Source organism: Polypterus senegalus, chromosome 8, assembly GCF_016835505.1.
Source record: "Polypterus senegalus isolate Bchr_013 chromosome 8, ASM1683550v1, whole genome shotgun sequence".
NCBI lineage: Eukaryota > Metazoa > Chordata > Cladistia > Polypteriformes > Polypteridae > Polypterus > Polypterus senegalus.
In genome coordinates, this window is record NC_053161.1 from 160660311 (window position 1) to 160722684 (window position 62374).

General features: G+C 40.4%; 1 protein-coding gene across 1 annotated transcript; it reads right to left on the reverse strand.

The window, feature by feature from the left end:
• Nucleotides 1-8919: 8919 nt before the first annotated feature.
• Nucleotides 8920-60719, reverse strand: LOC120534651 (zinc finger protein 721-like). The gene is made up of 6 exons (XM_039762242.1): nucleotides 60501-60719; nucleotides 58316-58834; nucleotides 33118-34504; nucleotides 25078-25211; nucleotides 16795-17298; nucleotides 8920-10323 (listed from the first exon to the last, which is right to left on the reverse strand). The coding sequence occupies exons 2-6, from the start codon at nucleotides 58797-58799 to the stop codon at nucleotides 9503-9505; spliced, it is 3330 nt and encodes a 1109-aa protein (XP_039618176.1). The 5' UTR covers nucleotides 58800-58834; nucleotides 60501-60719; the 3' UTR covers nucleotides 8920-9502.
• Between the last annotated feature and the right edge of the window lie 1655 nt (nucleotides 60720-62374).

A 62374-nucleotide genomic window follows, 5' to 3' on the forward strand; every position in this document is an offset into this window, starting at 1 on the left:
TTACATATGCATAACAGAACTATTTTGTGTTACAGTGAGTAATTCACCACAGTAAAAAAAAATACATTGAAAGAAAATTATGTGTCATGTTGCGTTAGTGGTATTCGTTGCGTTATACATTTTCATTCTGTTTGGCTTTGAAATTAACACACAAATACTTTTTAAACTTACACTTTTACTGTAAAACTTCAGTAAAAACAATTAACTTTTCATCAATATCCCATCAAATTATGATTTTGTGTTTGGACTTTCATCGTCACAATGCAACGTAAAACTGCTTGTGAGTGAATATCGTTCGTTTCTCTGTAATAAATAAACTGACTTTTTCGAATGTTTCTCCCTGTGATTTGTTCATTGTCTTTGCAAAAGCTATTCTAATGGGAAACTGTAAACATTTTAATATGAATGGCATATCGAGATCTCCTTTGGTGTCTAATGTTATCCCCTGAAGATGTACTACATTACTTTTCTTGTCGCCTGTTAAAATTTTACATGTCAGAATTGTTCAAACAATTTTGAATACAACTAATCTTGTCCTATTGCACAGCTCATCACTCAGCCATAAATTACGCAATAACATTACGATACAGCCTTCTTTCAACAGTAATTCGGCCGGTGGAAGACCAGACGCTGTTAATGGTTGTAGATATTCTACGTGATATTGTAAGTTAATGTTTTTATCTTCTGCACCATCACCAGCAACTGTTTCAGCAAAGTCTATTTGTATGGATTTAACCAATTTGCCATGTAAACCGATTGACAATTTTCACGTTAATTCGTTTGACTTCATCATTTCTCGGTGCTAGGATTGCCCGTGTACTCATTTTTTCTGTTGATAACCCTTTAGGATGAAATTCTTCAATAAGATTTGGAAATAATAAGTCTTCATTTATTGGGAACATAAAGTGAGGAAAATGTAAAAAAATTATAAGAGCTAAGAGAGCAGGAACTGTGTCTGACAAAAGCATTCACACGAATGAGAGGTGAGAGGACCGTGGGTGTGGGCTGTTAACCGTAAATGGTTGAGAGGAGGGTGGGACTTAAAAAAATCTCATGGCCAAAGTTTCGACTTGTGGGACTTGAAAAAATCTTCCAAAAACTCTCATCTCGTTGCAGGTTTTATATATATACACTAGCAAAATACCCGATTCGTGTGAGAAGTAGTGTGTTAAAGAAGCAATGAAAAGAAAAGGAAACATTTTGAAAATAACGTAACATGATTGTCAATGTAATTGTTTTGTCACTGTTGTGAGTGATGAGTGTTGTTGTCATATATATATATATATATATATATATATATATATATATATATATATATATATATATATATATATATATATATATATACACACACATAAACATATATATATATATATATACATATCTATACATATACACATACATATACACACACACATAAATACATACACACATACATACATACACACACATATATATACACAAATACATATATATATATATATATATATATATATACACACACACATATATAAACATATATATACATATACATACATATCTACATATATACACACACAGCTATTTCAGATCAGTGCAATACGCTGCTTGTTAAAACGGATAACTCCCCGCCTTACGCAAGTCTGCGTGGATATTATGAACTATCGATTTGTTCAAGTTCTATTTAAATTTTAAATAGAAGGAATTTTTATTTAGTCGACAGAAATATCTTTGGTAGGAATGGTAAAACAGACAGGAATATTATTCTGAATAAATCAACTCAAACCTTAAACAACTTATAATATTTTGCTCTCCATAAAAATATATCCTGTCTAAATTATACAAGTTAGAAATAAAGTAAACGTTAAAAGAACAAACATTCAAATTTCTTTACTCTTATGTAATTTTATATAAAAATAAACTTAGATTTTAAATATCCCAAAAGATTTTGCTCTCCATAAAAATATATCCTGTCAAAATTATACAAATTCAAATATGAACATGCTGCATAACAAAACCTGGAAATATAAATAAAATGTGTTCCTTTCAGCAATAACAAATCAAATCATTCAGTTGTCTTTGCTCATATGTCATTTTAGAGCTGGACGCCTGGCATCTTTTTGGCACAGGTTCGTTTCTGTTTGTGTGAGGTTCTGTGTTGTGGAGATTCTCAGGATGGATTGCAGGTGCTCATCAGTGAGGCGACTCCTGTGTGCTGTTTTGTTAGTCTTTATCACTGAGAAGAGCTTCTCACACAGATATGTGCTACCAAACATGCACAAGGTTCGAGCCGCATGTAGACGGACTTTTTGTTCTTCAAAGTCACCAAAGCGCCGTGCAAACTCAGTGCGCCAGTTTATCAGCAAAGTGCGATTTGGGAACACCGTAGTGACGACTTGGTTTAACATTACTTGGCAACAGGGAAAGTTGCACTGGTGCATTTGTGTCTCCCATAAAAGCAGCTTCACTTGAAATCACTTTGTGATTGTGCACGGGTTAAAACGTCCGCTGAAGTGTCAGATTCTTATTTAATTCTTCTGCTTTCTGTATCTTCTGCATTGCATTCATTCAGGTTACCCTGATGTTTTGTCTCATAGTGCCGCCTTAGATTAAATTCTGTAATTACAGCCACATTAGCTCCACAAATGAGACACACGGGTTCAGTAAACATATACTCAGCCTCCCATCGGTTTTAAAGGCTCTATTTTCAGAATCAACTTTTTCTTCAGCATCGTGAGCTAGCTTCGCAATAACTTGCAGCATCATAAGCTAGACTTGATTAACGCGTAAGTGTTCGCAAGGCAGCTGAAGCGCTGCATTATGGGATCTGTAGTTTATTGTGTTACCAGCGCTTCATATACCCGGCCATTAATAACAATAATACAGTATATAAAATGATCTCGGGCGGATATAATTACGCCGGGCGGATGTGGCCCGCCCTTGAGTTTGACACATATGGACTAAATAGAACTTGAAAAGATATATTTTTTCAAATGTGATCGCAATTCAGATAGAGTTGACGCGACTACAGCCTGCATGCCTCAATAAGTCATCCTCCCTCGCTCTTACTTTTTACCGCTCATCTAATGAATACACTGAGTATGGCTTTACCAAAACAATCATTGATGGCGAATAAAGTATCCATTATTCGAGTATGTAGATCGGGTTATATATATACATATATATATACCCGCGTATCGCAGCGAGAAGTAGTGTGTTAAAAAGCTAGAAAAGAAAAGGGAACATTTTAAAAATAACGTAACATGACTGTCAATATACAGTATTTGTTTTGTGAGTGTTACTGAGTGTTGCTGTCATCAAGGATTTGATTATCATTATTTCTTTCAATCAGGTTTGTATTTGTAGGATGTGTTGTGTTCAAGTTACATTCCGTGTTTGTCAATCGTTGTAAAGATGACAGGTTTCATTCATCGATTCGTTTCTTACTGCATCAATAAACAGCTCGTCTTCTTCTTTATCTGAGACCTGACACACTGCATGCACGGGTTTTTTACACTGTCTTCCTTTAGCGGACATTGACTTTTTCCAACGTGTGCTTTGTTTCCGCAGTAGCTGGATTTATGAATATGCTTATCAGACGCTTCATATTTTTGCTGCCTTTTCAATTGTGTAATTCGGTTTTGTTCAGCTCTTTGGAACTGTTGCTTTTATCTGTGCACTGCGCCAGTTCACGTGAGCCACTCGGTGTACATGCATCGAAGGTTCCCAGCTGTGCTGGTGCCATCTCGTGCTATGTCCATGGCTGTATTTAATGTTACCTTAGTCCTGGCACTTAAAACTTTCTCTCGCAGTTTCGCTGAGTTTGTGTCAAACACCACCCTGACCATCTCATCTTCCTCTCCATAAGCACAGTCCTTCACCCGTGAATATTTACCCGTGGCAGTTTGCTATTGGATTGCCGCTGACGGACGGCCTTATATGGGCAGGCACTAAATTACAAACGCCAGCGCGCAGCCTGTCTATGAACTTAATTTAAAGTGTAGGTTTACATCGTGCTTTGTTTCCGAAGTAGCAGAACTCATGAATATGGTTGTATATGTCACTCTTATTGTTTCGCTGCCTTCTCAATTATATAATGCATGTTTTCTTCAACGCTTTTTGAGGTCTTCCTGGTTTTCTATGTACTGCGTGATTACGTGGGAGGCGTGATGATGTCACACGAAACTCCCCACGGCGTTGAAGCTCATCTCCATTACAGTAAATGGAGAAAACTGCTTCCAGTTATGACCATTACGCGTAGAATTTCGATAAAAGCTTTTGTAAGGAAGCTGTAAGGAATGAACCTGCCAAATTTCAGCCTTCCACCCACACGGGAAGTTGGAGAATTAGTGATGAGTGAGTGAGGGCTTTGCCTTTTATTAGTATATATATATATATATATATATATATATATATATATATAATATTTTTTTTACTTGGTCAAAAAGATTTAGAACACTTCAGTTCTTCAAATTTAATGAGTGGAAATGCAAGGAATGACCTAAAATGGTGAAAAGGTAAGCAGTCAAATGGCAGAGTTATAATTTAAGTGTAGGTTTGCAAAAACTGAAATAAAGGGACATTTCAGAATATGAAGAATGTACCTTCTTCTGGGAACAACTGACAGGTCACAGCCTACAGATGTTCTGCAGTAATTCAAGTAGATGAAGCTTTGCAAGTTGAAGCAAACAATTTGCACAGGTGTCCCAACTTTTGTTGATTACTTAAAAACCCTCCGTGTGTCTCTCTGCAAGTCAGCCACTCTGCATCCAGCAAAAGAACCCCAGACCATCACACTTCCTCCTCCATCTTTGACAGTTGGTATCACACACTGAGGGAGTGTGGGGTGGATGTTTGGGATTGATGAGGTGGAGTAGAGATGGTTTTGATCATAAAGTCTTATTTATTACTTTCATGTCGTTCTTTTCAAGCCTGCATGTGCAGGGTTAATGTCCAAATGTCTGTTAATGGTGTTTTTATTGGATAGCCATGTTTCAGCCTGCTCGTTGTTACTGTTAATATTAGCCTTGAATTTTACTTACACCGAGTCCCATTTAAATGAGTGTCCCATCAAACTTGTACTGTATGTGTGTAAATCAGAGACCACGAGTCCTTTCTTCTGGCTGCATTGTGATGTTCCTCTATGCATGTGGTGAGTTTTTTTTTGATGGTTTGCCTCACGTATACCGCTAGATATGCATTACATGGTGTGAGACATGCCTGAACACCACCAGACAGATACTGCATCTTTATATAAAGCACGTTTATTTTTTCCTCCATTACAACACAGTCCTGCACAACCCATTGTGCTCCTCACACCAATCACCACTCCTCCGGGCTTCTCTTTCTCTGTCCTTGGACCGCCTTTCCTCTCCTCGGGAGCCTTGTCCCGCTCCCACTCCCGACTCTAGCTCCCAGACTGTAGGAAGGTGGGCCCTTTTATTCTCACCTGGATGTGCTCCAGGTGCTCCCTCTGACAACACTTCCTGGTGTGGCAGAAGTGTCGGGAGAGCACTTGGAAACACTCCAGGCGTCCCTGGAGGGATCCTCCTCCATCTTCCCGGGTGTGGCAGAAGTAAATCATTCCCGGGCCCTCTGAGACTCGGGGCACCCCTGGCGGTGGCCACGGGTCTCAAATAGGCATGAGCCTCGTTCCTCTTCTCCCGTGGTCCTCCTCTGATCCAGGGCGGTTGCCCCATTGGGGCCCTGAGGATGTACATGCCACCTCCCGGTCCTTCCAGGTATCCCGGCCGGGTCGCAGCCCCAGCAACTCACCACAATGGTTAGCTGTAAATGGTGTTCTGTGTCTCTGCTGCTGATTACTTGCTTTTAGCATTAAAAAGGATGGTGTGTGGCGTGTTTGTAGGCTTGTGTGTTACTTTGATGCCTGCTCTGGAGAGGATACATTCTGATACCCTGTGAAGATAAGGAAGTGTGTGCCCTTGGGGGTCAGGTTGGAGTCTAACCCTAACTCTAACCCTAATTGGACCTGAACCCAGAATATACAGGCTTGAAAAGAAGAACATGAAAATAACAAATAAGACTCCCCCTTATTTGCTATATATTGCCTTTGGTTCCTGTAAGTCTAATCATTTTCCTCTGATGATGATTCCTGGTAAGGATCAAAAGCTTAGGAATACAAAAACTATTTTAAAATGTAATTCATCTGCTCCCTTTGTGGATTTCCAGCTACAAATATGCAAACTGTATCATAGACCTCCATTTATATATATTATATTTAGTGGTGGTTTTGTAGATCAGGATCTGCACTGGTATCTGGTAAGGTTGTCAGTTCGAATCCAGTTACTGTCAGAAGAGATCCTGTTGGCCCTTGGGCAAGGCACTTAACCTAAAAATTGCCCCAGGGGCGCTGTACAATGGCTGACCCTGCACACTGACCCCCAAAGGTCATGCAAAAAGACCCGTTGGAAATTCACAAACTATAATAAAATATATGTCCAGGTTAGTAGGCACATTAACTGCTTAACGTTTCATCCTTTTCCAAGTCCTCAGATCATTTACTGGCTCAGTTCCTCATAGTTTTTGGGGAGGCAGCAGGATTATCAGAATGTTGTCAACTTTTTTTAACCAGCATCACATCTCGGCAAGATGTGTGTACAGTATAGCAGCATTTGTCTCTGCTCACTAAAGGTAACATGGCTACTGTCTTCCCTGGGATGTTTGGTATTCTGCCTTGTGGTGAGTGGCCTGTTGGCAATGGGGAATGTAGGAAGCCACTAGAGTTAACCCAACCCGGAGATGTGCATATTTTCAAGAAACTAGCAACGGTTGATATTTTAAATCAGAGAAACAGTTGCCAAAACCAAAGTACTAAAATGTGAATGAGAACTACCAGAACTGGATAACCAGGGGCCTCATGTATAAACGGTGCGTGCGCACAAAAATGTTGCGTAAGATCGTTTCCACCTTCAAATCACGATGCAAAGCCACGCACATTTCCACGGTACCTCATACCCTGCCTTACGCAAGTTCTGTGCTCGGTTTTGTAGACTGGCGCACCCAACGTCAAAGCAGTGCTACTGTTCCTGTGTGGTTATCCTTTCCTTTTCAGATCCACATCCCTGACGCGGCTTTATAAATACACTGAAATTAACCACATATTGTTTATTAGTTTAATGCATCTGATTGTAATTCACTTGTAACAATATAATGTTCCACAGAATGGTCAAACAATTCCAAATACCATAACTGTTTTAGCGTTGTTACTCTCACTGCACCTTCTTCTTCTTTCAGCTGCTACTGTTAGGGGTTGCCACATCCTTTTCCAGATTACTCTCACTGCACCACTCGGAGTATTTATATCAGTGTATCGGAGTGTGAATCACAGCTGTACAGCAGCTGATCAGAAAGAGAATTATCGGTATACAGCATCAAGCACACGCTGCCTCAGCCATTCGCTATTTGAACTGGTCTCATCCGACAAACACTTCAGAGTCTTTCCTGTACGGACCTCACAGTTCAGGAACAGTTTCATCCCAAGAACTCTAAACACACTCCATCAGTCCATCAAGTGCTCCTTGTAGAACTGTTTGTACTTACAAGTACAATCACTTCACTGTAAGCTTGCACTACAGTTATAATATTGCACAACCTGAGCCACTTTATAAAGCGCATATTTACATATGATGATGATATCATTTTTAAGATGAAATGCAGCAAAATATGTTTATTATATTATACAGATAAAACTTTAACTACACGGTGCCGCAGCACTAGCCAGGAGCTGGAACTTCGTTCATGGATTGCTCCTGCCACGCGCTGTATTCTTCCTGTAGCTGGCATGACACTGAATGGATAGATGGATAGAATAATTAAACATTATGAAGATATTTCAATGTTCCTTAAAAGTTTTGAAGAATTGGCGTTCTAAGCTTACAAATGGCTTAACGTCTATTACAGAGCCGATTGTGTGGCGATTGGTTACTTGGAGAAAAAAAATGAAGGACAGAAATTGGAGGTTAGTACATTTGAAAGAGACAGTACTTCTGTAATAAGTTATTTCATCGAAGGTAGCACATGGCACAACAAGCATCTTGCGTGAGACATGAACAATCACTGCGCCGCTGTGTTCCCATGTTTAATAACCTGCTTTAACTCCTATCATCATGAAAATGATATCATGTATAAATCTCAGTATTTTAATTATTCAGAGAGCTGTAATATTATGAATGTAATGGATTCTGCATCCTGTCGGAGGAAGAGAAAGCCTGGAAGCACGTAGTGATTCACACACATAGAAGATCAAATACAAAACAAAGCATTTAACGTGCTACTTTAGTTATGATGGGATTGATAAACTAGTAAATTAAACAATTTTAAGATTAAGTTTATGATGTTCTACTTTAATGACCAAATAAACTACGTGATTGAAATGGAAATTTAGAGATTAAAGTTACCATTTTGTGCTTTTTCCCCCACTGTGTCCCTATTTTTTTATTTTGTCTGTACCCTAATAAGCTTTCATATGACAGACGGTGGGCTACCACTTGCCTTTTCACGGCGACTTTGACATCTGACAACTTTTTTATTTCAGGCACTGTGCAACTTTGTGAACTTGAGCTTTTGAGTTTCTCTGACACGCTATGTCACTCGATCAACATCCTTTTGTTGTTTATACCAATGTTTAAACCAACAAATAGTAAGGTTTTCTTTGCCTCCACTTGGTATTCGCTGAAATTTTCCCCTGTATTTTTGCCATTTCAGAGAACGCTGAGCTTAAGGGCTATTTAGTATTGATTTGCATATTCAAAGAGGCATAATTCTGGGAGGAGTTGGGGCGGGACAGCAGGCGCGTGTGTCAATTTTCATGCTGACAGGGATTTATATAGCGGAAGAACATGGAAGTTGGCATTCGCACAGATTTATGCATCTGGATTTTTTTGTGCGTACACACATTTTCGCTTTTGTCCGTACGCCATGTTATAGTGTGAATTCAACGCACGGCATTATACATAAGGCCCCAAGCGTATTTATTGTATATTTACCAGTGTAGGAATCTGTCTGTCAACAAAATTTCACACCTCACAATGCTGAAGTTGGTCTAGCTCTGTCTGGCAGGATTAACATTTCTCTGTCCTCCCTTTTCTTGTATGATTGCCTTTCAGCACCTTGTGTAGCTATGCTTAGGTTGTCGTCTCTCAATCTTAGGTCACCTCTGTTGAACTATCTGTGAGTTAGTTGTTGATCCATGTGGAATTAAAAGAGGAGGTTGGCTTGTTTACCATTCTATCTGTGGTCTTGTGGCCACATTCATTTATCCTCAAGTATTTATAGTTTTTTTGTGGATTAAAATCTCTGATGATACATTCTGTGTTTTATGTGGATGTTATTTTTCTGTTGATAAAAGTTGCTTTGGCACACTTGTCATTTAAAAATTGTTCCAGCAAGAGTAATTGCTCTTGCAGATGCCAGTTGTTGGAGCTGTATAGTCTCATATGGCTCAGAGTCATCTACAAATAATATTTCTGTCCAGTGTGAATGCCCGTGTGGATATAAAAGTGGCTTACTTAGGAGAATCATTTGCCACACTGCATTTTGGGTTTTCTCCAGTGTGAACTCTTGTGTGTAACCGAAGGCTGTGTTTGTTAGAGAATCCTCTGCCACATTCCGAACAGCAAAATGGCTTCTCACCCGTGTGAATTCGTAAATGGGTCCGTAGATTGGCTATCTGCAGGAATTGTTTGCCACATTCCGAACAGCAAAATGGCTTCTCTCCCGTGTGAATTCTTGTGTGGGTCTGAAGATGGCTTAATTGTGAGAATTGTTTGCCACATTCCGCACAGCAAAAAGGCTTCTCTCTCGTGTGAATTCTTGTGTGATTCATAAGAGTGCTTACATCCGTAAATCGTTTCTCACATTCAAAGCAGCTATATGGCTTCTCTCCTGTGTGAATCCTGATGTGCTTATTGAAGTTGCCAGATTGTGCAAACCGTTTTCCACATTCAGAACAGCAATATGGTTTCTCTCCGGTGTGAACTCTTGTGTGGGTCCGAAGATGGCCATAGGAGGAGAATCCTTTGCCACATTCGGTACAACAATATGTCTTTGGAGTTGTAGGACTCCATTTACTATCATATTTTGCTTTTTGTTTAACATGTGCCTTCCTTTCTTGGCAGAAAAATAAGTTTGCTGAATTCTTCTTGCGTGTCTCTACTTCAGTCTTGGTTAGTTTCCTGTCATGTAGAGAACTATCCTGCAGAGAGGCTGGCACCAAGCTTTCTGATCCAGATGTCGATTTCCTCATGTCTTCATCATGCAACGTCTCTTGTGATTTACACTTAAGAGAGGCTTGAGATAAGGAGAAGCTGCCAGTGTCTTGTAAACCTACAGAAATATAAATTGTATATTTTAGAATCGAAAGAGACTTAGATACTTTATTAATCCCAAGGGGAAATTCACAAAAACAGGCCATCGCTTTGTGTAAAAGAACTCGTTCTATTTCAAATAAATTCAGACTCCATCAATTCTACGGTCCCAGTACTTTACCCTTGTTGAGAGCAGATTCACATTTTTGCGGCTTCGTTTGATTGCTTTCCCCAGTATCAAAGAAAAACTAAACTTGAAAACTGTGATGAGACACAAAAAAGTAAAAAGAGAGGTAAAAAAATTTGTAGTGATGGGAAAATGAAGCCTTGTGAAGCTTTGAGGCTCTCTTTCTATTTGTGCCAAAAAAGATTCAAAGCTTTGAAGCCTCATCCCCAGTATGAACAGCGACATCTGGTGGTTAACTGAGGTCAAGGCAAACTCTCAAGAGCGTAAGTAAAGCAGCACTCACTGTTTCAGTCTCATGTCACCAGTAAAAGGTCAGAAAAGTCTGTGTTCATTTTATTCTGCTATGGTCTTTGTCCATTTTTATACTAAACTTTTGAATGCCATTTTCTGCTATTAGTCACCATCTATCATAAAAGCTCTCTAAATCTCTCTCTCCTCACAACCCCACATTGCTGAATAAATACGATACATTTTATATAGGGTACCTGTTAATTTAGCATCAGCGATGTCAAACTGACAAAACGCGCTGTGAGGCACTGATGACGTATGAAGCTTCAAACGTCTCGGGTCACAAGACAGCTGCGTTTTGACACAAGTTCCAACACCGCAATTCAACTCGCTACGCTTCAGAATGGCTGACACAAGCTTTGACACTTCGGTATCATTTCCCCATCTCTAAAAAAAAAAAAAATTGTGAGAAATCCCATCATTGCTTTAAAGAAATTGTATAAGAAATGCTTAATCAAATAACATCAACACATAAAATATGACAGTTTTACATGAAACTAGCTGAAATACCCAGCGTTGTCTGGCAGAAAAAATAGTTTTTTTTTTTTTTTTAATCGTTTGAGTAAAATTAAAAAAAAAAAAAAGCAACTTTAAAAATAAATGAACAAACAATGAAGACTCACTAATGTGCTTGTCTTGCGGTCTTGTATGTATGTTATCATCCAGTTGACACTCGGAACCGGCCAACTCTATTTAATTTGAAAAGCAACAGGGGCGCAGTGCTGCTCAAACATAAAGAATGCTAGCAGTCACCTCCAGTTCGCCCTCTGGTGGTCATTCCGAGTGTCCACTGGGTGATAATATGCATACAAGACCGCAAGATCACTTCCCACCCTACCCAGAAGGAGTGTACCGAGTGTCATGAAAATTGCTCCAGCCATTCGGAGGTGATGCTGGAACATACATACATATACACACACACACACATTGAGTTTTTATATATATATATATATATATATATCCCTCAACTTGAAAAGTTTGCTTTCTACATTACTTTCAATTTATCACAGAATTAGACAGAGATTTTTTGGGGGCACTTTGTACCTTAAGAGAAATTAAGACTTTACTGAAGCTGAAGAAAAAACTAAATATTATAAACAACAAACCCTACCTCAACAGACACACACAAGGACTTTTGGCCTGGCTACTGATAAGAGAGCTGCTGCCGTCTAACACCAGGCTTGTAGGTGGGCGTAAGATCTGGGCAGATCTGACCACAGGTTCACCAGTACAGACCTATAACATTTACATAAAGCGTCTTCTGCTTATTGTGTCCACGTGGAGCATGACGCATACTGATAGATGTTTGTCACTGTTCCTCCCAGAGTCCTATGGAATGCGTGACATATTATAACTGCACGGTTGGAATGATTCATCACTAGAGTGTTGGTAACGGAGTAAATCATTTCTGTTGCTGAGTCCCTGTTTGAAAAGTGATGAATATAAACATTAATCGGCATGATGTTAACTTACAGTGGATATAAAAAGTCTACGCACCCCTGTCAAAATCGCAGATTTTGTGTAATAAAAAATGAAACCAATAGAAATCCTGTCAGAACCTATTCCATCTTGATTGCAAAAATGCAATCTAGACAAAGAAGGTGAAAACAAATCAGAAACTGTTGAGTGAAAAAGGAAACAAAAAAAAAAAAAGTAGTTGGTATACACCTGACATCAATTCAAGTGGCTGTGATGGAGCTGAGGTAAAGTTTACCTGTAGGATTATTCGGATAACCTCTTGGTTGCAACATACTCATAAAAGCCATGGTCCGCAAAGAGCTTTTAAACCATGACCGGGATCTCATCATGGGAAATGATCAATCTGGACAGGGGTACAAAAAAGAATCCAAAGCATTAAACATCCCATGGAGCACCGTGAAAAGTCTTCAACAAGTGGAGAAAATATGAATCCACAGTGACTGTACCAAGATGATGGCATCCCTCCAAGACTGATGAGAAGACAAGGAGAAAACTGGTCAGGTAGGCCACCAAGAGGCCTTACAGCAACATTAAAGGAGCTGCAGGATTTCTTGGCCAGTACTGGTTGTTCCCTACACGTGATAACAATCAATTTTCACTAAACAGTTTCTGATTTGTTTTCACTTTCTTTGTATGGATTGCTATTTTGTAATAAAGGTGGAATAAGTTCTGACAGAATTTATCTTGGTTTCATTTTTTCTTTTAACTAGGCGGCTTCGCTCACCAACCCCGCAGCCTGCGCTACACGCCAGCCGCTTCACGTCCCTGCCGCTCGCATATGTGAAATTCACCTTCACCAAACAACAAATCTTTTATTTCTCGTGGATACGCCTCTTCATTAGGATGAAACACTACTTTTCCCTGATGGCGACACGAATTAGACGATCTACAACTCCCGACTTAAAGTTTAAAGCCGAACAATATATTTGATCTCGTTTCCCCAGAGGGGACTGGGTGGTCTCATGGTCTGGATTCCCTACAGATTTTATTTTTTCTCCAGCCGTCTGGAGTTTTTTTGTTTTTTTCTGTCCCCCCTGGCCATTGGACCTTACTCTTATTCGATGTTAATTAATGTTGATTTATTTTGTTTTCTTATTGTGTCTTTTATTTTTCTATTCTTTATTACGTAAAGCACTTTGAGCTACTGTTTGTATGAAAACGTGCTATAGAAATAAATGTTTGTTGTTGTTGTTGTTTTCGCGATTCCATTATTTCACCGAGTAATAATTTCCGTTTGCTTGCGCCAATGCGATCTTTACTATCATTTTTTTGAGACTTACGAATTTTTGTACTTCCATTATCTCTAACCTGCTCTGCATGTGTATCACACCAACGTTTTTGAATTCTTTACGACGTTCTACTTTGTCATCTTCTCTTTGTCTTTTATTTCCGGCCCCGGCTGTGGTTAAATCTCTTGGCACAAAGTCTCATCTCACAGGATGTGAAAGTGTCTCTCTCTGGAAAAAGTCACATCTCGTCCCAGGATTTTTTTTATATAATAGAGAGATATCTTTCACTATTTCAGTATCTCCTTAGGCATTTCAAATTTCCAACAGCCAATATTTCTAAATCTGAAGATCAAATTTTACTTTTAACTGTAACATGCTCCATTTTACACCACTGCTCATTGTTCAAGTCTGCCCAGCGTTCAGATAGCACCTGCTATGGACCCTCACTCGCCATGAGCCGCGACAGTTCGTCATTCTTATTCAAAAGCAATCAAACTTTCCTTATTATATGGAGGCAGGCCAGTTCTTCATTCTTTCCACCTTACTTTTATTAATATTATACCGTAATTGTGCTCCAAACAACAGCTACGATTTTACATTTTGTATTTCAGTAACTTGCCATGATGAGCTCACCAATATGCTGGGCCTCATTTATAAAACTTGGTGTGGGTTAGAGTGTGAATTTACATTGATGCGAAAAACCTGCCGTACACACACATATCTACACAATTCACCCTTCATAAATCCCACTCGCCTTGTGAAAACCCCTCAAACACTGCCCTGAAACATCAAGACCCCCGCCTCCTGCATTCAAGAGTATCAGGATGCTCTCTGCAACTGCAAGATCACACGTGGCATTGTAGCTCCTCTCCTCTGCATTCTGGGGGTCAGCGTCTATCACCTGGCATGTCACATGTAATGACCTGATTGCTGTTACAATGGATACCACAGGCCAAACGAAACACTGAGGGTGCAGCCATTTAACACGCTGACAAGCCAGCCGTCACCAAGTACAGCACCATCACGTCTGCCAAAGCTAGTTTGCCTCAAAATAAACAAATCGTAGCTTGACTCAGGCCAACGGACACAAGATGTTTGACAGTATCGTCTTGGCACCACTGAAGACGTGTGCATGAATGGAAAGTAACTGCTCACGGTTAACAAAGGCAGCTTCATTCTCGCTAGGTGCCCTTTATGCTCCGCTTATGTTAAGAAAACCGGACCCTGCTGCCAATTGCCTTTTGATGTTGGTAACAACATGCCAGCTGTAGTTCTTCACTAGTCAGTTAATGGCTTCCAAGTGCAGCAGGCATTATGGAGTGAAGCCTTGGCCGAGATATTCCTGACCTGCCGGCCAGTTGACCGAGAAGGGACAACTGACAAAAAACCAATAAAAAGTTCTTCAGTGCAAAAATGCAGCAGGGTCTAAAAATACAGCCGGTATATCCTGTTCATTACTTTTCAGGTTTAATGTTTGTCACGTCAGTGCACATTGTAATAGTGGCCCAGTGATATGAATTACACGTGCGAGTCGTCGTTTAGCTGGCTTGGCTGCATTTCCCTACTTGGATCGAAACCTTTCCAGGTTTCTCCAAAATGCTGTGTACGCGTGGGTCCGAGTTGCTGTAAATGTGCCCGTGTTCTCCTGCCAAGCTTCCTTTCATAAATCCTGACGTTTGCATGGGAAGTGGCGTGGAAACATTTTGAGCCTTTTTTTGTGCGTATGCAAGCTTTATAAATGAAGCTTCTGGGCGAAAATATAGGAAAATGCTAAATATGAGAATGTTAACTTGGGAGTCTACTTTATTTCCTTTACGCATTAAAAAATTGTTGCAGTGCTTTGAATTGAAAATACTAGAGAAACTTTAATGATTACATTAGAACAATAGAATAATCAAGACAAGAACAAAGCTCACCAGTCCAATCCACTTCTTTCTTCAAAAAAAAGTCGAGTTTTGAAAGTCCCTAACGTCTTACTGTCTACCACACTACTTGGTCGCTTATTCCAAGTGTCTACTGTCCTCTGTTTAAAGGAAAAACTTCCTAATGTTTGTGTGAAATTTACCCTTAACAAGTTTCCAACTGTGCCCCCTTGTTCTTGATGAGCTCATTTTAAAATACAAGTCTCGATCCATTGTACTAATTCCCTTCATAATTTTAAACACTTCAATCATGTCACCTCTTAATCTTCTTTTGCTTAAACTCTAAAGGCTCAGCTCTTTTAATCTTTCCTCATAATTCAACCCCTGTAGACCTGGAATCAGCCTAGTCGCTCTTCTCTGGACCTTTTCTAGCTGGTATGTCCTTTTTGTAGCCTGGAGACCAAAACTGCACCCAGTACTCCAGATGAGGCCTCACCAGTGTGTTATAAAGGTTGAGCAGAACCTCCTGTGACTTGTACTCCACACATCAAGGCGCTATATAACCTGACATTCTGTTAGCCTTCTTAATGGCTTCTGAACACTGCCTGGAAGTTGACAGCTTAGAGTCCACTATGACTCCTAAATCCTTCTCATAAGGTGTACTCTCGATTTTTACGACCGCCCATTGTGTATTCAAACCTAAAATTTTTACTTCCTATGTGTAATACTTTACGTTTACTGACATTAAATTTCATCTGCTACAAATCTGCCCAAGCCTGTATGCTCTCCAAGTCCTTCTGTAATGATATAACAGATTCCAAATTATCTGCTAGTCCACCTATCTTGGTATCATCTGTGAACTTAACAAGCTTGTTACTTATATTCCTATTTAAATCATTCATATTTATTAAAAATAGCAATGGCCCTAGCACTGACCCCTGCTGGTCACCACTCTTAACATCGGCCAGTTCTGATGAGGTTCCTCGCACCATCACCCTCTGCTTCCTGTGTCTGAGCCAATTCTGTACACACCTACAAACATCACCCTGAACTCCCACTTCTCTTAGTTTCATGCCCAACCTCTCATGTGGCACCTTATCAAATGCTTTCTGCATTACATGCTTCTTGCATGCTTGCAGTTAAAACCTCCTCCGAGTCGTTCTGCACGCCCCCCCATCTGACCACCCTCACAATGGCATCTTTACTAGCACTTCTCGAGATCCACACTGCCAATTTTAGTGTTGTAAGGGCATAAAAAGCAAAGAATTCCATGGAGATAAACAATTCGTTCAGTTCAAGAGTTTTAACTTGATAGCACAGAGTTCGCTGATCACAGCAAGCCCGCATTTCAATAAAATGGAGCAGTCATCACGTTAATCACATTCACCAATAGCGTTAGGCTGACTTTTTTGTTGTTGTTGTTGTATTTTAATCTTAGCACCTACCTTCTCCAGAAAGACTTGTTGATATTTCCATGGATTTTTTCATTGACTTCCTATGGACAGCATAGGCCGTGGACTCTAATCCAGGATCCTCTTTAGTAGGAGAAAAAGCCTGAAAGTCAGACTCTGGTTTAAGGTCGTCTTCTTCCTTTATGCCCTTTGCAGTTTCATTTTTCTGCATGTTGGTGTTGTGAGAAGTTAGCGTGGAGTCTTTTTTGAACTCAAGTGCCTCCTTATCACAATCCTCCACTTTAATGCTGCCACACTCCTGTTGAAGGTGTGCAGAGTCCCACTCACAGTCCTCTTTTTTAATAGCCTTGTTTCTTTTATCTGCACTGTTCATGGAAAGTGAACCCCTGTGCCGTGTTACATTCTTCTCTCCCTCTTTATCACACGTCTCTTCTTTGGCTCCTTCCTCACATTTATATCCCACATCTAGAGGTTCCTGGACAGCTGGGTAAACTTCCTCCATGGTGTACAGCTGGTAATGGCAGCTTCTTTTTTTATCTGTAGGCAGACCAGAGTAGAATTCAGATAAAGCCGTAACTGACGTCATATAGAAATGTGACAGTTTAGAAAATTCAATGGTGTTTTGTTTTTTTAATTTGAGTTTTTGAAAAGTTAAAAATGTATAAGGTGTATTTTATTTTAAATAATTTAACTTTCCCTACAAATCTCCTTTAAGAGTACCATAGTTCAGCATAATCAGTCCTGGGAGCTCTGTCGTTTCACGCACACAGACCTGGCAACGAATGGTGCGTCCATGCTTTTTGCAAATGTACCCAAAAATAAGACCTGATGAATCAAACAAGAGTAACAGTGACATCTTATATTAGATCAAACATGACCACCACCTCCCAAATACAGTCGTGTGAAAAAGAATTTTCAATTCTAAGGTTTTAGATATCAAGACATAATAAAAAATCATCTGGTCCTTAGCAGGTCCTAAAATGAGGTAAATACAACCTCAGCCGAACATCAACACCTGACACATCACGCAGTATCATTACAGGGGGAGTCCAAATGGTGTGAACACCAACGGTACTGCTATCTATATACATATATATATATATATATTATGTGCCACATATGGTACACGTGTTGAACATGATGGCGAACAGGTTGAGACATTCCTGTAAAGCATCTTACACATATGAAGTATATTTTGTGAATAAATTTGTTTTTGCCATTCAAATGTTAACACAATTTTGACTCATCCTGTACAGGGTGGTCCAGATCTAATTATGCAATTTTCATTACACTATAACTTAAGTTTATTACATAGAGAATTCACAAAAAACTTATTTTTGTTGCCGATAGATGGCAGCACCTGCCCTGCATTCCAAAATGGCGGGGAGACGGTTGTCAGTCGAACAGCGGGTGGGATGTGTTCGTCTTTTCACAATTGCATAATTAGATCTGGAACGCCCTGTATTTATTTAACATAAACTAAGCCAAAATGCAGAAGCAGTGTGTGACAAATGAAGTCCACCCTTACTGCTTCCATAGGAATTAAGTGGGTAAGTGGCAGCCCGGTGCTGCTCATCAAATGCACTTGATTAATTGATCATCAGGAAGCGTGACAACCACAATAAAAGCAGAAGTTCTGGCAGTTTGCTGGTCTGGAGCATTCAGCTGTGTGTTAACACCATGCCAAGGAGACATCAAAGCAGGGATCTTAAAGAAACAGTTGTTACTACCCATCAGTCTGAGAAGGGTTATAAGGCCATTTCCAAACAACTTGAAGTCCATCACTCTACATTGAGAAAGATTATTCACAAGTGGAAAACATTCAAGGCAGTTTCCAGTCTTCCCAGGAGTGGACGTCCCAGCAAATGCACTCCTGTTAGACTGTGCAATGCACAGAAAAACTGCAAAAAAAAAACCAAGAGATCCATCTCGGACTCTGTAGGCCTCAGTTGGCATGTTAGATGTTAAAGTTCATGACAGAATAATTAGGAGAAGACTGAACAAGTATGGCTTGTTTCGAAGGGTGGCCAGGAGAGAGCCTCTTCTCTCTTAAAAGAACATGGCAGCACAGCTTAGGTTTACAAAGCTGCATCTGAACAAACCACCAGACTTGTGGAACAACGTCCTGTAGACAGACGAGACCAAAGTGGAGATGTCTGGCTATAATGCAGAGCACCACGTCAAATGTGCCAATTGGTGCCACGGCCCACCTGCCAAGTTGTTTGCCTGCCTATCGTAAAGTCATCCCTGATGGAGGATCGCAGGAATCGTGGGAAAGAGGGGTCCTTTCATCGGAGCAATGTTTCAGCCGTGGAATGGCCAAATGGGGAGGCAGCTTGATGGATGAGGTCTCCAGGACTCTAAAAATATCCAAATCTTATTATGTGATATCATCTACTGTTAAATTCTGCTCCATTACTTCTTTTTTTTTTTTTTATTTATTAATTTTATTACAATCAATACATAGCAATCAAGTTTTACAAAAAAAAATTATGTTAAGAACAGATCGATCCCCACCCTGAGAGAGAGCAAGCCAAACGGTGTAAAATTTAAGGCTTGTAGAAATACCTAAATTAATAAATTCTCTGTGCTTTATAAACTTATTTTAAAATATTACTGATTAGATCCTGCCATGTTTTGAAAAAAGTCTGCACAGATCCTCTAACTGAGTATTTGATTTTTCCAATTTCAAATAATATAACACATCGGTTTCCCACTGACTTAAAGAGGAGAGTTTGGGTTCTTCCAGTTTATCAGAATAAGTCTGCGTGCCAACAGTGTAGTGAATGCAATCACAATTTGTTTGTCCTTCTCCACTTTAAGCCCTCTGGAAGAACCCCAAACACAGCTGTTAATGGGTTAGGAGGGATTGTGAGTCCAAGACTGTCTGAGAGGTAATTAAAAATTTTTGTCCAGAATAATGTTAATTTGGAGCAGGCCCAGAACATGTGACCTAGTGAGGCTGGAACTTGGTTGCAACGTTCGCAGGTTGGATCATGCCCTGGAAACATTTTGGAGAGTTTTAGTCGAGACAGATGTGATGATATATAATTTTGAGTTGTATAATTGTATGCTTTGCATATGGAGCTTGAGTGAATTCTCTGCATTGCTACTTTCCAGTCCTTTTCTGATATATTAATTGAGAGGTCATTTTCCCAGTGTCCTCTTGGATCTTTGAAAGGAAGGGATTGTAAAATGATTTTATATATTGTAGAGATGGAGTCTAATTCCTCAAAATTGAGCAATATTTTTCCAGCGTGGATGAGGGTGCAAGATGAGGAAAATCTGGAAGGTTCTGTTTAACAAAGTTCCTGATTTGAAGATAGTGAAAGAAATGTGTAGCTGGAATGTTAAATTTGGAATGTAATTGTTCATAGGATGCAAAGACGTTGTCTATATAAAGATCTCTAAGCAAGTTAATTCCAAATTTTTCCAGATATTAAAACTGCATATGTTTGTGAAGGTTGAAAGAGGTGGTTCTCTTGCAGGGTGCCACAGAAAGAAGCTTCTCCGTCTTAAAATGCTTTCTACATTGGTTCCAGATTCTAAGTGAGTGGAGCACAATTGGGTTATTAGTGTATTGCCGATAACGTGTGTTTATTGGAGCAGAGCAGGAATACAAAGAAGTACTGCAGGATTTTACTTCTATTGTGGTCCAAGCCTGTGTATGTTCTTCTATTTGTGTCCAGGTTCTTATCGACTGTATATTTGCTGCCCAGTAATAAAACTGGAAGTTAGGTAGAGCCATGCCGCCTTCTGCCTTTTGTCTTTGTAGGGTCGCTCTTTTGATGCGTGGATGTTTAGAATTCCAAATAAATGAGGTTATTGTTGAATCTAATTGCTTAAAGAACGATTTATTAATGTATATTGGTATGTTTTGAAATAAAAAAAGGAGCTTAGGAAGAATATTCATCTTAACAGTGTTAATTCTTCCAGCTAGTGTGAGATGAAGGGTTGACCATCTATGCAAGTCTTGTTTAATTTTTTCCATGCAGACGACGAAATTTTGTTGATAAAGAGCTTTATGTTTACTTGTGATGTTTACCCGGGTATTTAAACTGTTCTGCAATGATAAAAGGTAGGGTGTCTAATCTAATATTATATGCTTGCGAATTCACGGAAAGAGTACACTTTTATTCAGATTAATTCTGAGACCAGAGAGCTTTTGAAATTCTGTGAGTGCTGCTAAGACTGCAGGCACAGAATTTTCTGGGTCCGATATATACAGTACCATGTCATCTGCATATAATGAGATTTTCTGTTCTAGTCCTTCTCTGCTAATCCCCTTTATCTGATCAGTATTTCGACAATGTATTGCCAGTGGTTCAATGGCAATTGCAAACAGCAGCGGTGACAAAGGGCATCCTTGTCTTGAAATTCTGCTCCGTACTTCTAAAATTTTTATTTTTATGCTGTATTGAGGATTTGTTCTGTTCTGTGTATTGTATTGTATTGCTCCCCTTCTTTTGACACCCACTGCATGCCCAACCTACCTGGAAAGGGGTCTCTCTTTGAACTGCCTTTCCCAAGGTTTCTTCCCTTTATTCCCTACAAGTTTTTTTTTTTTGGGGGGGAAATTTTTTCCTTGTCTTCTCAGAGAGTCGAGGCTGGGGGGCTGTCAAGAGGCAGGGCCTGTTAAAGCCCATTGCGGCACTTCCTGTGTGATTTTGGGCTATACAAAAATAAATTGTATTGTATGGTGAAAACTAAACCCAGCATATCAGCACAAACACCACACGCCAACTGCCAAGCACAGTGATGGAGGGCTGATGATTTGGGCTTGTTTTGTAGCCAAAGGACCTGAGCACCATGCAGTGATTGAGTCGACCGTGAACTCCTCTGTATACCAAAAATATTCTGGAGTCACATGTGAGGCCATCTGTAAAACACCTCAAAGCTTGGCCGAAATCGGGTCATGTCACAGGACAACAATCCCAAGCAAATCTACAACTGAGTGGCGGAAAAAGAAAAGAATCGAGGTGCTGCAGTGGCCCAGTCACAATCCAGACCTCCACCCGATTGAAATGCTCTGGCGGGACCCTCCGAGAGCGGTGCATTAACAAATGGACTGAAGTAACACTGTAGAGAAGAGAGGGCCAAAACTCCTCCACAACAACGTGAGAGACCGAGAACGTCAGGCAGAAAACAATGACTTCACGTTACTGCTGCTAAAGGAGCTTCTACTGGCTATTGAGTCCTGGGCTGTGCTTAGTGTTTCACACACGGCTTCTCCATTTCTGTTAAATAAAGAATGACATGGTGGAGTCTGTGGTGTGTTGTGCTACACCTGAGGTCAGATTGAAATCATTTTAGAACTTGCTAAGGACCAGATAATAATAATAATAATAATATGTCCTAGGGTGTATGTCCTATTATTATGTCCTAGGTTTTACACATGACTCTACGTCAAACACATTTCACTAGAGCTACAATAGCTTTTAATATTTAACTTTAGCTTATTGGCTTCCAAAAATACATTATTTTGTGTAGCCTGATAAACTGTAGAAAATCCACAGCGGAAGAGCCATTTGTATGGGGTTTTTATTAAAGTGTTGTTTAAAGTAAATACAATACACAATGCAAGGTCTTCTTTAGCCCCCTATAACAGGGTGGAGGGCCCCAGTGGCCGCAGGTTTTCATTACAGACGTCATTCTTTACCAGCTATTAATACTAATGGAACTGGTTATGTTGTCTTGATTTTTATTTTATATATACATTTCATTTATTTTCTCTAGCCAGCAGCCAAATAATAATGAAATGCAAGTTGAGCCAACAGATGCACAGGTTAACTTCAATCCCATTTACAGCTCATATATGTCTCAATAAAATAGTTAAAAAGCAAAAATGAAGGTCTGAGAGAGAGAGAGAGATTAGAGAGATTAACTGTGGTGTGCAAATCATTTGAATGACTTGATCTTCGAGTTTCTCAGATGACTGGTGTGTCCGAACGAGAGCACAAACAAGTCCTACTAATTCACTGACAGCTCAGTACGAGATTGGCTGGAGTGGGGATGGCGGTTTGATGCCTCTGAGTTAGCTGGTTATCTGTTGGCTTGCTTTGCATGTCTTTTATTGTTTTGCAGCAGGTTAAAGAAAACAAAAACGAGAGAATTAAAATTACGGCCAAAATAACAACCAACAAATAATAAATAAATAGTAACAACTGACGGTTAATTGGTTACTGATTAAGACTGTGGCTGGAACAAAACCCTGCAAACACTGCACGCCATCCTGGGTCTGAGTTTGACACCCCTGCCTACACGATGTTTAAGGAACGTCCCTGATGCGCTGATGTTGTAAAGTAAAGTACGTTCAGAGTCACTGTTCAGATGCAAGGTAGAAGGGCATACAGTTTTCTGAACTTATATAAGAACATCTATGGCATGCAAACAGTAATGAAAAAAGCAACTTAAAGAAACATACAGTAAATAAGAGAGCTCAAAACTGAAACACCAAAGTTCTTTTTTTGTGTTCATTCATCCATCCATCCATTATCCAACCCGCTATATCCCAACTACAGGGTCACGGGAGTCTGCTGGAGCCAATCCCAGCCAACACAGGGCACAAGGCAGGAAACAAACCCCAGGCAGGGTGCCAGCCCACCGCAGTGAGTGCATTCATTTAGGCCTTATTATGAATGAACTGTTTTGACTCCAAAATTTTAAAATGGGCGATTTCGATTGTGTAATCTGTACGTGTCATATTCAGTTCTTGAACCTTGCCACTCAGTAGCTTTGGAAACCTCAAACATAAGCAGCTACACTGCATTTAAACAGAAGAGGAGAAACTGTCATGTCATTTTCTAACAAGTTCAATCCAGACCAGGGCCGCACGTGGTGGGAGAGATACTGTAGGTTAGAGCCCATCCATCCCAACTACCATAAGACGCAAGGTAGGAATAAACCTTTGATGGAGCGCCAGCCCATCACAGCGTCAATTCACACACACACACATGCGGGCCAATTTAGTTCACCTAACTTGCATGTCTTTGGACTGTGGGAGGAAACCCAGGCAGACGCGGGGAGAACATGCAAAGTCCACACAGGGAGGACCCGGGATGTGCTCTGGCAACAGCACTACCACTGCGCCATCGTGCCACCCAGGAGAAACTGTAACAAAGTTAAATCTAAGGGGTTTGATGTGTTTGGAGGTAAGCAGTTACTGTTAGGTCTAATGTAAATAAATACCCTGCTGTTTCTTTTATTATTGTTTAGTCACGACACAGCTGCAGCAGTTATTTTTTGTAAGATGTTTTTCATGCTGCTGCTGTAGTTTAGGCCAGTGGTTCTTAAACTGTGGGGCGGGTCACCTTACGGGGGCGCTAAGTAACAAAAAGGGGGGGGGGCGCAAAGATGTGAAAAAAAGAAAACAAGAATTGAAAACATAAAAAATACATCTATTGAAACCAAAACAAATGAATTTAAACTACATTCTGATACTAGAAAAATAAATATAGAGTTAGAGAAATGTCGATAAAAGTTAAGTAGGTATAATAAAATATGCATCTATGATATATCATTAATTAAAAAAAGAATAAATTGGTATTAGTGAGCTCCTTTCAAAAAAAAAAAACGTTAGGGGGGTGCGATTTAAACTGTTATGAAAACTCGGGTCGCAAATACGTAAAGGTTGCGAAACGCTGGTTTAGGCAGTCGACTGTTTCCATCCCCTTAATAACTGTGTCACTTAAAGCCTTTTAAAAATCAGCTGAACTGTGCCATTTATTAAAGTTGCTGCATATGATATGGATACGTGACTTTATAGTCGAGTGTACTGTCAACCACGTAGCAGAATGAAATCCTTATTTGGATCCCTCAAACAAGTGACAAAATTACTGAGGCAGGCTAGAATTTGTAATAGTCAAAACACTGAGATAGTCATTTAAATTGGTTTAAAAAGGGTTATCGATAGAGAGCCTCGATGGCATATCAGATTTCATTTTTTGATAAAACCACGCCTCAAGAATCTTTAAAAAAAACAAGAAGTGGCATCCTGTATTCCTAAGTGAATTACTGGAAGTCCACTTTATAAAAACACAAGGTGTGTTGTCCGTCTCTGTGGGACCTCTCGTGATTTAAACAGCCGTCCACATTAACTTGAGCTCAGTGTGTGCAAAACATCAGGCGGGCACGCAGGGGATTATCTGAATATTCGGAAAAGGCAGAGAACGGCGAGTCCGCATTGGTGAACTCAAACGTGTCGGCGAGAAGACCGGGGAACTCCGTCGAGACGCGGACCGCTTCCACGGCTACGGCCGGTGTTTCCGCTCATGCTTTTCTCCATTGCCTTCTCCCATATGTCATTTAGCTACGTACCTTTTTTATTTTGTGTAATGTCTAGCCGGGCCTCACAGGCTAAGCAACATTCGAGTCTCCACTTCAAGGCTCGCGCGGGCAGTGTGAAGCCTGCAAGAACCGCAACAGAAAAGATGTCCTTCCGGAACTGTAAGCTGCATAAGTGATGTCAAAATAAAAGTTCCTCCTACCTTACCGGAATCAACTTCGCAGAATAACGGTAACCTAAACTTTTCAAATGCAGTTAATTCAGATTCGAGTTGGGCCGGAGCCCATCCCTGCAGCAAACATGCTTGGAAGGAACACCAGTTTGTCACACACTCATCCCTTTACAGTTAAACAGATCCAATTTGGAAACGGCCATCGACCCTAAATAACACTACTTTTAGGAATATGAGAAGAATCCAACAAAGGCACAGAGACAACACGCATCCTCCACATTCACAACATGCAAAGCGCCATCCTGCTGGCTGTTATCCCCTTCAAAAATGAACATGCTGTGGTGGGCTGGCGCCCTGCCCGGGGATTTCTTTCCTGCCTTGCGCCCTGTGTTGGCTGGGATTGGCTCCAACAGACCCCCCGTGACCCTGTGTTAGGATAAAGCAGGTTAGATAATGGATGGATGGAAAAATGAACATGACTGAAAGGGCACATTCTTTGCACAAAGAACAGTCCATGCAATGGAACACTTTACTAAAAAGTTATGAAAATTGTTCATTTCTGACCAATCTCCCTTTCCATCAATCACACTTCTCATGTGGAGATGAATGAAGCTGCCTATTTTAGAATGACATAAAAAAAAAAGGTAACAAGCAAAATGGAGTGAGTTAAAAATTTATAAACAAATATTTAGGAGCAAAAGGTGTCACAGTTCAAAGAAACACTAAGGGGTGCTGCTCTTGTAGTAATCGGCATCCCGTTTGTCTTGACCAGCCCTTCATTGTCGGAAAAGCTGCTGAACCAGGGGCCTGGCGTCCACAGCCACTTTAAAAAACACTGTCCTGCTTTTGGAACAAAGACTCTTAGCATTAGGTGTGAAAATTAGATGAAAGGCACTATATAATAGATAGAACTTAGTCTACAGGGGGAAAATGGGCTTTTTTACAGTTTATTAGTAGTCTGTGCAGGTACAGGGGTCCCGCTCCCAATGTCATTATCCTGGAAGACAAAAAAATGCAGGCAGAGGTGCATACTTTAAGACATGATTGATGGATCCATCTTGTAATATGGAGGCAGTTATTTTAGTTCACTGATGTAGTGTAGTTCTAGTTAACAACGGTGTGTCCATAAATAGAAGGTACATCTGCTTTATGGCGCCCCGTGTGTACACAGACAGCTGCCTTAATAAGCAAAACTGAGACTTGTGTGTGTAAGTGCTTTATAGCGCCCACCCACACATTCACAGCTCCCTCACGCAGAGAGACTTGCTAGTTGGCATAATCTTCAGATCTGAGTGTCACTTACCAAAGCAGATGCCTGCTTGTTGAGGGTCTCCCTTCTTCTCCACTAACCCCTATGGCAATATGGCTCAGACCTTGAGCCAATCAAACAATGTACACTTGTAATTGCAAAAAAGCAGAATTAATAAAGCACAATAAAAGCAATAATAAGTAGAAAATGTATTTAATCCATTATTTAAAAAAAAACACTCTTCTTTAAGGATACGTATGATGATGAGGAGGAGTCCCGTCAAGCCCCGATGCAGAGCTGCTTCAAAGCTTTTTCGGTCCACGGAGTTCTCATTTCTGCCAGTCTGAGTGTCAATGCAGGCGTCTTGTCGGGGTGATGCTGAAGATCATCTCTCTTTCTGTGCAGCGTGCACCCCAAACACAAAGCCCCTTAAACTGCATGCTTCAGGATGCCTGCAGTTCCCATTTACACCACCACTTTTCGCCTTTTAAGGCGACCGACTTTTAAGTTGATCTCTTCTGAAGGCAATTCAATATGTAGATCAATTGGATATTTTATACAAACAAACTCATTCATTTGGTTATATTGCATTTGAGCGGTATTACTTTAATACTCGTAGTTTCTGTTATTTTTGTGATGAAATGTAAACTTTTTTTCTATATTGAGGTCGCCCTTTTGAACCCCCCTGATATTTACTACGCGGTGAGGCATTTGGACTCCATCAACATTAATTATTTCCAGAGACATAATTTTGTCTATTTTTCCAGCGCATCGCGCACAAAAGCAAGGGAACGATGGGAGCACCAGAACTCTGCTCACATCATGTCGCTTCGTACCACAAGCTGCAAGTAGTAAGTCTGTGATAAGCGGAATACAGCTACGCTTTGCACTCACGGGACGGAAGGACAATCCTGACCGCTTTTATATAGTAAGAAAGAAGAAGATATCGCACAGTCTGGAGTAGAAAATCATCTTTTACCTGGAAAAACGAAACTACAAATCCCATCGTGCATTGCAAAATGGACGGGGTGTGTGTGAAACTCCGCGCCTGTGTAGCACTCACGGGACGGAAGGACAATCCCAACCGCTTTTATATAGTAAGATGAGAGCCTGTACTCGTACTTAGCTGTTGCATGTTCTTCTGCAGCAGGAGTCTTTGGCGTCGTGGCTTCTGCAGACGTTACGGGTGATCAGAGTGGTGACACCAGCTGATGACTCCCAATGTATTAACTCTAAACCAAAGTTACAGCACAGGGAACAAATGGACAAACAAATGCTCTGTAAAGATGGATGCAAAGGAGTATTCTCTGTCCTTCCATCATCACAAGCCTGGTATCTCCTTGTCCAGCAGCTAGTATTTCTCTCTTCCTAAACTCTTGGCCTGGACTCTTGATCTGTTTTTTGTTGTTTTTTTTAATGGGTGCTGCCATTTTAGGAGTTTTGTCATTGCTAAAGGAGCTCTGCTGCTGCCACATGCCTTATGTCACTGTGACATCATCTTCTAGGTGGCGTGTCACTGCCTTCTGCATCCAGCTCTGTGCATACTTTTCAAAATGTTCACAAGTGATTCTTAATTTGGACATTCTGTGCAATGAGCATTTTAGCTCGGTTTTAGGACTGTGTTGTCACTTTGGTTGGTTGACTCCAAGTTTCTTGTCACAATTTCATCTTCTGCTCCTTTTTTTTTCTTCCTGCTCTTGTGGCCTGCAAATTTCCATCCAGTAGCAGAACATTAAACCAACCTTCACATCTTTACAAACCCGAGAGGAACCAAAGGAAAAACTCATGCTTATTGGGTTCTCCCTTTTCTATCCAAGAAATTCTGAAATATTTGTATGTTTGCCTGATCTTTAAATTCTTGCATTGTCTTTGCCATGAATTTGCTCCCTTAATTGTATAAAAGTTCAGACAAAACTAAATGCAAGCAAAGACTACCGAGCAGATGAGGCAAAATGGCAGTGAAGCCTATACTCCCCATTAGCAAGGTGGGTGTTTTGCATCCTTGGACAAATCTGTTGATACCCCTCCATGAAAACAGAGGAACCCACAGTTCTCACCGAAATAACCTGAAACGGACAAAAGTAACGGGCACCCGTCATTGTTTATTCTGAAATGTAGTCAGACTTTGCTTTAGAGTTTGGATTCAACAGGTTATTCCAAATAATAAGACAAATGAAAATGGCAGGGTGGGACCCTTTACCTCGTATCTTGTTGCACGAGTTTGCAATAAAGAGATTCCCGGACCTCTCCATGAGATGTCTGCACCTGGCCGCAGGTCGTGTGGCCCACTCTTCTTGGTCAAGCTGCTCCAGGCTGCTATTTCAGTTCTTTCCTAAGATATTCAGCAGGATTCAAATCAGGGCTCATCGAGGGCCACTTCAGAATAGTCCAGCATTTTCTTCTTAGCCCTTCTTGGTGCTCTTAGCTGTGTGTTTTGAGTCATTATCTTGTTGGAAGAGCCATGACCTACGCCTGCGACTGAGCTTTCTGACCCTGAGCAGTACGTTTCACTCCAGAAGGTCTTGATAGTCTTGAGGTTTCACTGCACCCTGCACAGACTCGAGATATTCTGTGTCACACTCGAGAAAAGCGGCCCTACAACGTAACCGAGCCTTCTCCGTGTTTCACAGGAACTATGGTGTTCTTTCTTTTGAAATCCTAATTTTTTTTGCCTATGAACGCAGAGCTGATATGACTTGTGAGAAAGAATAATTTGAGTGAAGCCAACCGAACAAAATGTAACCCAATGCAGACGCTAAGCTGTAAGAGTGTATTCTTGTAAGACAAATGTACTAAACTAACTTTTACAGTAGCTTTTGATATTGTATAACCAGTAAAATTTGTGATGATCATTAAACCAACCTCCTCTTTTCCACCACCTTCGCTTATTGACTGCATTGCTGAAATTACATCCTGGTTCTCTTCAAATTTTCTTAAATTACACACTGACAAAATTGAGGTTCTCCTCATTGGTTCAAAATCATCATTATCCAAAGCCAATAATCTTTCTCTTATTATTGATAACTCCTTTGCTTCTGCTATTAACATTTAAGGCCATTCATAACCTCGCCCCTCCATATCTGTCTGGCCTTCTTCATGTTGCCATTCCCTCCCGTAACCTTAGATCCTCTTCCTCCATCCATCTGACTGTCCCTCTCGCCCGTCTAACCACCATGGGGAGCTGAGCATTCAGCCGTTTTGTTCCCAAGCTCTGGAATTCATTACCTGCCGAGCTTAGAAATATCAAATCATATTCATCCTTCAAATGTGAACTTAAAACGCATCTGTTTAAAATGACTTTTTCTTTATGATTACAGTGTTTGTTTGGTTTTAAATATTTTCTGATGTTTTTAGTTGTTTACAATTGTGTCTTTATTTATTTATTGTTTGTTCGGTGTCCTTGAGTTTTCAGAAAGGCGCCTTGTATAAATAAAATCCATCCATCCATCCATTTTCTAACCCGCTGAATCCGAATACAGGGTCACGGGGGTCTGCTGGAGCCAATCCCAGCCAACACAGGGCACAAGGCAGGAACCAATCCTGGGCAGGGTGCCAACCCACCGCAGGTATAAATAAAATGTATTATTATTATTATTATTATTATGATGATGATGATCATTATGTGTGAAATGTAAGCTATAATAAGAATGTCCTGTGCATTAACCGACAGTATAACATTAATCCTTTTACAAGCTGAAATAAGATTCTTGAATTGTAACTGCCACATAGCCGTTGAAGTGTTGTAACCCTGATGGTGCAGAAGAATAAGGAAGTACGTGTGCTGTCTCTGTAAAAATAGCCATAGCTGAATTGCGTAGCCTAAGCTGGATGGGGAACCTGGGACTGTGGATGTACCGACAGTTCCTCTTATCTAAAGATGACCGTGTACTTCTGCACTTACTGATCAGATGCGTCATCTTAAGCTACTTGCAAACTCTGTGTGACCTCAAAATGAACTGCCGTATTTCCTCTTTTTGTTTAGTAAACAAGTTGGGTATAAAAAGAGGGAAACTCCCTGCCGACGGGGGGGCTGTCTGTAGCAAACTGAGCCGATAGGTGCTGCAGCCTCCTGCTCACCAAGAATAAAGAAATTGCTTTTTACTTTACACTGGTGTTCGACTCCTGTCGTTCCTGACTTTCATCGACCACACTTGCCACAAAGGTCCAGTTCTGTGTCATCTGTCCAAAGGACATTTTCCCAGAAGCATTGTGGTTCATCAATATGCATTTTATTGCAAATTTCAGTCTGGCTTTTTTATGTTTTTCTTTCAACAGTGGAGTCTTCCTGGGTCTTCTTCCATTAAGCCCACTGTCACTCAAAAAGAAACGAATGGTGCGATCAGAAGGCCCTTGGGTTCTTGGGAGTTCATCTTGGGAGTATCTCTTTGGTTAAGTTGTCCTTGGCTTTTTGTCTGCCATTCCCACTGTCTTCTGCCCATTCTGTGCTCAATCTTCCTCTTGTGGCTGCGTCCAGAGAGGTTGCCTACAGCCCCATGGACCTTCAACTTCTTAATAATATTTGCAACTGCTGCCACTGGAACATTAAGCTGCTTGGAGATGGTCTTCTAGCCTTTGCCTTTAACATGCTTGTCTGTCATTTTCCTTCTGATCTCTTCACACAACTCTCTCCTTTGCTTTCTCTGTTCCATGTTCAGTGTGGGACACACAATGACACCAAACAGCAGAGTGATGACTTGTCTCCATTTAAACAGGCTGAATGACTGATTGCACGACTGGAGACACGTGTGCTACAAATTCAAGAAAACAGATAGTTTGAGAAACTCACTGAAATGTAATTATTTACGGTCTTTTTGCAGTGTCCTAACAAATGTGCCCAGGCCATTTTAGTATATCTTTGTAGATTAAACCACACTTTGATTGCTTTTCACACTTGCTCTACTGGATGACATGTCAAAGGCATACAGGTATACGAGGACACACGCCTTTCATTGTGTTACTTTTCAGGAGGCATACAGCACTAATGAGCTGTAAGAGGACCAGCACATCCAAGTGTGTATGTACAGTCGTGGCCAAAAGTTTTGAGGATGACCTAAGTGTTGGTTTTCACCAGGTTTACTGCTTCAGTCTTTTTAGATCTTTTTGTCAGATGTTTCTATGATATACTGAAGTAGAATTACAAGCATTTCATAAGTTTCAAAGGCTTTAATCGTCAATTACATTACATTTATGTACAATAAAATATTTAAATATTTGTTTTGTTTTCCATAATTTTAGAAAGTACATGATCTTCTGCAGTTTTCTTTTTAATCGTAGATTTTCTGTAGAGTTTGATCCCGTAATTGTTTTCAAATGCTAATGATTAGCAATATGCAGTACAGTCGTGGCCAAAAGTTTTGAGAATGACCCAAGTGTTGGTTTTCACAAAGTTTGCTGCTTCAGTGTTTTTAGATCTTTTTATCAGATGTTTCTCTGTCACACTGAAGTAGAATTACAAACATTTCATAAGTTTCAAAAGCTTTTACTGACAATTACATTACATTTATGCACAGAGTCCATATTTGCAGTGTTGGCCCTTCCTTCTTTTTCCAGACCTCTAAAATTCGCCCTGGCAGGCTGTCAATCAACTTCTGGGCCAAATCCTGACTGATGGCAGCAGCCCATTCTTGCACAATCAATGCTTGGAGTTTGTCAGAGTTGGTGGGTTTTTGTTTGTCCACCCGCCTCTTGAGGATTGACCACAAGTTCTTAATGAGGAGTTTCCTGGCCATGGACCCAAAATTTCGCTGTTTTGTTCCCTGAGCCACTTAGTTATCAGTGATATAATATAGTTATCATTTTTGCCTTATGGCCCGGTGCTCCATTATGTTGGAAAAGGCATTGTGGGTCACCAAACTGTTCTTGGATGGTTGGGAGAAGTTGCTCTCGAGAGGATGTTTTGGTCCCATTTATTCAGGATTTGGCCCAGAAGTTGATTGACAGCCTGCCAGGGTGAATTGCAGAGGTCTGGAAAAAGAAAGAAGGGCCAACACTGCAAATATGGACTCTGTGCATAAACGTAATGTAATTGTCAGTAAAAGCTTTTGAAACTTATGAAATGTTTGTAATTCTACTTCAGTGTGTCAGAGAAACATCTGATAAAAAGATCTAAAAACACTGAAGCAGCAAACTTTGTGAAAACCAACACTTGGGTCATTCTCAAAACTTTTGGCCACGACTGTACTGCATATTGCTAATCATTAGCATTTGAAAACAATTATGGGATCAAACTCTACAGAAAATCTACGATTACAAAGAAAACTGCAGAAGATCATGTACTTTCTAAAATTATGGAAAACAAAACAAATATTTAAGAATATCTAATCTAAATCACTAAACCATGTGAACAGTTACAGATAAGAATGATGCACTGATTGTGGAAATAGTTGGAATAAAACCCCACAGCCAGGGGGGTCTGGAGGAGTACCAGACCACCCCCCTCCCTCAAGAGGACAGGAGCAGACCACCATTGCTCTAAATAACTTGCTCTGAATTTTCCGTGTTTCTGTTTCTCGCTCCCTAATGTTTGTACTCCATACGGAATTCAGAGTTTGTCATTTACCGCTCAGAGGATCAGGTCCTCACGAGTTAATATGTTAGTTTTTGTAGATCACTGAAGATTTTGCTCCTTATAGGATTTAATTACTTAATTATTTTTGCTCTTCTCCAATGTGAATTTTTGAGTGGATCTGAAGACATCGTCTGTCAGAGAATCCCTTGCCACACTCAGAACAAGAATACGGCTTCTCTCCCGTGTGAGTCCTTGTGTGGTTCCGAAGATGCCCACTGGTGGAAAACCCTTTGCCACATTCTGAACAGCAGTACGGCTTCTCTCCTGTATGAATTTGTGTGTGTCTCTGAAGATTGCTCCGGCGCAAGAATCCCTTGCCACATTCGGAGCAGCAGAAAGACTTTTTGCCGGTGTGAATTCTTGCGTGTCTCCGAAGACCACTTTCATCATAGAATTGTTTGCCACACTCAGAACAGCAATAAGACCTCTCTCCAGTGTGAGTTCGAACATGACTCTGTAGATGCCCGCTGGATGCAAATCCTCTGCCACAGTCAGAACAGCAGTATGGCTTCTCTCCCGTGTGAATTCTGGTGTGGCTCTGAAGATTGCTCAACTGTGAGAACTGTCTGCCACACTCAGGACAGCAGTATGGCTTCTCTCCAGTGTGAAGTCTTTTGTGTTTATGGAGACTGCTACTGTATTTGAATTGTTTCCCGCATTCAGGACAACAGTATGGCCTCTCTCCAGTGTGAACTCTGGTGTGTCTCTGAAATTGCCTGTTGTCAGAGAATCGCTTACCACATTCAGAACAGCAATAGGGCTTTTCTCCTGTATGTATTCTTTTATGGATTTGAAGGTGCCCACTGGTGGAGAATCGTGCACCACATCCAGAACAACAATAGGGTTTCTCTCCTGTGTGAACTCTTATGTGGCACTGAAGGTTACTTAACTGTGGGAACCGTTTCCCACATTCTGAACAGCAGTATGGCTTCTCTCCAGTGTGAAGTCTTGTGTGGATCCGAAGACTGCGACTGTACTTGAATCGTTTGCCACACTCGGGACAGCTGTATGGCCTCTCTCCAGTGTGAACTCTTGCATGTCTCTGAAATTGACCATTGTCAGAAAACCGCTTCCCACATTCCGAACAACAATATGGCTTCTCGCCGGTGTGAACTCTTGTGTGGGTGTGAAGATGGCCACTGGAGGAAAATCGTTTGCCACATTCAGAACAACAATACACTTTCTGTCTCAAATGGCTCAATTTACCATCTTTGTATTTAGCTTTGTGTCTAAAATCTTTGCTCCACTTTTGGCAGACAAACACATTTGCAGAATTTATTACCTGAAGTTCAGTGTTGATTATATCTATACTTGTTTGTTTTACAACAGACCTTTCCTGAACAGAGGCTGGTATCTCTGATCCCAACGTTGATTTCTCCATATTTTCATTATGAAGCATCTGCCGTGATTGGTGCTGAAGGGAAGTCTGGGTCAATGAAGGTAAGGTAAAGCTGCCACCAGCTTGTACATCTGCAGAAAGACACATACAGTATTTACATAAACTTGAGAGCTTAAAAAGTATGAAAGGAGATGTGACAAGAGGCAAAGATATATATACTGTATATATATTATAATCAACCCAAAATTCAATAGAGCTTCAGCCCTAATACAGGGTGAGGCAGAAAGGACGGACGTTTTTTACAAAATCACAAAATTGTTAATTTTTTCTTACAAAGAAATTTATCGAAAGATTTGAGTTCATATTGAAATAGCATTTGACAATTTGTAGGGATGGAAATGCAGGTCTAAATGCAAAATACGCCTTACCAAACGATTACTGAGGCCAAGTTCAGAAGAATACTTCCGAGCAGATTGACTTGCACTGCGCAGAAGGTCTAGTCGTATGCTTTCCACATTTTCAGGGGTACATGCCGTTCGTGTAGCAACCGATGGTCTTTTGTTCATTAGTGTACCTCGTGTACAAAGTGCTTTGACCCAACGTAAGATAGTGTTACGAGCGGGAACAACTTTATTTCTGTGGATATTGAAATGGCAACGAAACTCACACTAAACCAATAGATTGGTTGTTCTTGACAAAACAGTCATACGCAAAAATGCAGTGTTCTATCATCCACGGCTTCAACTAAAAAGAAAATAAAAAATGCTTCGCGAACCTAACGCCACCTACCGCACATCTGTCACTCCACATAGTGGTCAGTTCTAGCCATTTCAAAGACATCCGTCCTTTCTGCCTCACCCTGTACTTGAGTTTTGTTGGTGGCAGTTTCACTTCTCAGCCCAAAGAAACACTCCACTCCAGCATTATATTTTTGTCAGCTGTCATTTACCCCACATAGTTTTGGAGTGATGGCTGAGAATAAAAACTTAATCTCATGTTTTTATGCAGAACGGAGATAACAAAATTTCTGTTATGGTGGCCAACTCTAGACAACATCAAACGATATCAAATAGTTCATGAAAACGAAAAATCTCGTTACTCATTTTGCATAATCCGCATATCAAGTCATCTATTGATATGCTCATAACATCCCAAATACGTGTATTTTTACTAAAATATTGTCAAACCTCTTTCAGAAAACTCTCAAACACAACAGAGGATTTGAATTCTGAATCCTTTGACATGCAGGTTTAATTATAATCTGAACTGCCAAGTAAAAACAACGCTGAGATACATAAGAGCACAGGAACAACTTGCTCATTAATGCTTTAGGGTCAAATCGCCCACTTACTACTCTACATTTTATTTCATAACAGGCCAAGAGAGATCATAGCTAGGACTAAGAACTATGACCATAGAACTCATACAATTAGAATAGTCCATGCAGCGAGGGAAAGGAAGTCTGAATACTGGTAGGAAATGTGTGAGGTACAAAAGTGTGGAAGGATGCGATTCACAATATTCACTGCTCCTATTTTGTTAGGTTATCTTAGAAAATGGTCCCAGCCAGTTTGAACATTTTATAAAGAATGCACTCACGGGTGTGGTTTCATTTGATTTAATTGAGTTAATGGTTGTGAAATCAGGATTCTTCAAGGATGTGATATAATTTGAAGGATACTTCATGTTTTTCGAAAAGAAGGCCCTGCTATAAACAGACTCAGAGAGCCTCAGTGTGGTAACTTGACTTTATTTTCCTACAACACAAGCAACGGTACAGATATACAGAGGCAGAAGACAAATACAAAAGCATAGCTGGCCCTGCTGACCCTCGGTCTCAAAAGCTCTGGCCCGCCTTTGTTCTTGTTAGTGAGCTTCCTCTCCAAACTCACTGAGGTCCTTTACACCTTACACTAGGACCGTTTCAAGATGCTGACTAGGAATCACTTCAAGGATGTCTCTAAAGCAGTGGTTCTCAACCTGTGGGGCGGGCCTCCCTAGGGGGGCGCAAAGATGTGAAAAAAAGAAAACAAGAATCGAAAATATGAAAAATACGTCTATTGAAACCAAAACAAATTAACTTAAACTACATTCTGATACTAGAAAAATAAATATAGAGATAGATAAATTTTGATAAAAGTTAAGAAGGTATAATAAAATATGAATCTATGATATATCATTAATTAAAAAAGAACAAATTGGTATTAGTGGGCTCCTTTCAAAAAAATGTTAGGGGGGGCGCGATTAAAACTGTTATGAAAACTCGGGTCGCAAATACTTAAAGGTTGAGAAACGCTACTCTAAAGTCTAAAAAGAACCAAAGCCAAAATACCCTCTGACTGTAACACCATTGCATCTAAGAAATCTAAATAATCTAAGACACTAAATAAGTGTAGTTGCTGGGCCTCTTCTCCATTTAAATGACAACTCGGCTCCCACCACCTCACTCTCTGTGCTTCACTCTTACTAGCCCAGAGGAATTAGAGCAGCCTTATGGCGTCTTTCTCTGGGACATCACTCTTTAACTGGTACCCCCTCAGTCAGAAGTCTGGAGCCCTGAAAACACCAGTTGTCTACCGGCAGTTTGTGTCCGTCCACAGTGGTAAACAGAAGTTTATTCTCATGTCCAGTGTGATTCCTCTCTTTCTCATACTCAGTCTTCACAAAACCTACTGCCAAGAAGGTGACTTGGATAGGACAGGGGCCGCCAAGTCCGGTCCTGGAGGACCACCGTGGCTGCAGGTTTTTATTCTAACCCTTTTTTTAATGAGTGCCCTATTTGTGCTGCTAATTAACTTTTTGTGAATTCATTTTAATTGAATTGCTTTTTTAAGATGTGTTCCCCTCAATTTCTTCAACGTTCCTTTGATTTGCTTCATTTCTTTCCTTAAATGGCACCCAAACAGAAATTGAATGTAAAGTGAGGGAGCCAACAGAAGACCAACTAAGTCAGGGCCTCAAACTCCAACCAATTTCAGTCCAACCAACTGCTTAATGAGGTGCCGATTCTTGTTGTTAATTAAACTCGTTCTTTAATTCCGTGGTTGTTGCTACTCTTATTGTGCATTAGCAGACATTTCCAAAATTGTTGATTTTCTCTTTCTAAGAGCAGCACTGTTAAAATGTTTTGGGGTCCTGAGCAGATTGACGTTTTTAAGACCTTCATCTTTCTTTATTTTCAAATATTGTATGATGGACACCAGTTGTTTGGGCTCATTTTGTATCTCATTATTGTTTGGCAAAAGCAAATCAATTCAAATGAATTCAAAAGAAGTTCAATAGCAGCAAAAACTGGTCACTCGTTAAGAAAAGGGTTAGAATGAAAACCTGCAGCCACGGTGGTCTTCCAGGACTGGAGTTGGCGACCCCTGGTATAGGACGCTTTATTTTTTTTTTTTTTAACATTTATCCAGGAACTTTCAGTCATGTCCCTGTAACCAATCACTGATGAACTATTTAAAAAAAAAACAAAATATAAACTAGATGGTGAACATTATGTTCAGGGCGAGTGTAGCTGCATCTTTTCTAGGTTCCTAAAGTTAATCAGCAACCGAGTTCGCAAGGCAGGATCCAGAAAATGTGTAACAAAACAAACAAAAAAAAAATCTCTCAGTTCAAAAAGTTGTCTTAAAATCTTTAGTGAAAATTTAAAAGAAAGGAACAAATCACACACAAAAAAAAGTAGAACAGTTATTACACATACAGAATAAAAAGTAAAAGGTTTATTTTCTGTTTCATTACGATCTTAGTTTTCTCTTATTAAACTTCATTTACTTTTCATATGCAAAAGTTGTTACTTTTCTGTGGCAAACTTACATAGGCTCCACTGTAGCATCTCAATACGTTCAGTACGGTTTGAAACGGTTTGCCCTCCATGCCTTGCCAACAGCAAGGCAGGTCATAACTGAACTTGCCTATAATCAGAATGACAAGTAAAAATGAGAATATCCCACCTACAGTTTAGCTTGAAGGGGTTATAAGAGAACCTCCCATCGACTATGTGTTAATATACAGTGTAGGCAAACATGTTACCATAACTAGGAAAACACTTCTGTCAACTTCACATAAGCTAACTAACAAATGGCTCTTACGATGAGCACCAGACATGGTTTTGGTGGTACGTCTGTCAGTCTGATTTTTTAAATCTATTCTTTAATAGATGGTATCATTCATCTGAGTTTAGTCACACATGACACAACAGATATACTGTGGCGATACATTGTTAAACTGGGAGGACTGGACATTGAAGAAAAGGAATATTAACATATCCACAAAGCCTGAGCATTACCACACGAGTTAATATAAAAATAAATGGTTTGAATCACTTTACTCTTCTTCTTCTTCTTCAGAGGAAGAGGAGGATGACGTATAAAGCTGTAGATTAAAGTTTCATACCACAGATTACCTGTGGAAAAAGTCAAACATCAAAATGGAAAATTCAGGCCCAAAGACAAAAGGTGTTGCCCTGCTACGGAGGTTTGTTTCTCTGAAACTGAGTAAACCTGGCATCACGCTGGAGGACTTGGCACAACTTCAGAGTGGAGAGCATGTCAGCTGGCTTGCATGTTATTACTTCTGAGGGTGTCCGGCAAGGCTGAAAACAAAAGCTTGGGTTCTCAGCACAGAAATGTGGCTCTGTCGCTCCAGCATGTGCTTTCACAAAATACACACGTAAAGTAGCACTTCTTTAATATGTACATCCAAAGGTACCACTTTCAGTATTATTATTATTACCACTTGTATTATTAGTATATACCCCAAACGTAGGTCTCTCTCCGTCATCTCTCTTTTAAAAATAAGTTATAAATACACCTTTGTCTGAACCCTGCAAAACAAACTTTCGTCCATCCATCCATCCATCCATTATGCAACCCGCTATATCCTAAGTACAGGGTCACGGGGGTCTGTTGAAGCCAATCCCAGCCAACACAGGGTGCAAGGCAGGAAATAAACCCCGGGCAGGGCACCAACCCACCGCAGGGCGCACACCAAGCACACACTAGGGACAATTTAGGATCACCAATGTACCTCACCTGTATGTCTTTGGACTGTTGGAAGCAACCCACGCAGACACGGGGAGAACATGCAAACTCCACGCAAGGAGGACCCGGGAAGCGAACTCAGGTCTCCTTACCCACTGCGCCACCGTGTGCAAAACAAACTTTTACTAATTAATCCAAAAAGTACATCAAATCAAAAAATGTAATTATTCTACTTTAATAAAAAAAGTCCCTATCAACAGAGCAATTTTATTGTACCTGGATACTTGCATGAAAATATCTTTAAATACAAACGGGGAAAGTCAAACATATTCAAATTTGTTATGTAAATTAACATTTTCCACACACACACACACAAAAAAAGGTTCCTCTCATTTATGGCCGGCCAATTACAGGCGTCACCTCCAGACAGCCTCGGCTCGAAGCCCTGCTCTGCACTCCAGAGTTCACATCCACAAGCTGACTGATATGTTGTAATAAAACAAAGACATGAGAGATTTGTATTCTAATTTAGGAAATATACCAGTGCTGAGTATGGACACGTGATATACAACCATGTAAGCTCAACCATTCAATAAATGTTAACCGTATCTTACGCGGGCCCCCACTGATACTGAGACAATACTGTGATGTACTTTAAACCAACCAGTGACAGAGCAGGAACTGTGAGAGTTTCCTGGTTACACGATTTCCTCAGTATCCGCTCTCGTCTTCTACTAAACAGGTACCAGAGGTCGCTTCAGCGGGGGCCGATAATCAACATGGGGGCACGCTGGAATAAGAAAGTAAACAAACAACCTGGAAAACAAGCTGGCATTCATCACCTTAGCTGTAGCCAGAGCCCTCTTTTGTGGCGAGGCAAAAAACAAGGAGCATACACCGTAAAAACTTGTTGGGTCAAGGACAGTATGCTGGGACTGTTCTTCGAGGAGAAATGGGGGCAAGAAGGAATGATTGCTGTTGGTAGCAATAAAGTTCAACTAATACTCAATGACAAACGTTTCAAGGTGAGGGGGTGCTCATTAATCATTGTGCTGGAGACTGGGAATATATTGTATGCTGATTAGCACATGCAAGCAAAAATAACACTAAGCTGTGTATACCACACGGTAAGGACCCGAAACGTAAACCAGTAACCTCACTGCGCTCACCCGAATAACCGGCTTATGAAACATTGATTCACGTACAGTAAAGCTACTCATTACTATTGTTATGTGGCAATACTTGCTTTTCCTTTTTATTAAAGGGTCCTGATGTCTGTTCTCACTAATATGCTGATTGGATATACAGTATGTCTGAGTATCTCACTCTCTCTTACTACAGTCGTGACCAAACTTTTTGAGAATGACACAAATTTGAACTTTCACAAAGTTTGCTGCCTCAGTTTTTACGATGGCAATTTGTATCTACTCCAGAATGTTATGAAGGGTGATCAGATGAATTGCAATTAATTGAAAAGTCCCTCTCTGCCATGAAAATGAACTTAATCCCAAAAAAAAAACCATTTCCACTGCATGTCCGCCCTGCCACAAAAGGACCTGTTGACGTCATTTCAGTGATCCTCTCGTTAACATGGGCGAGAGTGTCGACGAAGACAAAGCTGGAGAGGTTCAATTGTTGTGAGAAAGGCTTCAGGGTACCCAAGAAAGTCCAGCAAGCACCAGGACCCCCTCCTAAAGTTGATGCATGGCTCGGGATCAGGGCACCACTTGTGCAGAACTTAGTCAGGAATGGCAGCAGGCAGGTGGGAGTGCATCTGCATGCACAGTGAGTTGAAGACTTTAGGAGGATGTCCTGGTGGGTGTCAAGAAGGGCAGCAAAGAAGCCAAGAAAAACATCAGGGACAGACTGATATTCTACAAAAGGTCCGGGGATTGGACTGCTGGGGAAAGTCATTTTCTCTGATGAATCCCCTTTCTGATTATTTGTGGCATCCGGAAAAAAGAAAAGGTGAGCGGTGCTACCATCAGTCCTGTGTCAGGCCAACAGTAAAGCATCCTGAGACCATTCATGTGTGGGGTTGCATTCATGTGTGGGGCTCACTCACAATCTGGCCTAAGAGCACGGCCATGAATAAAGAATGGGACCACAACATCCACCGAGAGCAACTTCTCCCAACCATCCAAGAACAGTTTGGTGACACACAATGCCTTTGCCGGCAAGATGGAGCACCGGGCCATAAGGCAAAATGAGAACTAAGAGGCTCAGGGAACAAAACAGCAAAATTTTGGGGTCCATGGCCAGGAAACTCCCCATTGAGAACTTGTGGTCAATCCTCAAGAGGCAGGTGGACAAACAAAAACCCACCCATTCTGACAAACTCCAAGCATTGATTATACAAGAATGGGCTGCCATCAGTCAGGATTTGGCGCAGAAGTTGATTGACGGCATGCCAGGGTGAATTGCAGAGGTCTGGAAAAAGAAAGAAGGGCCAACACTGCAAATATGTTTATGTGCATAAAATTAATGTAATTGTCAATAAAAGCCTTTAAAACGTATGAAATGCTTGTAATTCTACTTCAGTGTACCATAGAAACATCTGACAAAAAGATCTAAAAACAATGAAGCAGCAAACCTGTGAAAACCAACACTTGGGTCATTCTCAACACTTTTGGCCACGACTGTACTTTCCCACCTAACACCTCCTGTGTGGTGAGCGTACCGGCGTGAAAAATGGCTGCCGTCGCATCATCCAGGTGGGTGCTGCACATTAGTGGTGGTTGAAGTGGCGCCCCACTCACTTAAGCATTTTGAGTAGTGAGACAGAATGCTATATAAATGGTAAAAATTATTATTATGACGCTAGGAATAGCAGAATTTCTAGTAATCTGTAGAGCTCTGACAGCAGGCATACTGACAGAAGTTCTTTATTTCTAGAGATTTCTAGCAAAAAGAGGAAACACTCCACTCAGTTAAACACTGATTTGTTTATTGTAACAAAGTAATGGGGTCTTAAAGTTATACAAATGTTGCCACCCCGACTCCTGCGGACCCTGGACAACCATCAGACGGCAGCTGGAGATGATAACGCTGAGAGAGGCTCAGGTAAGACAGAGAGAGATTTGCGAACGTCTCCACCACTGTAGCTGATGCACTCTACCGAATTCTGATGGTGTTTTCCTGGCACAGCCCAACATGGATAACACACTACATGATTATTCAGTATAACCCAAGTACAGTACAACATTATCTGTATCATGGCAGGTTGTTGTGGTTAGTTTGTCACCATCAAGGCCGTGAGGCACAACTGGAAGCTGATCTTCCTTTTCTCAGTTCATTTCCCACCAGTGAACCTGCTCCACCCACGGAGTGAATTGCTTCCTGCTGGACAGAATGCCAGCTAGAGAGGTTCTTTTTAAAATGGCACTGATCCGTGTCCCATCACTGCTTTGTCTGATAGCAGGTGAATGACAGAACAGGACTTGGAGGGTGGCACTGGATGACCGAAGAAGAACCTGACATGCTGCTGGAAAGAGCAGCACCACTTTTATCTAATAAAAGGGTCTCAGCCTGGCCATCACACTGAGATTTCTGGCCACAGGTTACAGAGTCCTCAGGGGAGCTTCAAGAACCTTTCAGATAGAGGGCTCTCGTATTTCGTACAACTGGTGGCTTTCTCTTCATGTGAGAGCTTTACATGTGAAATTCACTACTGTATTGGGGGGACTACATGACAAGGCCATAGGAGGACTGCCTGAAAGGACTGCAAAGCAAGACAGCATTGGTAATACAGGAGTGAAAAAACAGCATCACATCCATATTTATGTGAAGGTTGCCTAGTCAGTACTAACACACTGTAATGTATATGGCTAAGGACTTTAATAAACTAAAAAGGGCATTTTCCACATTGTCTGGGAGCCACAGATGGAACATGACCAGTGTGTCTGTACAATCACTGGTGCTATCGGGTAGCACACTCTATAATCACAAAAGCCACTTCTCCTGAAAACCTAGATGAGACATTTCAGTTTTTGCATTTTAAGAAACTGGGGGGACTCTGCCCCCTGCTCGCTTCACTCGCCAACCCCCCGGCCCAGCCACTTCGCGGGTCTGTCCCTCGCATATGGGGAAGTGGATGTACAATTTAAACAGATTGTTATTTTCATGGGAATTGCTACATATGCGTAATAGAATTATTTTACATTACAGCGAGTAATTAACCAAATTAAAAAAAAGAGTAAAACATAATAATTTGAAAGTAAATTATGTCTCATGTTGCATTAGAACAAAAACTTATAACGCAATGAATAACTGTTTGGCTTTGAAATGAACACACAAATACTTTTTACACTTACACTTTTACGGTAAAACTTCAGTAAAAATAATATTCAGAATTAACTTTTCTTCAATATCGCATTGAATTTTGATTCCGTGTTTGGACTTACATCGTGACAACGCAACGTATAATCACCCATGAGTGAATATCGCTTCCTTCTCTCTATTAAATGAGCCAGCATTTTCGAATGTTTGTCCCTGTGATTTGTTAATTGTCATAGCAAAAGCTATTCTAACGGAAAACTGTAAACGTTTTAATGTGATTGGCATATTAAGATCTCCTTAGGTGTCTAATCCCCTGCAGATGTACTATATTACCTTTCTTGCCGCCTGTTAAAATTTTACATGTCAGAATTGTTCGACCAATTTTGAATACAATCTTGCATAGCCCATCCCTCAGACATAAATTACATAATAACATTATGATATATCCTTCTTACAACAGTAATTTGGCCGATGGAAGACTGGGCGGTGTTGACGGTTGTAGATATTCTACGAGATATTGTTAGTTGACGTTTTCATCTTCCACGCCATCACCGCCAACTGTTTCAGCATTGTCTATTGATACACATTTAACCAATTTGCTGTTTAACTGATCGACAATTTTCATGTTAATTCATTTGACTTCATCATGTCTCGGTGCTAGGATTTCCCGTGTACTCATTTCTTCTGTTGATAACCCTTCGGGATGAAAATCTTCAATAAGATTTGGACAAAAGTAGTCTTCATTTATTGGGAAATTAAATTGAGGAAAACATTAAAATTGATAAGTGCTGAGAGCGCAGGAAGTGTGTCTGACAAAAGCATTCACACAAATGAGAGGTGAGAGGGCTGTGGGCGTGGGCCGTTAAGAGGAGGATGGGACTTGAAAGAATCTCTTGGCAATAGTCTCGAAGATTTTCTTTTATAATAGAGAGATTTGAAAAAACATTTCTGAAGACGTGTTCTCTTTGTCATTATGGGCTATTGAGTGTATACTGAAGGGAAAAAATGACAAGTATCCATTTAAAATGAAACCTGCAATCCAGCAAAGTGTGCAGAAAGTGATGGGCCCTGAATACTTTCTGAATCCATTTGTGACTAATTTTTTTGTTGTTGTTTTGTTTTACAGTTAATTTACCTCAAGCAGCAGGAGAAGGGGCCACTGTACAAGTAGCTTGTGCACAGGCACTTCACTAACTTGTACGGAGGATCTGTTTTGCCAACAGGTGCGGACGGAGCAAAAGATGGAATTCCTCAAAACAAACAAGTTGAACCGATCTCCCAGTCTCAAGGTAAATTGGAAATGGTACACTGATCTGTCATTGAAGTCGCACAGAATTTTTGTCTGTTTAAAGTCAGACAAACGTTGCTAACCAACTTCTTAGAAAAGTAAAAGGGCCAAATGTTACCAATGTTTGCCCAGTTGGAGCCGAGCTGGTTCAAGTGGACAGAAAGACAGGAATGCCAGTTACAGGAAGTACTTTTCTAATTATACGCGAATGCACCTAAAAGAGACTTGCCTATACCTTCAGTACCTCTTGACTTACGGTTTGGTGTAACAAATATGTTTTAATGGCTGCAATTAGTGTTTTTAATATTCTTTGAATTAAGACCAATGGGGGCATCAAACTTCTCACATTTATTGTCAAACCAAATAATATGAACATCTTATTAACATTGCTGAAGAACTGCAAAACAGGAATTGTTTTCAACCAAAACACATTTCTGAACATATAATTCTTACTTATAAAGTAAAATAAAGACCGAAACAAAATCAGTAGTATAATGTGCAATATTATAAGGAGTACAGTATTTGCATTACACATGTGGCTCAGAGCCGTGCAGCACTTGTGTGAAGGTTACATCAGGGTATGTGCCAAGGCGCTGTACGTTAGCCAGGGCTGGCTCTGGCATGGTCTGAAAACTGATGTGGTGTTCTGAAGGTCCACCTCTGCGTCTCGGGCCATTTTCATCATGCCATTCTCTCTCCTGAAATTCATACAACAGTGTCATTATTCTTTTCTTGGCCCTCGTTCTCAAAATGAGGCTACTGATTTGCTGGAGTTCAGTAGCAACCAGCTGGCCAAACAAAGAGTCTGAATCATGACGCTGTTTTAATTGAGCCAGCACGACGGCCGACTTCTCCTTCAAAATAGGTAGCTTTAGTAGCTCAGTGTCATCATCCAAGGCCTCTCTTTTTGGTGCTTTCTTGTTGTGGATGTTTTCTGTACTTGACACTGCTGGGGAAGCACTTTGCCCTCCACCGGATGTCAGTTGTGAGTCAGGAGGCAGTAAACTGGAACACCCCACTACAGGGATAGGCGAGTCTCCTGTGGCCAAGTCGGATGTGTCAAAGATGCGTTCACCACTGCTGTTCATAGACTGCAGGCTCAGTTGATCCCGGGCAGGGTTGCGTACATGTGAGTTCACAGAAATATTCTACAAGACATGCAATGTTCAAAATTCAATCACATTTTCATAAAACAACTGCCCAAGATGCTGATGAAACATTAATTTAATGGAATGGACTATCAGCTCCATTGCAAACACTGTTTACATACCATCATAAGTCAGAGTGTGTACTTACGCGTAAACTAGCCTTGCTTAATGGTGGAACAGCACGCTTTCTCAGAACCTGCATGTTGTTCCAGGGCCAGCGTTGCTCTGATCCAAGTGATTTCTCGCGACTTCCACTAGGCTTTGGTTTAGGTTCTCTGGAGCACTGAGGTTCTAGTGACCCAGTCCTTACTTTCACCTCTTCAACTGAAATCACAACATTGCCAAGATTAGTGACGTGCAGCACTTCATTACATGACACGCGACTCCGGCTTAAGCCACAGTGATGGAGTAAATCCTCCAACAGCACACATGTGCACATCACACAGACACGGAGGAGCAGACGGGCAGTAATGTCTCAAATATGCCACAAACATGGTCCGTTTACAACAAATCAAACCCAGTTGCAGTTGCACTGTGGATTGTTTTACTGATAACTCTGCTCCTTTGGATTAACTGGAACAAATCTTTTCACAACAGCTTCCCCTTCACAGCATGTGAATCACATTTGCGAATTAATTTTTCACATGTTTTCTGTCAAAGGTTTCACAGCTTAGAGAGACATGAGAGATCAAACTATGATGATGCTGGTCCCCTCCGGACTTCCTCTTCACATATGGCAGTCTGTGGGACCCAACACCATCGACAGTTATGAGCGAGATGAGCTGACAAATGAGGACTAATCTCACATGGAGCAAGGGGATGGTGGAAAGTGCACAGGTGTTTTTATTAAAAACAGTCTAAAACAAAACCAAGTGTCCACTGTGCAATGTTCTAAAAACAGTACATAAATCCACAAAACTAGGTGAAAAGTGGGGATAAAAATCCATAATAAATAAATCAGAGATTAAAATGCAGTCTCTAACTCCTCCCAATCTCAGCACACCTTCTTTGTCTCCCCAGCTCACCCATCATTTGTGTAGGCGGCGGAGACTCAGCAGCTACAAACTCCTTTTTGCTGACCCCCCAAATTGGCTACCTACAAAACTGCGCAGCCAGACCGGCAGAGGTTGGCTCTCTTCCCGTCTTCCTTTGTGCCCATTCAGTCGCACCTCAGATGCCTAGGGAGGGCACCTGCTTTGCTTGCCCTACTCCACCCGAATATTCAGTGGGGCGAACCAGCCCCTACAAGCGCCACAGCCAACACTCCTTTGCAGGGCCCCAGCTCGTACTGCCTCCTCCTTCCAGGTGGCCAGATCGTCCTTTAAGCTCCTCCTCTTTTTTTCGATCTTTTGTTTTTCCTTTTTTCCCCTCCTGATCCCTCTGTGCCGACCAGTTCTTATACGGCTCCGTGGGCACAATGCCTTAATTACACGCCACAGGAAGCAATTGAGAATGATCGCACCCACACATGCAGGTGTGACTCACCAATTACCTCATTAACTCCCCGCAGTTGTGCGGTCACGCCCACGGAGACTGACACGGCTATCAGGATTGGAAACTGGCCATAGATTTTTGAAGCCGCTGACCCACTATACCACATAACTGTCCAACCCAACCGAATTAAGCCCCAATTGCACGGCTCAGCCACACTACCACTGCACTAAAACCACCTATCAATAATAAAAGCACTAAAAACAACCCAAGTTGTCTTTAAAATGTTCTTCTCTCGCCTGGGTCTGTGGGTTTTCTCCAATGAATCTGGAACCAATCCTAGTTGCTAATGGTCTCCCACTCTTCGATCCCCACTGCCAGCTCATCCCACCGCTGCCACCATATCGTGACAATGCCGGTACTACATACTCCCATATGCGAAGAGGGAGTCTGAAGGGGAGAGGCATCATCACACATACATCTTAATGTCCAAGGCGAGTCAATATTATGTTAACACTAATTGATTATTTTTATCTCGACCACACCTTTCCAGGTCAATGGACCATTGCCATGGCCTCCACGCTCTCCTGATTTGACACCCTGTGATTTCTGGTTATGAGGTATGGTGAAGGAGCGTGTGTATAGCAGGAAAGTTTGTGATGTCAATGACCTGAAGGACACAATACAGTCTATGATATCATCTATTCCCTGCAAAATGTGTGTCCTGGCTTGAAATGGTACTGTTGCTCGATGGTTTTTGTGTGTTGAACATGATGGCGAACAGGTTGAGGCATTCCTGTAAATCATCTTGCACATACAAAGCATGTTTTGTGATTAAATTGTTTCCACCATTCAAATGTTAAAATAATTTTGACTCACTCTGTATTATACACCTTTATCTCAAGACCAAGACTTCTTTGTCCCAAAGAATGAGGTCATGACTGAAGCAACAGATTCAATGAACTTCCGTAGTTATCCTGAGGACTAAGCACGTACTTGCCAGGCAGGTTCGGTTCAATCTCAATCTCCATCTCAGCACAGTGCAATTGCTGTCAAAAGTGGGTACATAAACGACATAGCAGGCTAAGAGTGTGCACTTTATTTGTAGAAGGTGTGCGAGAGGAGCACAAAATGTCAATGTAGTACATGTAAATATAGGCAATGGAGCGTTTTCAAAGGTGTTGTGATGTGTAATTTGCATACAAGTTGATAAATATTTTGTATGTCTTTATTTGTAACTTAGACAAAGCAATGTAATATTAGTGTGACATTATAGATAACAGCAATGGTTTGATAGTTTAAGAACCCCTACTCCCCCTTTTAGGACGGAGTCTCTTTGTAATTTTACGACAGGGTTGGGGGGGTTTGGAGTGCCTCAAACAAGTCTGTCAAGTGTTTCTCTGCAGGACTCTCAGTCAACCCCCACATGAAAGCCAGGCTGCCTAACTGCCAAGCTTTACCTTAACATATGATTTGGAGGGCAGGTGTGAAGGTATTCTGCCCCCCCTCCCCCCGCTGGTCTGAAGTATAGCTGTTTGGAATTGGCTTGTATTGGAAACCTTTAAGTACCACAACACCCTATTGGCTGTAGGGGTTGGACAGAAAAATCTATAGAATTTGCTTGCTTTACCTCACTCTCTCTCTCACCAAACTGATGAAAGACCATCTCACACCATAAACTGAAAAGGACAACACAATGAAGAGCACAGCTCGGCAGCCATATTGAGACAGGCATGCAACCGGTTCTGAAGAAAGCTGACCACAAATGATGCCTTATCTAGAGACATTTTAAGTAACTAACAAGCCTGTGTGGCTCCTGAAACTACACATCACCATTTATCAGGTTGTATGGTTGCCAATATTCAAATGTACTTTGCATATTGTTATTTATGGATATTATCAAATAATACATTATTTAAATTGTAACTTAACTCCTGGTTGTCTTTTACTACACCTAATTACCTGAGGTTATAAATGTAGAAGAGAAGGTGGGGAGAAGTTATAAAGTAACTTAGAAACAGTGGTAAGTCTGTGAGATTTGAGGCGTTCTGACAAAGGCTACATAATAATACAAAAGGGAAAAGCCAAGTAATATACTACTCTACCAAGACAAAACAGAAGGAAGTAGAGAAGAACTGCCATTTAGGGGACAGGTCGAGTGCAGACACCGCAGTGATAGCAAGGAGTGGAACATGAAAGAAATTCTGAAAGCTGACCTCCTCATTCTGTCTTCTAAAGGAGCCCTTCTGGTATTGAAGAGAACAGTTTATTGAATCTGTAGAAAGAACAGTGTGATGTATGAGAATGAGATGTAGCCAGTGAAGATGGAACAAAGAAAAACTGGATAGAGTAGAGATGAGAATTTGCACAGTGTCACGTGATATGATGTGGTGAGGGCTGGTGTAAAAGAAACATTAACTGTTGGCAAGTTACTGTTTTGCTATAATGGCAGGTTATTCATACAGGCGTCTGTCATAAGAAAGGGTGTAGTAAGCTGACCGAGGACAAATTTCCTTTTTTGGAATTCGTCCGTTAGACAAAGGAAAGATGACTTTTCCTCCTTTAAGGCCCCATCTGCAATGTACACAAAATAGAAATGGTTAGCAGATTCATGAAATACAAGATGAAATGCTTAGATAAACATATTGTGCTTATTGATAAGTAAGGGGAAGGAGGAGAGAGATTAAAAGCTGATTGAAACAGGGGAGATTTGCCCTTCTACCTTGCAAAGTATGAATCCTATGTACTCACCAGTGACTAAATAAAGACTGATTGATTGAACTATTCCTGTCTTCCTTTGGAGATCTCCTTCCACACTGGCTTAACAGGAAGACTTGATGTGGGGGCATTAGGAGTTGTGCTGAGGAGAAGCAGACTAAAGTCAGTTTGGGCATGCTGAGTGAAAAGCAAAGGACGGTTGGGTAAAGAGGTGCAAAGATGGAGACTGAAGTAGTAAAGTCAAGAGGGAGTTCAAAAACGTTGGGATTGAAGGTGATGTCAGAAGATATAAAAAGAAAGGGTCCTACCCCAGAAGATTCTCAGGACTGTGGAGAGTTAAGGAGAAAGATTTGAGGCAACCAAGCTAGTGCTGAGGCTATGGTCGAAGACATCCCCCACCACTGATTGGCTCCAAAAATTTACAGAAATTTCCTCAAAGTGCCAAACTGCAGTCGTCTTATTATTTATTTATTTATTTTAAATCTCAATCTCACAAGAAAGCCGTCAAGCAGAATCATTTACAGCAGGAAGCTTGCGAGATTCCTGTGCTACATTAGTTTATAGCGGTACATCATGCCCAATGTTTTCTACCCCCACTCAGAGTGGATGAAGGTTCATAATGGCTAAAGACTAATAAATACAGCAACAGTGGATTGGTCACATTAGCCTGAACATAGACACCTGGCCTGAAAGGTGACTGTGAACCATTTGTTTGGACACAGCACAGCTGGTAAAGTTGGCTTTTCTCTTTTTTGATGATTCATTGTGTTTTATTGGCTAGCACACGAAACAGAACTCCGAATATAGACTGAAGAACTGGGGGGAGGGGGGCACCAGCTATTTTGAGCTTTTGAAGATCAATTTTTTTTTTTTAAAAAAAGCACAGTACACATAGCTGCTAAATTCTAATTACAAGCAAACTGATTATATTGTATGCTTTTGTTAAAATTACCAGATGTCTATTTGTTTTAAAAATGTTCTCCTACTTCTAGTTTTGAACTCTGCATTATTAGTTTATGCGATGGATGGGTTCAATGTAAGACCATCCCACCTGCGCAAGGTAATGTGTCAGTGTTCATTCTCTAATAGCTATTAACTTCTTAAATTTACTAGTTGGCAGTATGGTCTAATGTTCTTGCCATGGTATAACCTAAAATTCTGATGGTTTTTCTAGATACCAGTATAATGTACAAGGACATTAGAACAATCTAGACAAGAACAGACCATTCAGCCCAACAAAGCCTGCCAGTCCTATCCACTTAATAGCTTTAAAATAACATCAAGTCGAGTTTTGAATGAAGTTATGGGAAAGAGTAGTGAAAGCTAGGTTAAGAAGTGAGGTGATGATTAGTGAGCAGCAGTATGGTTTCATGCCAAGAAAGAGCACCACAGATGTGATGTTTGCTCTGATGGTGTTGATGGAGAAGTATAGAGAAGGCCAGAAGGAGCTGCATTGAGTCTTTGTGGACCTGGAGAAAGCATACGGCAGGGTGCCTCGAGATGAGCTACGATATTGTATGAGGAAGTCGGGAGTGGTACAGAAGTATATAAGAGTTGTATAGGATATGTACGAGGGAAGTGTGACAGTGGTGAGGTCTGCGGTAGGAGTGACGGATGCATTCAACTTGGAGGTGAGATTACATCAGGGATCAGCTCTGAGCCCTTATTTGCAATGGTGATGGACAGGCTGACATACGAGATTAGACAGGAGTCCCCGTGGACTATGACGTTTGCTGATGACATTGTGATCTGTAGCGATAGTAGGGAGCAGGTTGAGGAGACCCTGGAGAGGTGGAGATATGCTCTGGAGAGATAAGGAATGAAGGTCAGCAGGAACAAGACAGAATACATGTGTGTGAATGAGGGGGAGCGAGGATGCAAGGAGTAGAGTTGGTGACGGTGGAGGAGTTTAAATATTTGGGATCAACAGTACAGAGTAATGGGGATTGAGAAAGAGAGGTGAAAGAGAGTGCAGGCAGAATGGAATGGGTGGAGAAGAGTGTCCGGAGTGATTTGTGACAGACGGATATCAGCAAGAGTGAAAGGGATGGTCTACAGGATGGTAGTGAGACCAGCTATGTTATATGGCTTGGAGACGGTGGCATTGACCAGAAAGCAGGAGACAGAGCTGGAGGTAGCAGAGTTAAAGACGCTAAGATTTGCACTGGGTGTGATGAGGATGGACAGGATTAGAAATGAGTACATTAGGAGGTCAGCTCAAGTTGGATGGTTGGGAGACAAAGTCAGAGAGGTGAGATGGCGTTTGTTTGGACATGTGCAGAGGAGAGATGCGGTTTATATTGGGAAAACGAGGTTAAGGATAGAGCTGCCAGGCAAGAGGAAAAGAGGAAGGCCTAAGATGAGGCTTATGGATGTGGTGAGAGAGGACATGCAGGTGACGGGTGAAACAGAACAAGATGCAGAGGACAGAAAGATATGGAAGAAGTTGAGTTTTGAAAGTCTCTAAAGTCATAATGTCTACCACACTACTTGGTAGTGTATTCCATGCATTTGTGGTTCTCAGCGTAAAGAAAAATTCCTAATGTTTGTGTGAAATTACTTACAAGTATTTGTAAATACTTGTCAGACTAAAGTAACAAATAAATCAAAAGTACAGCTTTTCTTGCTCACTCACCACTGCTGCCCAGCAAACACACCACAAGAAATGGCTTCTTCCTTGTCCTCTCTTCCTGTAGCATTGATTCACCAATAAGGTCGATGCACATGGTGCTATGGGTATTACTATTAAAGGGATACACTGACACATTACACACAGTCCACATACAACACTATGCAAATGAACATTCCCTTTGACCTATAAATCACCAATTCCCATTCTTATCACATACACACATTGCAGTCTTCATTTTGTTTCACAAGTTTATAAGGTAATTTTTAGCATACTGATAAAAAGGTTTTCTTAAAACTCATTTCAGAAGAACAGTTTCATCTACTATATTGGATATATATAACATATGAAGACAAAATTACCAAATTCACCAAGTTACAGGCAAATCTGAAGGACTTTTCACACTCCAATTCTGTTTACTTTGTCCGAACCAGGGATCAATTCATTATTTTGTTTCAGTTTTCAGTTAGTTTGCGTTTCATACCGAAAAATTTCAAGTGAACTAAACAGATCAATGAACAGGCCGTGGGCATATTGTGGACTTCTTTTTATTGGCTTAAAAAACATTTTATCCTGGAGAAAAAAATTTCATGGACAGTCAGCAAACTGAGTTTGCATTTTTTTTTTTTTAAACATTATTGAATTTATTAAAATCAAATAACATTCGCACAAGCAAGTAAAATTTTAATGTTCAAATCAAATCAACCCCCCACGCATGAGCACGCATGAGAAAGAGCTAGGCCAACACAGTAAAACTTTAATAGTAGGAAAAATAAGTAAATAATAAAATAGAAGAAAAAAAAAAAAAAAAGAAAAAAGGGGAAGAAAATCTGCTTCCTCAATTTAAATGCGTATTCCAAACTTTAATTAGATCCTGCCAGCTTGTAAAAAAAAAAAAAAAGATTTTTTTCAATTTAAAATAGTATATATTGACCTGAATTTCCAATTTTTCCAGGAGTTATTGTCATGAAGCTTATTGTTACATTGGCTCTTACAATTAGCAGGATTTGAAGGATAGATTAGACATAGCTTGCTCTCTTTCCCATAATTTTGTTTATTTACTTCTATTAAGAAAACACCTATTATTGAACAACTGGAAGACTATTTGTAAATTATGTGCTACTATGCATTGGATACCAAGGTTGGGAGCCTGCACTGATACAGCGTGTTGCCACACCGAGCACACGACAAACCACCTTAGAATCCCAAATTATGACCCGAGTGCAGCGGTCCAACGGGCGACACCTCAGCGCCACACTAGTTTGAATGGAGTGGAACAGTGTCAGGTTTTTTTTTTTAAAAAAAAGCAGAGGCTAAAGTGCCAATTCTGCCACCAACCCTCGAGTTTTCCCTACAATTTAGAGGACTTGCTTGCAGGTTAACATCATAGGCAGGATGGAGCAATTGCAGGTTAAAGGCCTTGGTCAAGGGCCCAAAGGAGTGGAATCATTTCTGGCATACAGGATTCAAAACGGCAATCTTCCGATTGTCAGCACAGAGCCCTAGCCTCAGAGTCACCACTCCTTCCATATGAAAAGGACACGCATCAAATAAGTGAGTGTACCCAAAAAAAAAAAAAAAAAAAAGCTGGTGTGTACATTAAGAGGACACCCCACCTCTGCACATCACTTTCATTGTGTAAGATTAGGGGGTTTGATTGCGTGTCTCACAGGGTAGTGCTATTCATTTCTCCCTACCACTGAATATGTTTGGACTGATCCAGCCACAAGTGATTATATATCTTTTTTTTTTTTTTATTAATTTTATTGCAATCCATACAAAGCAATCAAGTTTTGACAAAAAGAAGAATTGAGCTAAGACAATAAACATGGGGAAGTGATGTCTGATCATGCATGTGAGAGGCTGTGAGTGATCCGGAGTCAGGTTCTATGCTTCCTCTGATTTGCTGGTAACTGGGGGAGCTTTTTAATGCAAATTATGTTATATTTGCACCCATGTGCATAATTTATTTTAAAATTTTTGTTTTTAAATATTCATGTTAACCCTCTGCTCATGATGTGAATGACTTTCCTTAAACAAATTTTTTCCCCCTCATCAAGCAATGACTGATTGAAAGCAAAATTTCAGAAATGTCCTAATCACCAGGCAGCAGGCACTTAAATAAGCCTACCAGAGCATGCACAACTTCACCTGTAATGCACTGTATTTCATGTATTTAGATTGGTTCCATGCCGGGTCATATTCATCTCTCATGTGAACCACTCCAAGGTTCACTTGGTACTCGCACTGAGACCCCCTTTACCAAGGGTCCTAGTACGGTTGTTTTGGTCCATATCAGAGAGTGTGATTTGCATGTTCATATCTACCTAAATGAACTGAACTTTCAGGGAATTCACACCCAAGTTTAATATAAAAAAAAAAAAAACACAAAGAAAAAGAGCTGCATCAAACAAAATAGGTGTGAAAACACTGTTATTTAAATGTTCATATTTAGCCAATTAAAAACAAATTCCTTTAAACTGGATTAAAACGTGAAAAATAAACTTTAGTGATGCCACATCTTACATATTTTTGTAATAATGACACCATATACTATGCTCGTGCTGTGAATACGCACAAAGTCACATGCTATCCACATCAGATTTGTTTCATTTTCCTCTCTGTCGTGCTACGACAAACACTAAACAGACATGTGTGTCAGTTCCTATTCATGAAGCTCACCCAGCCATTTGCAGCATACAAAACATGTAGTTTCCTTCAACCCCAAACCCCGGGTCTGCCGCCATTGTCCTTTTCTGTTTGCATTCAGTATACGCATTATACTTCTGGGTTGAGTGCTCACTGGCTGTTAACTTTTTCAGACAAAAACGGCCTATCACTATGACTTTCAAAAATCAACCGAGTCCGATTTTGACAATACAAGTTGCAGAGAGATGCAGGGGCTGTTAACAGCACTAGGGCTTTGTTGTCCTACACTACACAGCAATGAGGAATCAAGAAGGTCTTCAGTTCACAAGGCTCACTCACATTTGATAATGCTTCTCTTTCATGGACAAGAGGATATTTTGGAAGTGCTTTCATAATAGTGTAGCCAAAATACATGTGTTTGGGACATTATGAGAATACATTTGGATACCTCACATGGGGATTATGCAATGAACCTAATTTAATATCTTTTTAAATGGACGTTGTTCAGCATTGCCAGTCAGTGACTCCAACTGTGTCAGGAACTTTGTTATACCCGTTCTCTATGAAAACAAGTTTTTTCTGACTCATCAATTTAAGCAACATAATTTATCAAACATCAAATTTTGACGTGGGATATTCCTTTATATTTTTATTGCTATATATTAACAGCTATTTGTTTTCATTCTCTTTTTAGAATATTGCTGTGGTCGTACTGCTTACAGGCTGCTGTCCCCATTGGCAGTCATGTGGCTGTTACATCATAACTTGCAAAGTACCTGGATTAAAGAAAACCCTCTTTTTTTTTTTTTTTTTTTCTCTCTAAGTAAAGTTTTGATCTTGCATTCAGATTTAGGAAGATGTTTCTTTTTTTTACTGCCATTCTGCCCAGCAGCAATGCCCCCTATCTTCCATACAAAGAAATCACACACATTTGGACTTCCACTGTCTATATTAAATTATATTGTACTTGGGTGCCTTCTGCAGCCAACTCTGGATTGACTTCTGACCAGCAGGTTCCCATTTATGAGTGGTTTCCCAATTGTCATATTTACAAGGTTCCACGCCAAGTGGTCTCTGGTTTTCTGAAATTCCTTTGATGAGAGTACGTATGGCAGGCTGACATTTTGTCTAGAATGGTAGTGGGTCTCTGATGGACCACACACAGGTCTGTGACTGCTATAACTGATGGGATAGGCTTCAAGGTTGACTGCAAACAGCTATTGTATTTAAAAAGACTATACAGTTACTTAATGTACTTACAGTATATGTGAGTGCAGAAATTACAACCCATTATATTTTATACACCATACATACAAAATCGGCATGAAAATCCTACACCCGAGCTAACATGCAGCCGTGACCAGTATTTTCTGTATGTTTTCCAATGGAATTTTGCAGTATAGAATTTGTTGTGCCCATGCATCAATAAGCTCTCTCTCATCTTTGTAACATTTAATCAAGAAGTCAATAGAAAAAATTTGAAAATTGTGGTGAATTTACAAGGGCACACAACAGAGTTGTCTGTGATTTTTTTTTTTTTTTTTTAATAAAAAACAGTGTTTTTACATATTACAAATATTCTTTTTGTCAAATGGCTATCTCAAATCACACACACCCACCCCTTGTGCCACAATACAGGACACAATGCGCACCTTGGAATCAGTCTGAAAACTTCAAAATAATCTTGTAATTCGCCACACACCGTGATTCACTTGCAGTGACAGCCCTGGTGACTGAGGAGTGTCGAGAGGTTCGCAACTACAGACCTTAAATGTGACAGGACTTATGCGAGTTGTTTCAAGATGTAAATCTGACACAGCTTTTAGAAAATAAACTCCTCCACCCAAACAATACATTTTTGCAATTCTCATCTCTTTTAATGCTAACTTAACACAAAGCAAACAAAGTACTGACTCCTACTAATTAGAATGAATTAAAGTGGAGAAGGACAAACTAATTGCCTTCACTCCACTAATGGCACGTAGACTTATCTTGCTCAACTGAAAGAATCCTAAATCTCCTATTCTAAGTCAGTGGGTAACTGATGTCATATACTGTTTGAAATTGGGGAAAAAAATCTAATTATCACTCAGAGGATCGGTGCAAAACTTTTTTTAAAATGTGGCAGAATCTGATCAGTAACATTTTAGAATAAATTTCCTTTTCGGGGGAAAAGAAAGAAAGAAAAAAAAAAAAGTACTCTTCCTTTCTTTTTTTCCCTTTTATACAGTAGTTCTGGGTGCTGGTGCTCCTCTTTCTCTTGGGTGGAGGTTGAGTTTTGCTTTGTTTGTTTACTTTGTTAAGTTTGATTTAAATTGCATGGAATGTTATCTGCTTCACATTAAAATTAAATTAATTAAAAAGACAAAAGCAGAGTTACAGACTGGTTGGAATGAGTCACTGGGGAATCAGCCTACATGACTGGAAGTTATTAGTGGGTGCCACAATTTGTTAAAAGTAAGTAAATGAATCCTGCAAGTTAAAGATCTCTAAAAACCATAGAATATGATGGGCCTTTAGTACAAATCCAATTTATCTATTTTAAAACAAGTCATGCTAAATTCTAAAAACATTTTGGACCGTTTGAGAGTAAGTTTGACTTTTTGACCTAATCGTTTATGAAATAAGACACTTTTTTGCATTGTGTTATGAAGTGTGGGTTAGGATTCTTGCAATTGAGTAAAGATATACAATGTGCAAACAATACAGCCTAAGATATCACAATACATTTTTGTAGCAGAATGTCTTTTTCTCACCAGAGGTTTCTCCAGCCCAGAGCCTCAGGCTAATTCTTTGTATTTTTCAATCATAGCACTTACCTTGTTCTGAATGTCTTGAACCAGATGCTTTTGCAGACGTCTTCATGTCATATTCCTGAGATTCACACTTTATGTGAACAGAAGGATCCTGCAGGGAGTACGGACTACTAAGCATGAAGCCTAGACCAACAGCTTCGTCATCTGGACAAATGTGCAGTGTGTCAGTTTCTGATTTAATGTCACCATCTTCCTCTTCTTTGACAATGTTAACCAGTTCATTTTTCGGCATGTTGATGTTCAGAGTTGACTCAGATTCACAGTCCCCTGTCTTAACGCTGATACTCTCTTGGTGAAGGTATGTAGATTCCCATACACTGTCCTCTTTCTTAATATCCACGCTTCTTTTCTCAATGTTACACTTTAAAGGGAGCCCCTTGGAAAGTGCAGGACTCTTCTCTTCCGCACACATCTGTTCGGAGAGTCCCTCCTCACATTTGCATCCCACATCCAGAGGTTCTTGAACAGCCGGGCACACCTCCTCCATGTTGTACAACTGGAAATGGTGGCTTCCTTTTTATTCTGTAGATAGAGCAAAGCAGAATTCAGATCTGCATCAAAAAAGCACTGGAAACCATCTGAATCAACTCTTTCAATGGTTTCCACATCGGTCATTGCTTAATACCCTTTAATCACTCTGTCTGCTCCTCCCTGGACTTCTAAGAAATGAAGTTAATCCCATACATTTTTTTTTCTTCAAATTTGACCTCTGAAGTGTGTGATTTGTAATTCAAAGCATTTCATCACAATGGGAGCGGCTGCCACAGATCTGTAGTCAATGAGACAGTCTGACAGTTCTCACTCCCAACTCTAACAAAATGCCTTGGCAGAGACCCATTCAACAGAAAACTCTTGATTGACTGCAATAGCTTCACAAGCTGCCCATGCTTTATCTAGTAAACTTCTTACCAATTACCTGTATCGATAATTATTACAAGCCACTAATGTCAATATTCCCTTTCAATGTGTTTTAAATGATCCTAAGGAATCTCTGATATCTGTTAATGCCTTTTAAAATATACATACAATGTTATCAGGAAAACAACAACAGGAAACGACTTGTTAAATCTATCCTCTTTCTACTGAAGTTAGAGGCAGAACTGCAAAAGACAGTTTCTCACCATCTTATGGCCGAGTTTAGACAATATGGAGCCATTAACAAGAGTTTGATAGAGAGGACTAAACTCGACATTGACGTTTAAATACACGCTTTGTTAAATCACCTTATACTGTATTTAGAAGGTCGTAAACAGGTTTTCTATGCTCTAACTGCGAAAATATTCAATTTATAAATAAAGAATCCTACTTCGCGGAAATTCATTTATCGCGGCAGAGTCTGGAACGGATTAACCGCGATAAACGAGGGTTGACTGTAATATGTTTTCAATTAAAATACTACAGAACACACAAATCCAAATTCATAATCATCAGCTTGCATTACTAAATACTTATGTAAACTGTACTTTCATTTTTATTTATTTTTTTAACTTAATTTTGGTCAATCACTGCATATGGTGCACTCATTTCAAGGTGCTGCCCAACCCCATATTATCATCGACATCAAAAATAATAATCTGCGCATTTGATAGGAGGAACCCAGAATTCAACATTCATTTACTTTGAAGAATTTCCCACGCATAGGAACCTCATGGGTTACTGACCATTACCTAGCGGTGGTGAAATCAAATCGTCACGACGCTTTTAGAAATAAATGAGACAAGAAAATTAATGTGAACCCACAGAACAGCGGGCGCAGTGAACATTTGAGGTTACCGGGACTTGGCGTCCATACCGCAAGACACAAGGAAGCCGAGAATTCTAAAAATAGCGCATACCGCCCTGCGCCTTCTAATTGGGGGTTCGCGCAAACAGACACAGATAACACAGACGCCAAACATTCTGAATGAATGAATGAATGAATGAATTAATGAAGACATGCAAAACTCAATGGGCCTATCATGAATTGCAGCCACAAGTGCACAGCCATCAGAGTCATTAGCAGGTAACACACACGGAGTGATAAATATGCAGGTCTAAACGTGGGGGTGGCGTAAAATGAACCCTAAAACGTAAGCAAACGAAGTACCCCGGTGAAGTTCGGGCCGTGCGATAGCTGCCAGTGTTGACCGTCGCGGCAGTGCGCTTTAATTTTTATTTTTCTTGTCTAATATTTTAATTTCGTACTTACCTTTTACCTACGAGATACTTTATTACACAATTGGTTTTCACAGAATGAACGACGCCCCACGAGTCAACACTTAAAGACTCGCGCCGAAGAGACACACGTGGAGGGTGAAGACGGCAATATAAGACAACAACTTCCGGTTTTCAAAGAAACAGCAGCGAAGGTGTCAAAATAAAAGTCCCCTAAATGCCTGCAATACCCATTCATCCGAAATGTCCACTTTCTTAAAACAATAGTTTACCGACTTTAGATTTCAGTAGAAGAATCTAGTAGTTATATTGGAATACAAGGGGGATAAAAACGCTTACTTAATAAAAATGACACATTTTAGATATTATTATATATTTAAGCAAAAAATAAAAACTTTAACCTACCAATTCACTCCACTAATTATAGGCAGATGAGCAAAGCTGCATAATTTAAATTAAGCACTTGAAAAAAAGATGTCATAAGGAAATTAAATAAAATGTATGTGCAAGAAAAGGATATCATAGTTAAACATCACATATTGTGCATGAGACAGAAAGGAGTGCCAGAGAAATATGTGCGGATCGTCCAGGATACGTATGAGGAAGTGAGGACTCGGGTTAAAAAGCAGCGTCGGGGTAACAAACAAGATCCCAGTTAGAGGAGGTCTGCACCACGGGGCTTCTTGAAGTCCTTACATTTGTGAACTGGTTATAGATGTGCTGAGTCATGGGATGAAAGACCAGCGCCTTGGTGCAGACTTTATGCTGATGACATTGTGTTGTGTAGCACCTGAAAGTACGAAGTGGAGAAGAGTGTTGGAAGACTGAGGGATGGAGCACTTATTCTTCTCCCCAAAAGCGTTTTTCCAGGGTTTTGTCCACTGATTCCATTTGTTCAATCTGCGAGTTGAGTATCCAGGGTATATTTTCTGCATACGTTTTGGGAGTGCCCCCCAGTTTCAGCTTTGTGGCTGTCTGTCTCTAAATTTCTCTCAACTGTTTTGCACACTAATATTATTTCCCTTCCTCACTTTTTTCTGTTGCTGGTCTTCTCATCTCCTTTGTACTTCCATCCAGCGGAGTCTGTTTTGTCAAGACACAATAAGCTGAAAAGACATTTTTAACTTCTTGCTGGAAATCTGATGTTTCTGTTTCTCCTTTGCATCTTGGCAAGCTTCATTTTTCAACCTTACTCTCCTAGAACTTTCAGGGATGGTGATCAATGGGTCCTCATCTTCTTCAAATATTACAAAATGGCGAGCTGTAGTGGAGATTCTGCCAGTTTTTGCTGTCCCTCTTCTCTTCCTGCTTCTTCAATCCTGGCTTGGTGAGGTCTGACATTTGGCCTGCGTTTTACTCAGGCCATTTTCTCCTAACCTTTTTTAAAGGGACAATTTTGTGGGTGGGTGTGGAGTTGTAGCTTTACTGTACTTACTGCATTTGTAATTGTTTGCTTTTGAGTGTTTATTAATGAGAAACCCAATGGTGTCATTGTTTCTGTTCTCATTAATGTTATTTAAACTTCAACAAATATTTGATTAAAAGCAAGGGATTGAGGCAGCAGGACTGAAATCTACAAACACACCTCTACTAACAGCAGGGTCAGGCATTTAAAAGGTAGGTGAGCCTATCAGCGAGTGTAACCTCAGCCTGCTCAATGCTCATTAGGGCTGACTTTCTCATTTGAATATCTCAGCACCTAAGGGTCGTAGCAGCATGCAACTGAGGTGACCTGCCATCTACAGACACTGCGCTAATAAGAACCAAGCTCAGTCCTCTAAGATATACACCCAGGGAGTGGAAGAAGAATCATCAGGAGCTGTGGCCACTAATAAAACTTCAAACTGGAAATGAATTTATTGACAAAAAAAAAACTAACAAAATACAGAATTCTAAATTAATACCTTC

What these genes read in the sequence shown, in the direction of transcription:
- LOC120534651 (XM_039762242.1), bottom strand. Translation starts at nt 58,799, where the DNA reads ATGGAGGAGGTGTGCCCGGCTGTTCAAGAACCTCTGGATGTGGGATGC. An exon ending in TTCAAGACATTCAGAACAAG is followed by an intron (nt 34,505 to 58,315) that starts GTAAGTGCTATG and finishes GTCTTTCTGCAG; the next exon opens with ATGTACAAGCTGGTGGCAGC. An exon ending in CATTACACAAAATAAAAAAG is followed by an intron (nt 17,299 to 25,077) that starts GTACGTAGCTAA and finishes GTCTGCCTACAG; the next exon opens with ATAAAAAAAGAAGCTGCCAT.